General features: G+C 38.0%; 2 protein-coding genes and 1 pseudogene across 21 annotated transcripts; all 3 read right to left on the reverse strand.

Annotated features, from left to right (window-relative positions):
- Positions 1-7,849: 7,849 nt before the first annotated feature.
- LOC104586703 (glutamate receptor 2.8-like) lies at positions 7,850-20,942 on the reverse strand. Of its 2 annotated transcripts, XR_016079448.1 has the most exons (5): positions 20,659-20,942; positions 10,115-11,442; positions 9,533-9,845; positions 9,017-9,427; positions 7,850-8,600 (listed from the first exon to the last, which is right to left on the reverse strand). XR_016079448.1 is itself a non-coding variant. In XM_019195885.2 (4 exons), exons 1-4 carry the CDS (start codon positions 20,933-20,935, stop codon positions 9,198-9,200), a joined length of 2,148 nt encoding a protein of 715 aa, XP_019051430.2. In that variant the 5' UTR covers positions 20,936-20,942; the 3' UTR covers positions 8,633-9,197. The 2 variants fall into 2 exon arrangements, 1 of the variants encoding a protein (XP_019051430.2); XM_019195885.2 differs by lacking the exon at positions 7,850-8,600 and having other exon boundaries at positions 8,633-9,427.
- Positions 20,943-29,520: 8,578 nt separating this feature from the next.
- On the reverse strand, positions 29,521-44,879 carry LOC104586683 (uncharacterized). Of its 19 annotated transcripts, none has more exons than XR_016079768.1 (8): positions 43,197-44,742; positions 32,926-42,909; positions 32,105-32,156; positions 31,526-31,755; positions 31,325-31,416; positions 30,424-30,532; positions 30,243-30,297; positions 29,521-29,828 (listed from the first exon to the last, which is right to left on the reverse strand). XR_016079768.1 is itself a non-coding variant. In XM_088893899.1 (8 exons), exons 2-5 carry the CDS (start codon positions 44,202-44,204, stop codon positions 31,411-31,413), a joined length of 339 nt encoding a protein of 112 aa, XP_088750025.1. In that variant the 5' UTR covers positions 44,205-44,537; positions 44,751-44,826; the 3' UTR covers positions 29,521-29,828; positions 30,243-30,297; positions 30,424-30,532; positions 31,325-31,410. The 19 variants fall into 19 exon arrangements, 2 of the variants coding, with proteins under 2 accessions (XP_088750025.1, XP_088750026.1); XR_016079766.1 differs by having other exon boundaries at positions 31,526-31,750; positions 43,197-44,741; XR_016079760.1 differs by having other exon boundaries at positions 31,526-31,750; positions 32,105-32,226; positions 43,197-44,741.
- An 11,946-nt stretch (positions 44,880-56,825) lies between these two features.
- Positions 56,826-60,291, reverse strand: LOC104586701 (uncharacterized; annotated as a pseudogene).
- Positions 60,292-72,089: the final 11,798 nt, after the last annotated feature.

Raw genomic sequence — 72,089 nt, forward strand, 5'->3', positions numbered from 1 at the left:
CAGGTTACCAGGTCGGCAGTAGAGACAGGTCACCAGGTTGGACTCCATCACTGTGGCTAAGGCTAATCATCTCCTAGTTGGTGTCAAAGTGTCACCTAACTGTTTTGAGATGCCATGTGTCACAATGTCATTAGAGGACCAAATCTGCCCTCATCAATTGCCCCTACTCCCAAGCTGAGATCAGATCAACAAAGGGAGTAGCTTGTTTCTTTGGCCAGGAGTGACTAATTTGATGAGCTCATTGGCGTTGGTCCAGTTCTGCTCCCCAAGTTGGAAGAGTCTAAGTGTTGAATGCAGCCTTACACAGGATGTCACCATCTTGATTACTGGGGCGCAAGAGTGAATCAATCCGCCCGAGGAGAGGCGAAGCAAGTACTTCGAGGACATCAAGGAGTTTTGCAATTCAACCTAAAACCTCAAGAACGAAGTTCATCAGGCCATCCTCAAGAGGGGCTTCTAACTGCATGACTGCCTCGTCAGGTCGCTTCACCCGGGTAGGCTACAACACAATGTCCGTCGAGCTGGTTCTCGAAAGAGTAGCCAACGAGGTTGATGTGGATCCTAAAACTGAGGTTGAGGTTAGCTATGAAGAGATCGACCAAGTTTGCATATCTGTCATGGTGTTGAAATCGATCTAGTCTTTTCCCTTGTTCCTTTTTCTTGTGATGAAAGCGAACTATTTCTTTTTCTCTCTTTCCTTTTTCTCTTCTTTCTTTTTTCAGGTCTGTGGTGAGATGTCGATGTCCTTTGAGGTCAATTAAGTGTAGTAACTGCAATCATGGCACTGTCGAGCTAGATAGATGGGGGGTTGACCAACTGAGGTCGGTCTTCATGTTGAAGACGTGCTTCGAGGTCAGCTTGAGGGGGCCTTAGCTAAAAGGCAGTATATGACTTTCCCTTAGAACTCAATTTGATCGGGTTGCCAAAGTGGATAATCATTCTATAGTAGCTTTAAATACGACTACTTCTATGTCATCACTTGAGATTGGCTTCCCCGGGTAGGTGCTTGCAGGATCATGGCATACTGCTCCTGGAATCGCTGGCTACCTGTTCCCATTGGATTCATGAGAGGTTCACCTTGAGGGGTCGGCTCTATTGTCTGCGGGTCGCCTACTCTAACGGGAACCACAAAGGGCTTGACTTATGAGGCTGGTTCCACATTCAGCTCGCTTCCAACTCTAAGGGGAGCCATAAAAGGCTCGATCTGTAGTGAGGCTTCGCAGTTCGGGCTGGAGGCAGTCCGGGCCATATCGTTGAGGCTCATCTGGGCTGGTTGTTCATTTCTGTTCTGCTTGTAAGCTTTGTCATTACTTTCAACATCAGATGATAGGTTTGTGCCATGGCTGTACTGCATCAGCCCTCGGAGATGCTGGTCGTCAACTCCTATGAGAAGCCACAAGGAGCTCGACTTGTGGGGACAACTCTACTAACTATAGGTTACCAACTCGCACGGGAGCCTTGAAAGGCTCAACCAGCAAGGGCATCCGCATAGTCTGTAGGCCGCTAACTCCCGTAGGAGCCGTGAAGGGTTCAACCTATAGGGGAGACCTCGTGAAGAAGGATGATGAGGCTCATCCGGGCTGAAATGAGGTCGGCAGAGCTGCTTAGTCGGTTGGCCATCAACTCCCGTGGGAACCATGAATGGCTCGACCATTGGGAATGACCTTACTCCGAGGTGTTTGTCACCAAACTACTAGCTGTTGAGGTCACTTTGCTGCTAATTGTTCTACGGCAGCATGAATGCACCGAACTGATTGTTCCCCCATGCCTACATCTAATTGTTCTCCCATGCCTTCATCTGATTGTCACAGGGGGGTTCTCAAGGTTCATCACGGATGTTCTTGCCCCTAATCTAGTAATTGATTCTTCATTCTTAATGTTAGTATTGCTCAAAAATGTCATTGAGTGGATAAAAATAGAAATTAAAAGGTGAAAACTTAGCAATCTAGAAGGTGAGATCTTAGCTTTCTAGATGGTGAGAACTTAGGCTTTTGTTGCATTTCCCACAAACGACGCCAATTGATGGTGTGCAATCTGGAAGCTCCTAGCTAGATGACAACTCAGACACTGGTTGCTTAACTGGCTGGTCAAACTACAAGATAGATGGATCAGAGAACCCGGGGTGGCTAACCCAGTAAGGTCACTCCGATGCTTAAGTCAGTACTATATGTAAGTTGTGAGATGAAAGTTTGTATGCTAGTAAGCTAGTGAGCAAATAATCGCGCATACCTTGTGTCATTGGGGTTGGTGCCTTTATATAGTTGGGTTGTCGTGGGTCTCTTGAAACACTCTCGAGATCTTTGGCCTGAGCCATAGGGGCCTGTTCCACCCTAGAAGGCAGAAATTGCGCGCTAACTAAAAAGGTTTACCATTTCCCTTCGATTCGGGCAGGATGAGGATAAGGCCTACGGTTACGCTGCGTGATCCCGAAAGGTTCGGAGATAGTTGGTAGGCTTCTAGAGATCTGCTACTTGTCACTTTGGCAAGTTTGGTTATCCCGAGATACCTAGGCTTTGGTGCTATCTAAGGCGATTGAGGTACCCAAGGTGATCTGGCTTGTCGAGGTGACCAAGGATGTTGGTGCCTTTACATAGGCATTGTTTGGTGTGGGCTTCGCGCATTGCGTCCGAGGTCTCTTGAAAGATGTGCCTAACCAGTCTGAACTACTCGGAGGTAGCCATGCACATAGACCAATCTTTGTGCCTTGTTTTGCTTCCTTTGGAACATCGGGGCAAGGGCCAACTTCCGAGAAATCCGAGAGTGATGAGATATGCATGCAAAATTAGTTGGCGAGCATGTTTCGCAGGTCACCACCTGGACCTCAATCAGGTTGGCAATCCCTCGAGGGAGGTCACTCCTCATCAAGGTCACTTTGAGCATACTAACGAGGTACCACAAGTCAGCCCTAGACGAGGTGCTGCACGCCGCACTGAGTTGTGGACGAGGTCGCTAGGTAGGTTTTTGCAAGGTCGGCGGCATAGGCAAGTTACCAGGTCAGCAGTAGAGGCAGGTCGGTAGGCCGGACTCCATTGTTGTGGCTAAGGCTAATCATCGCCTAGTTGGTGCTAAAGTGTCATCTAACTGTTCTGAGATGCCATGTATCACAATGTCACTAGAGGGCCAAATCCGCTCATATCCGCCATCACATTTCACTTATATGTAGGGAAGTTGAAACAAAAATGAAAAGGAATGAGGGAAGTTGTTGAGTTGATTTCATTCTAATTTTGTGAATCAATTGAATAGTTAAGAAGAGACCAATCACTATGCCCACCATCCCTCTCCTCAAACTTCATTTCAAAGACTTCACGCCCAGAAGAAGAAACCGATGCTTCAATACTCCTAGGAAAATTCACATTCCTCATGAACAAAAGTCGATACTTCACATTCCATAGAGTATACGCCCAATATTTCTAGACAACAACTAATTCACTAAAAATCAAATTTTGTAATAAAACATGACAAAGGACACAAAAGGGATAAGATTAATGTGGTAGATTTAGTTTCTGTTACCCGGTAATGATGGACGAAACAAGGTGGTGATCCAGGAAATGATTTGAAATCCTAGTTGTGATGAAGAATTGATTGGAAGGAAGCATACCAAGCATTTATTGAGATGGTATGGTTAGCAGATCGAATCCATTCCCTTGGAGGTGATTAAGGGTGTCAATGGACCGGTTTTCGATGGACCTGTCCAGTCCAAAATCAATTTGAACGGATTAGACAGACCAATAAAACATATTGGATTGGACCAATATGGTTAAAATATTTATTAGATTGGATTGGACCTGGCCCATTCATAATAAATTTATATTGAATTGGGTTGGATTAAGCCAACATCTGGTCCATTGATATAACTTATAAGATAAGAATATAGGTGTCAATGGACCATTTTGTGTTGAAACCAATCTAAACCAAAACAAATTTGAACAGATTAGATGGTCCAGACATTGAATTGGACCAGCCCAAAATGGTCCAAAATATTCATTGGACTGGATTGAAACTGGTCCATTTATAATGGATTCACATTGGACTGGATCAGATTGGACTAAATCCAGTCCAATTGACACCCCTAGAGGTGATGCAGGTGAGAAGAAGATTTATGTGAACAATGGAGGTGTCAGTGAGAGAGATAGTGATGAAATGATGGCAAAAACCAAAACAAGCTTGTATTCCTTGACAGGAGGAAGCAGTTTGAGCTGGAGGAGTTGCTTCGAACATCACACGGGAGATAAGAATGGTCTATAAGGCAATATTGGAAGATGGGTGTACATTGGCAGTGAAGAGTTCGCAGAAGCGAACCCCCATGCGAGGAAGGAATGCTAAGGAAATATGGATTTGATCAGCAAGTATCAATATCAATCCTAGTTCGTCTCATGTTTAAGAAATAAAATTTTTCCATGGAAGACTTAGTGGTGGCAAAAATGCAAAACAGTGGCATGTTTTGAAAATTTATAGAATAGTTAAGTTTTTTATCCAATTTAACAGCAAGACTTAATGAAAATCGAATTTCTGAAATTTCAAGGGTACTTTACGTAGGTTTTGAAACATTAGAGGTAGTTTAAGTAATTGTCAAATAGTTTAGTAATACTTTTAAATAATTTACATTTAATTTTAATTATTTATAATATAGCAAATGGGTAGGTTCTACCCAAACCAAATGGATGGAGCTGACCTCAGACTAGCCTTGAACCAACCCTACCAAATCTACTATAGGGTAGGGTTTGGTTCCAAATTCTTGGAACTGACCCCCACCCAAGCTGGTTCCAGGGTCTAGGGGTTTACCCTACCTAAACTGACCCGAAGATCCGGCCTTGGCGGAACTGCTCTTGGAACCAAACTTACATTGAAATAAGTCCCAAAATACTTTGAGAATGTGATGATTTGAACCCAAGTACTCATAGTTCCAAAGGCCATGGTTTCACTTGATTATTGAGTCATTTAAGTGATTTGGTCATTCTTTTCTTCATTTTATTATTTGAATGTGTATACTAAGTAATGTAAATGGTAATGGTTACAAAATTTAAATTATAATGATAAGTTTTGAACCATATATTAATATATTATGATAATCTATATATTAAATTACACAATTCAATTAATAAATATAATATAAGTTTTCAACTATATATTATAACTATTGAAAATCAAGTTTTTCGGAAATTTGTTCCATTGTTATTTATTTATTTATTTTTTTTTTGGAAGGGGGAGGGATTAAAGAAATAACAGGTTCCATGGATAGACCTTGGAACCGGCCCCAAAACCGTAAAGGCCAAAATCGACCTTTAGAGGGAAGATCTTGTTTCCAAAAAATTGAAACCAACCCCTATAGAGTAGCTTCCAGGTTCTGCCTTGGAACCGAACTGATCCATCCTCACCCCTAATGATACTTTATATCATATGATGTAACATATGAGAAAAAAAATATTGTGTGAGCCTAGTCTTTTTTCGTATTTTGTATGGGCCTAGGTTGGGTTTAACATGTCTTGGCTTTGGGCCTATAGCATTGAATAATATGTCTACCCAACACTCCATGGTTGTCTATTCTTATTTAGATGAAGACAAGGTCTTCATTCTAATAAGCTATTCTATATATATAAAGCAACTTGGTCCACGTGGGCTTCTCTCTCCATAAAAACTCATGCACCCCAAAATCCCCTTTAGAATTTTCTAAATTTTTTGAATTTTTTAATTCAACATAATACCCACATTCAACCACTTTGGTTTCAGACTTTCTCACTCCCAACTAAAAGTTTTCTTAAAATCTCTCTCTCTCTCTCTCTCTCTCTCTCTCTCTCTCTCATGTTCCCAATCACTTAGCCAATTCCCTCCTAAAATTACTCCTAAACTATGTCTCCCACCTAAAATTCCTCTTAATACACCTCTTTATCTATATTACATTCCCAATAAACCCTCTAAAAACCAAAAATGTGGTTAAATTAATTTGGGTAGTTAAAATAATTTATGAAATATTTTTTATATTTTCAATAATTACTGATATTATTGAATATTATTCAGTAAATATCAACACTTAAACTATAACTTTTCATAATTTTTATAAATTGGAAAATTTAATTACTAAAAACTACTTGCTGAAAATTACTGATTTTGGTAAGTTAATTTCAAAACTTTGAAAATTAATATTGAAATCAATAATATGTCAAAAGATTAATAATTAATTAAAATATTATTAAATACAAATTTAATAATTAAAAAGTATTGGTAATTTTTCATTAGAAAGTTTACTTCAATAAATATAGATTTATTTTTTTAATTTTAAGTAATTTTAATATTATCAGTATTTTTTATCAATAAGTATTTATTAATATTTTCAGTAATTTTGGTCAATTTATTAATATTTAATGATATTATCTGATAATAATTAAAAAATTTCAGTAAAGTTTTACTAGAAAATTAGTTCCAATAAATATAAATTTATTTTTTTATATTTTTAGTAATTTTGATGCTTACTATAATTTTCAGCAATAATTACTGATTTTGGTCAATTTATTAATAGTAAATGATATTATCAGGTAACAATTAAAAAAAATCAGTAATTTTTAGTGGAAAATTAATTTCAATAAATAAAAATTTATTTTTATATTTTCAGTAATTTTGATACTTACTATAATTTTTAGCAATAATTAGTGATTTTGGTAATTGAATTACTAAAAGTTATTGATTTTGGTAATTGAATTTAGTGAAAGTTAAATTATAAAACTTCCAGTTATTCAAATAAATAATTGGAAAATTTTAACAGCTTCCATAAGTGTTGGGTACTACATTTAGAATTACCATAATTATTGGAACTATATTTATGGGAATGGGTGGGTTCAGGACGGGTAGCATACTCCCTATCCCGAACCCAAACCTGAGTTTTAGATTAATCCCCATCTCTGACCCCATTCCCCATCGGGAAAAATTTATTTTGCATCCCCAGTACCCGATGGAGACAGGTTCCCCATCGAAGACCTGAATCCCCGAATTTTTAATTAAAAGTTTGCTTTTAGAAAAGGTATTTAATTAAAATAAAGGATAAATTCAAATTCAAATAACATTTTAAATATATTTTGATATATATAATATTATAAATAACATAAATAATACTATATATTTAATATATATAACCGGGTCGGGGCGGGGTGTGGACTTCACTCCCCATCCCCACCTGGTTGGGGAGGCCGGATAATCGATGGGTATGAGAAAAATTGCCATCCCTACCCTATAGTTGTTTAGCCTCATAGATGAATAAGTTTTAAGCCCACTAAGCCCTAACATGTTTTTCTTGTGTATCACATTTGAACCCACTGATTAGTTGATATAAGACAACACTCACTATTTTTTATTGAATGTAAACGAGTAACAAGAATAACAGTAGAACTGAAGAAAATAAAGATCACTACATGATTCTCAGGATTGATCCTTATTCTATTTTTGATAATTTCTCTTGCAGCTGAAGTGGTTACAAAATGAGGTATATCCTATTGAGGATAGAGGTATAGTATGATACAAAATGGAGGTTGTGTTGTTCTCAGACTCACATCTATATAATAATAGTTTACTCTGGAAAATAACCTATGCACTCTTATGAGTTGACTAACATGTCAATTTTTGAGCCCAGAAATTTCCAGAGAAAGAAAAGAAGCAGCAGCCAAATTTGATTACTATGATTTATGATTTATAGAGGAAAGAGACTTTGTTATTAAACTTTCTTTTCCACATTTATAGATGAGAAAAAAAAAGATTTGGTTCTTCTTAGACATTCTTCCACCCTGTCATTACCTTGCCGTTACTAAGATTTAAGATTTTATTTTGAACACTTTCCACCAAAACATACATATGGAAAAAAATATGCACGAATTATGGCTAGGTTTGGTATTATAATAGTTGGTTTATTAGAAAATTAAGAAAAGAGAAAACATAAAAACCTACATTGTCTCGGATTAAAATGTTGTTTTTAAGGTCATCAGCTACCAAGAAGCCACAATTTGATAAACTCTTCATCATGGCAATTACTTCATCAAATAGATAACAAGGATAAGAAGCTCAATCATTTATTATATACTTGTACTTGGATTGCCAGATTGTGGAGAGGAGATTCTTTGTTCATGCACTGGTTCTTCGACTTCTTCTAGTGGAACTGTTTGGTTGTGAACTCTTGAAGTGATTTGTGAATCGTTTGTATTGCTTGACATTTCAGTACCCTCAGCTTCATTTATAGGGTGAATCCTGGACTCAGCTCTTCTAAAAGTATGAGAGCTAAGATCCTTTTGATCAAAGCGTTGTGCCATGGAGAGAATTTTTTCCCAAATTGGCTTTGGGGAAGCTGTGCTACTGTTTGCAGCTTGCCTTTGTTCATAAAGAAATTGAATTAGGAATATTAGAAGTGAAGAAACCGAAGCAAGTCCTGTGATGAGGAATAGTCCCCAGAAGCTCCTGAGGCTAAGACTTGTTGAACTCGATGAAACCTCTGTGCTTTGATCTTGGCATTGGGTTTTCTTCTGAAACCATGTTCCTTCAATTTTATCCATTTCATCTCCTTCCTTGAGGTTTAGGATTGCTTTCGAAAAATATGGCACCAAAGGAGAACCAGTTGGGAAGACCTGGACAGTGTCAGACCAAGTAAGGAAATTAAAGCTTACAAACAAGTTTACCTGGTTTATATTATCTAAGGAGTCACATAAGCTAATCTGGCATTTGGGGTTTGTAAGAAAAAGAAAAAGAATGTAAAATCTTCTAACCATTCCCTCAATCATTTAAAAGCATAAGCTGTTAGGTGAGTTCCTTCAATAGGTAGTTATTCTCTAATGCGTCCCTACACAAAAAAGCCCATCTGGATTGAAGTGTGAATAAGCACAGACCCACCCATACCTTGTGCTGAAACTTAATTAATTATAATGAGGATGACACAATCATTCAACCTAAAAACTTAAGCTGTACATGTTAGGTGAGGTCCTTGTTTGACAAGAAAATTCTGAGTGTTCAAAGTGCCCATAGCTAAGAGAAGGGAGAGACTTACAAAACCAAATCCATCCGTCTTGTAGGTCGGACCGACCATGGAGTACTTAGAGCAATATTTCGCGAGAAAGAGCTTGAGGTAGGGAATCTCATCAATAATAGCAGCAACTCCACCATTCTGACTTCCTTTAGATAAGGCCTCATGATATTGCTCTGGAGTACTGTAAGACCTCAGTTTGTTTTCATCCAAATTCAACCTTTTTATCAGCAGCCCCTTCACAAATGAATCCTTTCTGGTATCCCACATAGTATCCCTTGTCTTTCAGTTCAAGTATATCCGTCAGCATTGGTTGTAACTGCTGTACTGTCAGCATGGACGTAAGGCTTGCAGTATAGCTTTGGGCAAGGATGAGAACCACGAACACCCATATAATCAGCACAAACCTTGACAAGTTGTTAACTACTCTCTCCCCTGCAAAACCATCAACATAATGCAGCTTATTTAGTTACTGAAACCACAATCTGAACTGCATTGTGAAATGAAAGCATAACACAAAGCTTATTAGGGTTCAATTACTATGTGCAAATACAAGTGTTGAGAAGGAAAACCAAAAGGTCATCCCAATTTGTTGAGTGGGAGGTCCCCTGAAATCTGTATTAACACGATGTTCCAGAATCCAAACCACAATGCCCGTGAAGACAAAAGCTGCCCCAGTTGTCAACCAAAGCTCCCAGGTTAATGGCTTCAAGAAAATCCAAGCATTTCCACTCTTGTCATTTCTGATTGGCACCACCATCGACACCCCAGATTCAGAATATGGCAATGTGAAGTCAACAAACCGAGATCGGTTAGCCACAATTGTTATGTCTCCAACGACAGCATCAAATTTCTGTTCGATATACCAACAGAAAATAAATGGATAATCAATAAAAATCTGATTAAGAAATACCAGTTTCCGTTTGGATAAGCTTTTTCTTTTCAGCTTTGGGTTGTGAGAAGCAAAAGTGATCCAATAATTGTTTTGAAAGTTTGGTAGGAGTTGCTTTCAGAAACATATATAACAATCTGAAGACAAAACACTTTTAACCTACAAATCTTGAAGCTTATGCAAATGCAACCTTAGTTACTAATAATAAGGAGGAAGATCAAGCAACCCACCTTAAGATGAACCTGATAAATAAGTTCATCGTAGCTCCCAATACTTTGTCCATCGGGCTTCATATAAGGAATGAAGTGATAAGGGACTGCAAATGGCAATTTGCTTAATGCAGCAAGAAATACATCTATTGAGAAACCACTGAAGGATGTCTCATTGATTTGAGGATCAGTTGTAATCTTCAAAAATTCCTTAAATCCATCTTTCACAGGAACTCCAATCCTTAGTTTCTTCCCTTCAATGGGTATAACCCAACCCTTTGGTGTGACAAATGAGTCTCCTGGCCATATTGGGTTTCTGATGAGATTGTTCCCTGAATTTGACTTGCTTTTCCCTGGTAAATCTTGAGAAAGTCCATACTTTGGTGACCAATAGCCAATAACTCTTTCCACTTTACCAATCAAATTGAAGATTTGGAAAGCTGAAGTCTCTAGCTGCCCTTTGACCAAATGGAAATCACCACTCAATCCTTTAAATTTTGTACTTAAGATTGCTTTGAGAAGATTTGGACCCATCTGTGAGTATCCAATAGTTGCAATACTTGTTGGATTCTCACTAGCATCTCTCTTCAAGAAGCTAGTATTCATGGCTCCAACTCTTTCTACTGCCATAGCCAAAGCCCAGATTGTATCGTATGCCCATAACCCAAAGAGACTTAACTCCCCTATCTTCCTGTTTGGCTTGTCTAAGTAAAATCTCTTCTCCCACCTCGTCTTAAATTCTTCAAGTTTCGACTCTGGGATAAAAGGTTTTAAACCCAATACGCCATCCATCGAATCAATGGATGTGGAATTCATGGGATCAATTAGACTAGATAAACCATCTGTAATAATCCACACAAACCCTTCAGTCATCATTTTGTTCTCCTCTACTTGGAGAAAAAATCGAGAACCCAGAGAAGCTGTCATGTGAACCACAAAAACTCTAGTTTGCATGGTCTTCAATTGATTAAGCTCTTCCACTATTTGACCATCTTTGGCAGATGGAGGGATCACACTCCTGTAAGGCACACGAACGTCAATATCTTGGAAGGCATCAATGAGATAAGGTATGACCCCACTCCCATAGTCAGTATCTTCATAGATAGGGACAACTTCCTTCCATCCATAATTTTGGACAATGGCTTTAATGGCATTCACTTGAGATGAGTCATTTAGAGTCGTCCTAACAAAGAAAGGATTTTGAATGGGAGAAAGAGAAGGGCTTGTTGCAGAGAAAGAAATAATGGGCACCCGAGCTTTGTCGCCAAGATCAATCACAAACTTAGCTTCTGCTGATTTTTGTGGCCCTATGATAGCTTGTACTTCTTTGCTTTTCAACAAGTCGAAAGCTGCATGTTTCATGCATACAGTAAACAAATTGGTTGACATGATAGAACGATCAATCTCCACAGTATTTTATTGTCTTGTCTTAAAGCTAAAGCTATGTTTGGTTTGATAGAAAATAAGAGAGACAGAAATTTGAGGGAAAACTATTTTAATGAAATTCCTTAAAATCATTCCCTCAACTTTCTATTTCTTTCTTATTTTTCTATAATCCAAAAACAACTTATGTTTCATAAAGAGAAGTAAATATGTATGATAATATACATGAGTTAGTTTACTTCTTAATTAACTAGTTATTGATGTCAAATGATATTAATGCTTCAAAATGAGTGATATATTTTCTTAAAAACACTTGAGAAAAATATCAAGAATTAATAACTTGCTCAATGATTTCTAGAAAAGTAAGCTCTTCCATGATCTGCTCATGAGTTTCTTTACTGAAATTGCATGAACTCATCAACAGCTTAGAAATCCACAATATCTATTCTGAACTAATTGCACCGTTTCTTTTTTATTTTTTATTTTTGGTTAACCTATTTGTTATTTATATTCTATTAACTACTATTTTGTAATTAAACTTCAACAGAGTACATATATACACGAGATGACGAAAACCACGGCTGACATATATATTGATAACAAAATATATGCATATATGAACAAAAACCATTTGTTTAAAACATAGCAACCAAAGGAAAAAGAAATTAAGACATAATATAAAGAAAATAAAGAAGACAAGAAAATGCATATCAGATTCTTAACTACTTTTAACATGATATATCGAGTCAAGTCAACTGAGACTTATCCCAATCAACATATAAAGAACCCTATACATTGGGAAGCTGTTACACATATCTTTAATGACTTTGTTAAATTCTACATAAGCTTATTAATTAGTCTAGTTTGTTAACTCAAATAAGCTCCTATTGTGTCCAACAATTAAACTTCCATCCATTTTTGGGCTTGCTAATTTAAGACCCTTCTTTCCAAGTAATTCTAAAGCAAGTTCTACACATTGCAATTAGATTTCTTTGATCTCTGGGGAGACTAAATCAGCCCCCCACAAGATTTTCCCCTACAATGTCCCAGAGCACATTCCTGCCATGTATTGAGAACATTTTCTGATGATATTATCAAAAATGATGATGTAATCTTTAGGAGATTTTTTCAATACACGGTGGGGATGTGCTGTGGGACGTTGTGGGGGCAATCTCTGGGATCCCCGTGGAGCAAAATAATAAATAAATAATAAAGTAAAATTATTTCTTGTATCTTTATTGGTTATATTGATTAACATATATAATGTTTATATAATTATTAACAGTTACAGTTAGCTACTAGACTGCATTTTACACCATATATTTTGTTTTCAATGAGGGGCCAAATTCATGTTTTCTTCTCCACCAATTACTACACTATAATTAACACATGTCTTCATGACTCTCACTTGACAAAGGCAAACATCCTTTGGTGCAAATTATTAGACTGATTATCTAGATAATCGTCACTCTTATGAGGCTATTGTATCTTAATGCAACCAAACATCAGGTTGACTTTGGCTGTTGGGGCCCAACAGCATAGGCTGTTGAGATAGTTTCTGGGCTGGACACGTTCTGGGCAGTTCACTTATTTATGCCCATGCTTTGGTTTTTAATCAAAATAAATTGAGATGTAATTACTAATTTATCCATTCTCATGGTAACGTGGCATTTCCAGAAACTATCTCAACAGCCTATGCTGTTGGCCCCCAATTCCCCAAACATCTCTTAATTGCCAAAAAAGAAAAAACAAACTATTGGGTGACACGTATACACCACTAATAACCCCATGGTCCCCTCAAAGTTAGTGGTTGTTGGAATTAAATCCACATCTATGCTGAAGCGAATGAGCCCTCATTTGATGCTAAGGCTCAATTTGGAAGAAGTACAAATATAAATACGTACAGTGTAAAGACTAATAACCCCATGGTCCCCTCAAAGTTAGTGGTTGTGGGAATTAAATCCACAATTATGCTGAAGCGAACGAGCTAATATACTAACTGAGACAATCACCCCTCATTTGATGCTAAGACTCAATTTGGAAGAACTACAAATATAAATATGTACGGTGTAAAGACATGCAAATAGAAGGTTTTGCATTCTAGATATTTGTATTTATACTCCTCATAAACTGAGCCTAAGCTTTAATACCAATGCATTGCAATAAATGCTCCAATAATTGTGAGATAACAATATAAAGACAACTAGCAACTAATCTCATGTTTCATGTATAATGCTGGTTGAAATCCACTATCACTTTGTACAAGAACATGTCACTCAAATGCTGTTTAATCCTTATGATGGGGAGTTTTTCTGTTCCGGGTTTTCTTGAATATTAGGCCTTATTCTTTTAAGGGTCTTTTAAGGGAGATGTTACCGTGTTAGAGTTGGCCTAATATAAATAAAATGTGTAGAGAATTGAGTTACAAACTTACAACAGAATGTAGATGAGTATTAGTGTAAACATAAAACACTGCAAGTTTAAATATGAACAAACTAGATCTAGTTTAGATAATACCCAAATCAATTGGTATATATAATAAACATTTATATTCACTCAACACGTTGGAAGATTCAAAAGCTATTTCTATTTGGGGCATGGTTTTTAAAAACGAACCAGTGACTGAATTGGTCAGGGATTAAGTTATCGGTTCGAACAGTCCGACCGTTTAACCCGAATGGTTGGCCCATTTTGACAAAAAAATTTTAAAAAAATTAAAAAATTGGAAAATAGTCAAAACCGTTCGAAAGGTTCGAACGGTTAATTGGTCGGTTCAGCGGTTTGCTGACCAAAATCAACGGTTTTGAGGGAAAAACGGTTTTGGAGGAAAACAGAACCGGTCAGGTGACCGGTTCCCGGTTTTTCCAGTCCGGTCCGGTTTTGAAAACAGTGATTTGGGGTATACTTCAATATATTTTCTAAAACTTAAAACAAAATCTATTCTTGAGATTTTGGCTTAAAAACACGCTTTGATTGGGTTATTTATTAATAGGGAGAATGACGGTTCAGCCCAAGGTCAGAATTTGTAGGTTTAAAGTACTGTTGGGGTAGGTGCCAGCTCGGAATTGATGCCAATTTATGGGCAAGTATTCATGCATAGAGTGTGTGTATTTGAGATTTTGAATGTTTATAGATTTGCAGTGGGATTCAGAAATCTGCATTGGGCCTATCCGTACTTCTCCGTTTATTAATATCATGTTCAATAAATCTTATAGAATCTATGTATTACAATATTTGTTTTTTTTTTAACCATCATTTTGATGGTTTCCCAACATATGAATTGTTTTTTCATGCAAAACCAACTAGTTTTGTTTTGAAGTTTTTGTTTCTCAACAAAAAGTATAAAAAGGAAAAAGTCAAAAACAGTTAAATAACATGTTTTTTTTTTCTTGCTGATGTGAGCGTTTCAAAAATAAATGAGAACAAAAAATTTCATGGTGTTGAACACTACCTATTTTGCAACCCTTTGAACACTACTATTTGAAGGTGCTGGGTGGTAATTTGCTAGGCTTGGTGCTCAGACTGAACATATTATAATCCTTAAGACGTTTCCAAGACAACGAGTTGGAATCACCTGCCAAAAAAACACGTTCCAACATCCTCCCAACATAATCTAACATCATATATCTCATTAGGCATGGATAAGAAAATCAAGCTTTTCACAAGCTATTTGAGCTCGGCTCATGAAAGGCTCGATTTGACTTAGTCTAAAATAAGATTCCAATCAAGTTTATATTATTCATAAGCTAATAAACCTTATATTATATATAATTTTTTTATTTTTATATGTATAAACTTAAATTTTTTTATGAAGTTTGGCATACTATGGAGTTCAGTCCTGGGCTCAAGCCTCATATTTTTCTGCCAAGCCAAACTTAAATAACTAGATATTCAGCTTGGCTTGGTTCAACTTGAATCCACTCCTACATTTCACCATGAGACAGTAACCCACCATGTATAAGATGTGTGGTGTCAAATCATATTGGGAGAGCGTTGGAATGTATTTTATTGGCAAGTGATTTGGACTCCAGGCCAATATTTTGTTATTAGAATAAGAAAAATTTTCCGATTAGTACCCTATACTTTGGGCCTAGTGCCACTTTGGTCTCCGAACTTTAAAACATGACAATTCAGTATCTAAACTTTCAAAATGTGTCAATCTAGTACCTATCATTAACCAATCCATTAACCAATTGTTAAGTGACATTTAAAAAGACACAAATGCCCTTTGAGTGTCATCTAATTTTCTTTATCAACCATCCACATGTTGATAAAAATGAACAGTTTCAAATCCTTGCCTCTTTTATTCAAGAAAGTTTATGGTGACTCCAACTTTCTTGAATAGAAGATGCAAGGATATGAGACTGTTCATTTTTTGTCAATATTTGGATGGTTGATAAAGATGATTAAATGACACTCGAAGGGTATTTGTATCTTTTCAAATGGCACTTAACAGTTGATTAATGACAAGTACTAGGTTGACACATTTTAAATGTCTGAGGACCAAAATGGCACTAAACCCAAAGTACAGAGCAAACAACTAAGTCTACTGGGCCTAGCATGAGCTGCCAAATAAAGACATGACCTAAAAGTGGAGTGGCAAATGGATGGATTGGGTTGGGTTGGGTTGGGTTGGATGAAAATTGAACGCCAACCCATCCACCAACCACCCACATCTTTTCATAGCTTATATCTCTAATTTGTACATCAGTTGCAACCCCATGTAACCCATACCTAACCTAAAGCATCCATGTTGACCATTAGAAGATGCAAAGGGTCACTTATAGAAACACCGCCTATGGTTTCACATATTTTCTAAAACTTACCCTTGTAGTTTGAATATTACTAATAAGACACCTCATTTTAAGAGGTCATATGACCATTCTCAAACATAAAAAAAAATAAAAAATAAAAATATACAAATAGTTACAAGGTCAATTAAGTAAAACTTGCATGTTAGAAACTATAGAGCGTGTTTTCACTAATATGTAGACCATAGAGTAGGTTTTACTGAATATGTAAAACCATAAGGGGTGTCTAAGCAAATGACCTATGTAAACCAATCTTTGTTGAGGAAAACAATCTCTTGATTTCTACTATAGTGACATATGTCCTTATCTAATTGGTTCAACCCAAATATCAAAATTGGATTTCATTAAAAAATAGAGAGGGAAAGGAGATAAAGGAGAGAGAAACCACATAGAATAGTGAGAGGAGAGAGAAAATTGAAGGAACAGTGAAGTGGGAGGGAAGAAAAAAAGAGAAATATAAGAATAGAAAAGATTGAAGGGGAGAGAAATAAAAGATGAGAGAAGAGATGAAGTGAAATGCATGAGTGAAGAGAGAGAAACCCATGAGAGAGAGAGAGAGCTTCTTATTTTATGTAATTGATCCACATGAATGCACGTAACCCAACCCCTTTTATTTGATCCAAATAGGCCAGTTAACCCATATTCAATCCCATTAAAGAGTTTGATTGGATCATAGGTGAGTTGGGTCAAAAATTGAAACCCCTACGCCATGTATAAGATTGTAAATGTCTTTGCTTAGAACATAACAAATGTGATTAAGTGGCCTTGGGACTCCCGCATGTGATGTTATCTATAGACAATTCCATTGTAGCCAAACAAACTTGGTTCCTACACTAGGAATTGTGTACTGCTTTGCACTTTACAATTTTTTATGATGATGATGGTAAAGTAAATAATATGTTTTCAAAATTTATCTCATTTATTTTTGTTTAATATGATAAATATATGATATTAGAGATGTGTCCAAAACTTTAAATGTCTTTTATAATTTTTTTCTAGTTTTTATACTTTTGTTGTTTTCATCATTTTTAATTATTATTATTATTTAATTATGACATCAAGGGTTTTACACATTTAACATAAAAGGTTGAATTGTTGACTTACTACCAAATAGGAAAATAACTCCGTTTTGGGTTGATTTTAAATTTGTATTTTATTTCTACCATCAATAAAATAATTATTCTTTGGCACACTTATTTTTTTAATATGGTCAATTAATACAACTGTTAATGAAAAATGCGAGTTAGTACCCTAAATATAAGACTTAATGATAGGGAATTGAATGAGAAGTGTAGTAGTCCAAATTAAATTTTATGTCCTCATAATTGGAGAGACCAAATTTAAAAATAGGGGTATTTTAGTCAAGAATAGGATTCAATGAATGTTATTGAGAGTTATTAGGTACCTTAAATATAAGACTTAATGGGAAGGATTTGAATGAAAAAAAAAAAAATGGATGTTGAAATTACTCTCTCTCTCTCTCTCTCTCTCTCTCTCTCTCTCTCCCTCACGTTCCCAATCACTTAGCCAATCCCCTCCTATAAAATTTCTCCTAAGCTATATGTCCCACGTAAAACACCTCTTAATCTATATTACATCCCAATAAACTCCATAAAAAATAAAAACATGGTAAATTAATTTGAGTAGTTAAATTAATTTGTGAAATATTTTCATATTTTCATATTTTCATATTTTCAATATTTACTGATATTATCGAATATTGTTTACTAAATATCAACACCTAAACTATAAGTTTTCGTAATTTTAGTAAATTGGAAATTTTAATTACTAAAAATTACTGATTTTCGTAATTTAATTTCAAAAAAATTTGATTATTAATTATTGAAATCAATAATTACTGAAAAATTAATAATTAATTAAAATACCGATAAATAAAATTTATGCTTTTACATTCTTAGTAATTTTGATATTATCGGTATTTTCTAGAAATAAGTAGTTATTGATATTTTCAGTAATTGTTTTCAAATTATTAATATTTAATAATATTATCAGATAATAATTAAAATTTTCTAGTAATTTTTTAGTGGAAAATTAATATATAAAACATTTACATTTTCAGTAACTTTGATATTATAGTAATTTTTAGCAATAATCAGTTATTGATATTTTCAATAATTTGGTTAATATATTAATATTTAATGATATTATCATATAATAATTAAAATTTTTCAATTATTTTTTAGTGGAAATTTAAGTTTAATAAATATAAATTGATTTTTTATTTTTAGTAATTTTGATATTTACTATAATTTTTTATCAATAATTAGTTATTTTAGTAATTAAATTTAATGAAATTAAGTTAAAAAAATTCTAATTATTCAAATAATTAATTGGAAATCTTTAATAATTTTCATAAGTATTAGATACTATATTTATAATTACCTTAATTATTCAAACTATATTTATGGGTTTGGGGGTGTTATGGGTTTGGGGGATGACCCTAGGTAGGAATGGCAATGGATGGGTTTGGGGCAAGGATCATACTCCCTGTCCCAACCCTGAGTTTTAAATTAATCTATTTTTTCCAACATCAATCCTCATCAGGAAAAAATTTAGCATACATCCCTAGTCCCAGATGGAGATGGGTTCCCAATCGAGGACCTAAATCTCCAAATTTTTAATTAAAAGTTTATTTTCATTAAGGTATTTGTTTAAAATAAAGTAAAAAATTAAAATGAAAATAACATTGTAAATATATTTTGATTTATATATATAATATAAATAATATTTTATATTCAATATAATATATATACAAATATATTTAATATATATAATCAAGGTTAGGGTGGGGTGTGGACTTCACTCCCTGTCCCTGTCCCTGTCCCCATCCCCACCCCATTCCCACCCTATCCCCACTAAAGCAGTCTCCATCTCCATCCCTGCTTGGTCGGGGAGGCTAGGTACTTGGTAGGGTTGAGGAAAATTTCCATCCCTACCCCTGGATTGTGTAGCCCTGTAGAGCAATAAGTTTTAAGTTCAATATGTCCTAACATCTTTTTTCTATTAATCATGCGGGGCCATGCTATCTATCTATCTATCTATCTATCCATATATATATAGCTTTTTGGGTGGGATCCACCTCATAAAGCCAATATCTGCCCCTTGAAAGTCCTCCCAAACAAGCACATAGTCGCTTCTCTAAAGCAATTCAACCAAAGCTTCAACCCTTCCAAATGGTATTGGTCGAAGCTCTTCCAATACCATGTCTTTTATGCATTATAGATTTTCCCATTTAATAATGGTGCCAACAAGTCTAGATCAGCTCCTCACAGCGTGTTCCTCGCAATGATCTCACAGCATGTCAGCCTCACTTGGAAACATTTCTTGTATTTACATGTTTACATTTATGGAAAATTGTTCTCAATGCATAGTGGGAAGTGCAAGTCAGTGTGAAGAGTGCTATTTGAGGAACAAATCCCAATTAAGGCAGAGCCACCAGCAACCCCCAAATGCAAGAAGACCATTCAGAACAATAGTATAAGGTTTTTAGGCAGCATTTAGCAAGTCTTTCCATACAATCTTCGGGGCTTTGGAAAGCTTGAATGATTGAAATTTGGTCTTTTTCCGTATGGTAACAAAAGACACAAATTTTGTTAGAAAGATTATGAGACACATGCACGAAAAGATTGAAAACACCGAATTTTGAGAAGCTTTAAGTGAAGCTTTACCTTCAGGTCTTTCAGCATGATAGATATCCTCTAAACATAGTTTTAAAAGCTCGATAAATCGAACCACTTACTAAATGGTTTTTGTCTTTAAAGATAAGACCCCGAAAATTCAATGTCTTTTGGCCATCTGAACTGTTGGAAGATCTTTCTAAAAAGATTTTGCCAAAACAATACGAAAATGTTTGTCTCGTCTGAGACTAACCTAAATGATATTCAATTTAGACTATTTTGGTCTGAATTAGGATTTCATTAATTTATTTTGTATCAAGCATGTCAACCCCAGTTTGCAGCTGACCCAAAGAAAAAAATTGCAAAAAGAAAAAGAAAAAAAAAATAAATGAACCCAGAAGTACTGATTTTTATGTGTCTATTGGGCCTACTTTTACAATTACCGAGTTGTTTTTGTAGAGTGGCTCTTTGGTCTTGGTTTTGGGTGGGATTGAGAGATTTTTCAGAGAACATTAGGATTGAACTGCTTGAGGAGTTCTGATCAAAACCCATTTATCTGCATTCTACTGTAAGTGTTGTGAGAACCGTGTGAGAAAAAGAATCCAGTCTCATCTAACACCAAGCCCCAATTTTAAATAGATTTGTTGGTTTAGAATTCCTGCACAAATAACCTTGTTTTGGTGATTGCCCTTTGTTCTCTGAAGAAAAAAAATAATAAAAGGAAGAGAAATACCTGCAGAGGCTGCGTTAACAGCATCCCCCTTAGAATTCCTGGTGTGAAGAACAACCTTTGTTCTATAGTTAGTATGAACAGCATAGAACTCAGAAAGCGCCATGTCGATGCAGACCCGGGCCATCTCCCCGACTGTAGAATTCAAATCGAGAACTACACCGACAGGAATCGGAGATGTTGTTTTTGGACTTCCATTTTGACCAGTCCCCAGCACAGATAAGCAACAGACTCTCACCATGACAAAGCAGAAGAGGCACAACTGTGCTGGCTTCAACATTTCAAGAATCTTGAGTGCTCATGTATCTAGTCAGTCATCTCATCACATATAAATAGAGTGGAAATTTCAGTTATATTCAATTCCCTCTGATTTCAAAAAAAAAAAAAAAAAAACTTCATGGACCCAATTTTTATTTATTTTTTTTTGAACCCCCAAGTGTGGCATATATTTTCATGTCACTCTCATTCATTTCCTATGAATCGGTCAGGTCAACGAAACTGATTTTTTGGGGGGAATAAAAAGTAGGATGAGTTGGGCTTTTATGCTTTTGAAATGGGTAATTTTGGTAATCTAATCCTTTTATTCAGTTGGGCTTTTATGTTTTTGAGCATTTAGGTTCAGAGAATGAGGAGGGTTTTAAGAAGACAAGGGATCTCAAAAGCATTTTCCAATAATAGGGGAAGCTATGAAGTTTTTAGGGTGGTCACTGGTCAGTGAAATTTCTGCAAATTTTAAATATTACTGTCGAATAACATTTGAACACGTGGAAAAGGAAAACTGAAATGAATGTTCTTCATAAATTGTGAGAGAAGGTATATATAATTCTCTGGGCAAAGTATGAGCCAGATAATGAGATAAATACTGAAAAAATCAAAAAAGTTTATTCGACTTTTCTGTTAGAAAGACAAAAGAAGGGAAGCAGCTTTCATCGTACATATTAAATGCAAACGCGTAAATATGCTTTGTCATGACTCAAGACTTGAACAGGGAGACTAGGAAGGATACAGTGCAAAATGGCGTTACGTTTTTCATTGGGTATCAAGCCACACAACACCATTCACCTATTTTCTTATAAATAAGTAGACATAAACTTGCCACGTATGAGGATATAGTTTGAGGTGTTTTATGTTTAAACTCAGAATAAAAAGAAAATTCATGTGGCCATCGCCAATATGAACTATTTATATATTGACTTACGTTGTATTTCATACTATTGTTATTTCTACTTGTAATGGTTTAGGTTTAAATTTAAGTTTTATGTATTTTAACACTTGATGACTTGGCGAGGCAAGTGTCGGTATCCGTTAATTCAATAATTTGTATGTTAGGTAGGGGTGAGCAAAAGAACCGAAAAATCGAACTGATCGAAAATGAATCGAAAAATTGATTAATCGAATCAGTCGATTTGGTTTTAGTTCAGTGTTTTCTAAAAAAACCAAAGTATTGGTTCAATTTCGATTAACTAATATAGAAAATCGGTGATTAATCGAACCGACTGATATACATATATTTCTATATATTTTATATATTTTTTATATATCATAAACTAATTAATATGCATTATATATAAATATATATATATATATATAATATATAATATATTATTCATTATTTAAAATATAATATTTTATATACATTTATAATTTTTTATTATATATTTATATATTTTTATAATATATGTTATAAAAATTAAAAAACCGAAAAATTAACAAACCATAGTTTTAAAACCGATCTAAACTGATTTTTGGATTAAATGGCCTGATCATTCAGTTCGAACCCTAGTAGGCAATTTTGGGTCCAAAACCGGACCCGGAGCCATGACCGTCCAACCAGTTCAACTGTAATCCATCCAGTAGCTCGACCCCAAATGTCACATCCGTGCGAATTTTCTAAACATGCTTTGGACTAGCAAAATAAAAATAGATAACAAGTCAACAAGCGGGGCAAGAAAGCCAGACAAGGTATTAATGAAGAGCAAATTAGGCCAAGGAAATTGGACCTAGTTTTCTAAGAATTCGTAAATTAATAAAGATACGTCTGTCAACTGGCGGATTGGAAAGGATTCAAGCATGGTTTTCAAAATCAGAATGGACCGGACAATCGGACCGGAAAAATCAAGAATCGATTAGGTGACCGTTTCCACATTTTTTTAAAACCAGATTTTTGTCAAAAACCGTTGATTTTGGTCAATAAACCACTGATTTGGGCGATTAACTGTTTGAACTATTGAATGGTTTTGATTGTTTTTTTTAATTTTTTGTCAAAACTGATCAATCGTTCAGTTCGAACGGTCGGACCATTCAACCTAGGAATCGGACCCTTGACTGGTTCGTTCTCCGGGTTGATTTTAAAAACCTTGGATTCAAGATAATGTTTCCCGCAATGATGGTCGATCGTTGTTGGACAAAACCAAGACCCCCAATGATTTTTGAACACACCAGTGTTGGTGAAAAAGGCAAAATATCATAGTTTTCAAAATCGGATTGGACTGGATGGTTGGATTGGAAAACTGGGAACTGGTAAGGTGATCGGTTTCGTTTTACCCTAGAACCATTATTTCCCTAAAAATAGTTGATTTGGTCAGCAAACCACTGACTCGGACAGTTAAACTGTTCGAACCATTCAATGGTTTGGCCGATTTTTATTTTTTTTATTTTAAATTTTTTTTGTCAGAATGAGCCATCCATTCGGTTCGAATGATCGGATCATTCGACCCGAGAACTGGACCCTTGGCCGATTCGTTGTCTGATTCAGTTTTAAAAACCTTGCAAAATATCATATCAAATTGGTGTTTAATTAAAACACTGACATGTCTAAAATCACGAGGGGTTTTGGGGTAACTGCAATGACGGTCGCAAGAAATGTGGTCTCATCTCTTGGGATGAAATCCTGTTTGCAGTAGGGTTGGGGTTATGGATTTGAGGGATGGGCTATCCCCGTGACGTCAAAAGATTTTCCCAAAAAAGAAAGAAAACGAAAATAACAAGATAATACGTTTGCAGAGGATTCTCAAGTCTTCTAGTCGTGGTGCTGGTGCTGAGTTTACTTCATTTTATCAAGCAGTTTGGTATATGTCCGGTTGTCATATTTTTTTGTTTTCTCAGTTTCATGTTGGTATTCAGTTTTTAGCTTCTGGTTGTATTGCTGATTGTATGACCTCAATTGTATTCTGAGCGTTGATGAATGAATTCATCCTTAGTGATGCAAATGGGTCGGATTCTTACCTGGTTCAGTTCGAGATCTAATCCTATTTTGTTAGATTCAGATCCCCCCTTTCCCGTTTGGATCTTTGAATTGAATTGGACCAAAAAATATGATCCGATCAGAAATTGGATACGATTCAGATCACCCCTATCTGATTCGAGAAGATCTGGTCCGATATATATGTTATTTATTTATTTATATGAATATATAAAACATATATATTTTATTTATTTATACAAATATATTATTTATATTGCATTTTTGTAAATTTGTTATATTTTTTATAAAAAATATGTATATATATGATGAAAGTAGTTGAAAAGATACTTGTATTTTTTGTTTTTCTTTTTTTAAATTATTATATTTTATTTTTCTTTTAATAATTTATTAATTTTTTAAGAAATTTAAATTGGATTGGATCAGATCCAATCAGATTGGTCAAGTGATACATAGGAAAAATAAATTCTCCATGGACCCCACATAAATATGAGAAAAATACATGATATCTTTGTCAATGAAAACCAAAATTCCATTGACCAACTTTCCCCCTTCTCAAAATCCAAAAAATGTAGGGCCCTAAAAGATAATTAAATACAAATTGATTTGCATTTGAAACCAGTCTCTCTCTCTCTCTCTCTCTCTCTCTCTCTCTCTAATCCAAGAAAAGACAAATTCATTTATTAAGAAATTTAGGGTCCATTTGGTTCACAATCAAAATTAGAATTGGAATTGGAATCAGAATCAAAATGGTCTATTCTCATAGTCTATTTGGTTCAAACAGGAATGAGAATGGGAGTGGGAATTGGAATCAACAGGAATGAGATTTCATTCCCAAGGGAGGGGCAGGAAATGGTCATTCCCTCAAATGGGGGAATGCTATTCTAGCAGGAATGGGAATGTGATTTTGATTCTACCCAACCAAACTGTTGGAATTGGAATAGCCCATTCCGATTCCGATTCCAGACCCCTATTCCTCCAAACCAAACGGGGCCTTAGTACCACAATACAATTCACGGTCCTGAGAACAGCAGTCTGCAAAAAATTTGGGGAAGTTGACCAAGTTGAAACATTCCTAGAACAACTCCTGTAAGCAAGGAAATGGGATGCAACTTTCCTAGAACAAGAAGAGTGATTGACTTGTACAAGGGTGAGCCTGGCAAACAGCCTGTACCATTGGGCATAGAAAGTAAGTTTAAAAAAGAGGTCATTTACTAGATCACCCCCTATTGTTTCACCGATTTATTTAAATCAATCTTATAATTTTCATTTTACTAAAACACCCTTATAGTTTGCAACCTATTTACTTAATCAACCTTTCATCAAGAAGTGTTTGTTTTGCCTTCTAAAATAGTAATATTATCATTTAAATGTAGTGGAAAATATTCAAGGGCATCGGTCCATAATTGTTTATTTCATATAAGTACTCCTAAAACTTCTTCATATAAAGAATAAAATTGACCAAATATAAACAAATAGAGTAGTTTTCCATGTCTTACCAGGGGCAAAATTGGTATTTTCATTTTTATTTTCTTTTGCTTAAATCATTAAAATGGACATTAGGATCAAAATTATCATTTCCATTGTTATCTAATGAAAGGTCAATGAAGTAAACCAATTGCAAACTACAAAGGTGTATTTTAGTAAATCACAAACTATAGCGTAGGTTTTAGTAAATCTATGAAATTATATGGGATATTTTAGTATATGACCCAAAAAAAAGGAAAAAAATAAATATAATTAACACAAAAAAGGAAAAGGGAAACATTTTCATTTTTTGGTATATATAATTTTTTTTTTGTATTCGGTGTCATGCACCATTAATAACTTCCCCCTTACCCCTTTTTCCCAAAGTACTAATTGCGGGGATTTGATTCTATGTCAATGCTGAAACAAACCAGCTAACACACCAACGAGTAAGCCCTAGGTTGTTTATATATATAATATATGGTAACATACACATAAAAATTAAAAATAGCATATATATAATATGTGAGATCAGGCCACAATAACCCCGCAAAACCATCTTGATTTAGGTAGCCGCAGCAATGTCTTCACTTTATATGCCTCACTTTATATGCCAAATAGCTGGTAGAAATGGTCAAGTTCTCAACATACAGCCAATTATACTCTAAGGACCATTGCCATCTTGGAAAACAACATTCAGAAACAAGAAAAGCCTTTAATGGAGATCGTTTATATAGGAAAAAAAAGTACCTTCTAGAGAAGTTGAAGGGTGAGGGAACCCCTAAATCATCTCTTACAGTCGATCTCACTGCCTTTTGTGTGTGATTCTGTTCTAGAGAAGTTGGACATGTGTTTTTCTCTGTTCTTTTATCTTTGTTGGGACTTTAGAGAGAAAACTTTTGATCTTTTTAAATTTGAAGTATACTGGCTTTTAGGCTATGTTTGGTTTGAAGGAAAATGTAGGGAAAGGAAGGGAAAGATAAGGAAACCTTTACAAACCTTGTATTGATTTTCCTGTCTTTCCCTTCCTTTCCCTACCTTTTCCTTCAAACCAAACATAGCCTTGGGGGTGTTCTTTTTTCGGATTTTGAAAGGGGGGAAAGTTGGTCAATGGGATTTTGGTTCCCATTGACCAAGAATCTCATGTTCTTTATTCAGATTTATGTGGGGACCGGGGAAAGTTTATTTTCCTGGGTAACACTTATCTGGGTAAGTGATACACATTTCCTAGGTGGGTAAATAACTTTTCCACGTAGGGGGAAAGTTGCCAACAGTTGAATGGGACAAAAACACCCCTTTTAATAATGGATTTTTATAGCTAAAATGGTCATTACCTTATTTATATGAGAAATAAAAGAACATGGATAAATGGCTAAATGCACTTACCCAAGTAACTGCATTTACCTGGGTAAGTAACTTTCGGAAAAGTGAACGGGCCTTAATGGTAGATGATACGTGCACGCCTGTTTGTTTTTCTCAAACCATTTGAATGCTCAATGTGGTGACTTTGACATCAAGCATAGAAGTGTAATGTTGGCCAGGCTGGGCCGGGATGACCCACCAGCCTGTGGGCCTGGTGGGCCGTGCCTGCCTGGCACAAATTCCCCAAGAGAGAAGCCCAGTACGGCCCAAGGCCCGGGCCCAGTGAGCTGCGGGCTGAGCCATGGGCCAATATGATCTTTTAAGAAAAATAGAAAAAAAATGAAAAATTAAAGTAAATTAATAAGAAAGACTAAAAATTGAAAATATATATATGTTAAAATTTGATTCCATATGAATATATACAATTGTTTATATATGAAATTGAAAAAAAAAATTATAATATATATAATCGTTATTACAATTTGTCTCAACATAATGAGCTAAGGAATTACAATTTCTAGATACATGCCTCACCATTACATTTAGACAGGTGTTCAATAAGAATCTACAATCTCTAATAACGATAGAGACTCTCCAAGTTAGTTCCTTATCTTGGGATAACAGAAGATTGACTAGTGCCTTCTTATCAGATTCCACAATCACTTGGGTTTCTTCTTGGTTCTTGGCCATCTTAATGCCCTTGTAGATTGCCGGCGCTTCAATTTCTTCAGCAGTGCAGGCCTGGATATGTTGATTTTCTTTAGATGTGTCTGCCTTGTTTGTCACGTGCCAATACACCCGCTCCAACACTGGTTGCTCCATCTACATTGTAGAAGATGGTATAGATGTTTTATTTGAATATTATATCCTAGGATTAAAAAAGATGGTATAGATGTTTTACTTGAATCTTATTATGATAATATGGAAGTTGATCCTGGAACAAAAAAGATGAAGTGAAAAATTTATTAATTGGAATGTATAGTATTTATGAATCACAAGCATTAGGATATAGGAGAGTTTGTACAAACTCCACGATTGGAACCACTAGTTCTAATAGTGGATTAGATAAAATTTGGTCATTAATAAATAAAAGGCAACAATCAATTGCCATTTCATCAGCAATTCATTTACTGAGCTTGATTTTTATTTACAAGGTAGTTTAAGAGATTTCCTTCCCTCTGAGGAATTATATAGTTTTCATATTTTAACTTGTTGAAAAGAATATCGAAAAAATTATCCAATGCTTACCACCATGGCACATGATCTATTAACCCTTCTGGTGTCTACAGTTCCATCAAATCCTTGTTTTAGTGTTGGTACTGGGGTACATATTAGATGTGAAGAGAAGTTGCATGAATGATGAAAGCCTAGATATGTACATATAGCTTGATGTAGATGAGAAACTACAAGATTAGGGAGGACATGGCACTTCAACTGATGGTGGCTCACTAAATGTAGATGATGCAAATCAAGATCAAGGAGATGGGAGAGGTGGAACTTGAAGTCGAAGAAAATATTGAAGTTAATATTTTTTGTGTGTTCAATAATTGTACAATATTTTTAAATTATTGTAAATTTTGTTTATCAATTTAATTTAGAAGTTATTTCTGATTTTTTCAATGCCACTATAATTTTTTATTTTCAATTTTATTATATTATGTTATTCTAATTCCATTTTAATTTTTTTTCAAATTAATTTTATTATTTCATATAAGGTCAATTATATGCATTAAACTCAAATTAAATAAAATTTTTGGATTGTTTTCACTTTGCTGTCTATTTTCTATTTTGTTAAGTATTTTCTGTTAATTTTTTTTTCAAAATGTTTGCCATTTTTGCTTGGCAAAAGAAAAAAAAAAAGTGGAAATACCTAGAAAAAACTTTGAAAAAGGTCCAAGCCTATGGTTTGGCCCGGCCCAAGCCTGGGACGTGACATGGCACGGGCCATCTTGGCTTGTGTCTTGGGCCGTGAAGAGGGGTCCGGGCCAAGTAGGCATGGCCCACTTTCGCCCCGATTGCCACCACCACAAAACCCACTACAATGTGCGCTACTCGCAAAAGTAGGCCATGTCGGCACATATCACACCTCTATAGGATGGTAAGATCTCAAATACATAAGCATTTAGACATTTATTGGGCTGATCCACCAAAGTCCATAATAGATATGTGTGAATTGGCCATATGGGCTGTTCACTTTTAAGTGGCCCACCCCACCCAGTTAAGTGTAAGTGCATGGGTTTAAGTTGCTTTTCTCATTAATCTAGAATTAATTGGATGCTAGAAGTTAATTAGGAGTTTTTCTAAAATGGCCTAATCAAACTACGAATAAGAAAGTCAAATTGGTCCAATCCAATATGTCTTATTGGTCCATCCAATCCGTCTAAATTAATTTTGAACTAGATAGGGTCCAATCCAAAACCGATCCATTTACACCCTTACCATCAATGACCACATACAGAAAGGAAACATGTTTGAGATGTGCAGCTATAGATCATATTGGAAGCAATAATGTTGGTGGTGTCTCGTGGATAGTAGATCTGGACTCCCGAGTCTAGGGACACAGGACCCATAATGCCATCTGTCATAAAGTACCAGGACCCACCATTGAACGGTTCTCATCTAGGAGAAGTGATCAAGTAGGCCAAAAATCAGTTTAAGTTCTTATCCAAAATGGCAAAAGACTATGCGGCTTTCGTAGGATCGTGCTAAGCACGGGCGAATAATACTGAATAATTGAAAGAGTAAAAACTGAAAAAAATTAATAGCAAATGGCAATTACATCTTTAGGCAATCCCAGTTCTTGATTCTTACTTAGTAATAGAAACAATACAGAATAAAAAGAAATTAGTTTATATAAGAGGTATTCCTTTAATAACATCCATACAAATTTTTGAAGGATAAATTAGATTGTTTAGTGGAAAAAGAAGAAAGGTTTACAATTAGGAGATATGATGTCTACTAAATAGTGAATAACTCCAATAATTTCAAAAATTAATGTTTGCCCATCTGGTTGACCATTTCTTGCTTGGTTACTTGGTGTTTTACTTTCTCAATCCCACACTTGACCTAGACTATTGGATCCCTTCTTCCATGGCTCCACCAATCTGTTGCTAGCAACAATTCCCAGGTGCAAGTTGTTCTCCTGGATAAAATAAAGGACACATTATTTTGTGTTGAAAAATTAAAAAAGGATATAGAAATTTTGGGGCCCGACATTTTTTTGTAGATGATTAAAAGCCAAATAGAAAACACAAATTTTGTATCAAATATCGTATAAAATTAACTTCATCCATATTAGATTAATTCCCAACTAAAAAAGAACTCTCTTCTAAGCTCCGCTTATGCTTCCAAAAAATAACATAACACAACAGGCTAGGAAAAAGCATAGATACAATTCTAAGAAGAATAAGGATATTATCCAACATAAAATAACTTTTCCTTCGAACTTAACCTTCTATAATATAAAGAAACCCAATGAATGAGTCCAAAGGATAAAAGGCAATACAAATAAGAAGCCTTAAATAACAGAACAATGTAACTTTTCCTCTGAAATTACCTTTTCGGGGCATTCATAATCTCGTAGTAGAAGACAGAGAAGCTGAGGATGAGACCTACACAGATGGAATGAATTGAGGGAATATTTATAATTTTATATTTGTTGTTTGAAGCAGCCTGATAAATGACAAATAGAAAGCCAAAAAAATGAAATATTCAAAGATTACAAGACAAGAATTTACAAGGTAATAAATGAAATCCCTATGAAAATGTATTCAGCAAATGTGTGAGGGAGAAGAAAGAACCAGGTAACCATTCAATGACTGTTTTAGTAGATCTAATTTCATAGACCTGCAAGATAAACAATTAATCATGTTAGAGAGAGTGATAGGCAAGGAGAATAAGCTTATCCAGATTCAATAGGAGAAGAAATATGAGAAGTTGGTTATGCCATGAATTTATTTAGGAGTAGAAGCATTAATTGAATTGAATTAATTAATGCTTGAAATTTTGATAGATTTATTTTTCTATAATGTTTCTTATTTGTAAAAGCCATCCTCAGATAGGTATGTGATTTCTTCATCTTCTCTTCTAACACCAAAAGAAAGAAAAAGCTCAATCTCATCTTCTTCCTTATTGTCTATGACTATTTAATTACTCTCTCTCTCTCTCTCTCTCTCTCTCTCTGCAATCTATAGAGCATATAATGCGGAGATACAACCTATCATTCAATGTTTTAGATAATGAAATTATAGAACAAAGCCAATCAAAACAAATAATGAGCTGTTCATCAAAGATATCTTACATAGTTTTTAACTTTTCAAATCTTTATAATTATAAGAGGTTCTGTTTTATACATCTACAGTCTATTTGTAGGTGCACAGATCTTTCTGTAAACAGGCAACCATCTCAATATAGAAGGAGATTCCTAAGTTCATAAGAAGCCTAATTGCCAGTTCACTTCTTGAAAACCAAATCGATAAATGTGCATAAAATTTTATAAATGGAAATGCATTCGATATGATAAATAAGGTGATCATTAAACTATGGATATGTATCAAGTCTTGGCATCTCAAACGGAACAAGAAAACATAATATACACATATGCATATGTCACAGAGATAACATAAAAGCCATACACACCTGTGGCTAGCAGGCACTCAAGGGGGTGAAAATCTATGCAGGTAATTTGTCCTTTGTGGAATGTAAATGTAGAAGCTTTCCAGCTGTTAGACCTGTTTAGATAGTTTTAGAAGTTGTTATTTATAGTTTTATTTATTTATTTATTTTTGGGGGTTGGGGGGAGGGGGAGGGGGAGGGGTATATCAATGGCTTTATGGTTACCTTCACAACATCTAGTCCACCAGAAACAACCCAACATCCATCAGGAGTGAATCTAATGGTACTAATTCCTCGAGTGTGGCCCTTGGATGTGTGGATGCATCCCTTCTTTCTAATGTCCCAGATCTTTAGATTAGCATTCACAAGAACCAGATGCAAAGAACTAACCAAATGGATGGAATTCAATGGCAGTGCAATTAATTCTATGTCCAGTAAGGGTGCGAGCGACTACACTTCAACAAGAATCATAAAACAAATTAGAAAATGCCAAAAATTCTCTAAATACAAGCTTTAGTTTAAAAAGTAAAGGAATTGCTATGTGAAGGTCCTAATCAACAAAATTAATGAGTCAGACTTGGGATGCAAGCAATTAACCAAGCCCAACTGAGACCAAACAACAGGATTATTTTCAGGTGCTTCCTTGAGTCATTAACTTATGCATTCCATTACAGTGCATGTGTTGTGAGTTCCAATTTTCAGGTGCCATATCTTGGTACTTAAACTATTTAACAAGTTGTGCCACCAACTGTTTAGCAAGTGTTCTTCAACTTAAAACAATCAATGAAGTGAAAAGAATATTACTTGCTCTTTGCTTCCTCCAAATCCCACAGCTTTATTGCACCAGTAGAAGCTCCTGTAACCACCAAAACCTCTGTTGAATCAAAAGCTACACATTCAACTGGACTTGTGTGACCAGACATGCTCTGCATATTTACACAAAAAAAGAAGAGTGATATCCTGTCACAGCACATAATGGTGTACCTAAACGTTGGGTCTCCTTGCCAAATTAGATAAAGTTGCAGACAATGAGAAGTTATAGGACTAACATTAACATGCAATTAAAAAGAAAAAATAAGTGGAGCTGATAAGAAAAAAGCAAAAGAAAATAAGTGGCAAGTTTTAGTCCATGAAAGAATTATCCTTTGGCTAATTAAACCGTGTCTATTTCAAGTCGGTTCGATAGAACCAAAACTACAAAGCAAGATATATAAAAGAAATGAAAGCCACCTTGCTAAACCAAGTAATATTCTCTTCGTGTTAAAATCTTAACTAACACAAACCCGAAGTTTAGACAAAGGCATCTGGCGTGGTTACGAAAGCCAAAAACAAAGAGAAGTCATGGGGTGGATTTAAGAGCTCTGCCTCTAAAAGCAAGACTTGATTCAGAGAGTCTGTTTCTGTTGAGGATCGAACCAGATGGGGGGCCCACATTAGGATGACTTAACACATAGTGGTAATGTGGCAATTGATACAGCATGAGACCATTAGAAACAATCGAGACAACCATGTCTCACCATCGCATCTTTTTGTTATGAATTCTATTATGATTTTCTTCCTGCTGTTTTTACTTTTTCAGACATCGTTGTAACAGCCATCGGCCTATTTAAACACCTGTGGATTACCTTAAGAATCATCGATCATTATCTTAACATTCCCGGTTTCCTTCTATAGGATAGCCGTGCTCTGTCACCATAGCTCGGGGGAATGCTGCCCCCCTCTCAGCTCGCCAGTGAGAGGAGGTTTGCAGCATTCTGGTATCAGACCAGGTTGGACCTCTTCGGACGATAATGGCAGATGTTGATGAAAGGTTGAGCAGTGTTGAGAGGAGACAGGATGAGATGCAACACACCCTGACTGAAATACTGGAAAGGCTGAATCAATTACCACCTACAATCGGAGGGAGAGAAGAAAACAGCCGCCGACCATACCATGCTGGTACCAGCTCTCAGGGAGCAGAAGGAGGACCAGGTGTCCCATGGGAGCCTGGTGGGGTTACAGAGAACAGTGAAGCTGGATCTTCCGAAGTTTAATGGAAGAAACCTCAATGGCTGGCTGCTGTTGATCCGGCAATACCTGGAGTTGAACGAAATTCCTGAAGAATATTGGATCTCAGTCTCTAGTCTAGGATTCGAAGGAGCTGTGGTAGAATGGTATGGATGGTTCAAGGATTACTACCCATACCCAACCATGCAGGGAAGTTGGCCAAACTCACCCAGACAACTACAATTTGGGAATATCAGGAAGAATTCCAGAGGACCTGTAGCAGAGTGAAGGGGTTAACCGAGGAGTTTTTGGTGGGATGCTATACTGCCGGGTTGAAACCTGAGATCAGGATAGGGGTCGAAAAGCTTCAACCCACTTCCCTAGCCCGGGCCTTCCGGCTGGCCCAGCTTGAAGAAGAAGAGTTTAACATAAGGAAAAGGGCGATGTGACAGGAGTTTCAGAGACCCAGGCCTCAACCGACAGGCCAACCAGTTAACAAACTACTACCGGAGATTCGCCGTTTGACACCCACCCAGGCTAGAGAACGACGAGAGAAGGGGCTATGTTATTATTGCGATGATAAGTTTGTTTCTGGACATCGTTGCAAGTCACCGAAGCTGTACCTCATTGACACGACCTTGGAGGAAGAAGATGTAGGGATTGTTGAAGAAACTAAGGAAGACGATGAGGAAACTCCTGAAATCTCACTTCATGCTGTCGTTGGATTCAACTCACCCCAACCCATAAGGGTTTAGGGTTGGGTAAACTAGCAGCCAGTATCCATATTGATTGATACGGGATTAACCCATAACTTCCTAGATCCCCGGGTAGTAGAACAAGCTAGGGTACCAATATCTACAGAAACCCAATTCAATGTGTTGAGAAAGTTTAGACAAGGGTGTTTTTAGTCTTTACCTCTTCTCTTTGTACTCTTTTTGTATTTTGGTGCCCAAGTAAGGACCTCTTTGTAATTTCTTGTTTCAAAATATAAAACGCTTTTTGAGGGTGTGAACAGTAACAAAAACACACCATTCGACACATTCCTCTCTTCTTCTCCTTTCTCTCTTTCTTTCTTCCTTTCTCATACAAACCCTAGATTTACAATACTAGTTGACAACTTGGCATCAGAGCAAGGTTAAGGCACTTGGGAATACCTTTCTTGCTGACTCTCTTGCATGAGATGAACTGCTGACGTCAGACCACCGTCGGATGACGTTAGCAGTCCGTACAGGTGTCGGTAGCAATACATGAATCATATATGGTTTGATTCGTCCTGATTTTAGAAGATTTTTGGAATGGCTCTTGTCTTCATTCGAAACTTCTATATATAATTTTTAATAGATTTTTCAAGCAAAAAAAACGCAAAAAATCCAGATCTGATGTCAAGCCTTATATACTTTGTTTAATCAATTTTTCTGTTGCAAAACCTAGACCATTCAGGTCGTTTTTTACCTTGGGAGCAACGGGAAGTGGTCCCGTATTTTTCTAAGCCCTAGACAATTTTTGGGAGATTTTCTTCTCCCTCTATTTTGGTGCCAACTTAGTTTTTTGGCCCTTTTTTGCTTCTTAACCGTGTGGTGGCCTAGTTTCTTGGGTCCTTAGCTGTGGTTAAGTATTTGGGGCCCCTTTTGGTTGACGTTAAAGTGTTTTGATAGATTATGGAATCATCTAAGGATGTACAGATGGTTTCCAGTGTGTTTCTGGGAAGTGCAGACATTTCCAGTAGTATGATAACCACTGTTAAACTTAATGGAACCAACTTTTTAGAGTGGTCCCAATCTGCTAAACTTACCATCACTAGGAGAGGTCAATTGGGATTCATCACAAGAAAGGAGGTGAAGCCAAATTTGGAAGATCCAAAATATGCAAAGTGGGAACAGGATAACTCCCTTGTAATGTCATGGTTGATTTGCTCAATACCACCTCATATTGCCTGAAACTACATGTTTCTTCCAGCGGCCAAAGATATTTGGGATAGAGTTGTTGCCACTTATTCCCAAGTTAACAATACTGCTAGAGTATACTAGCTTCGGAGGGAAGCTTGTAGTATGCGTCAGGGGGAGAGATCTGTGGCTATGTATTTCTCTTCTCTACAGTCTATCTAGGAAGAAATGGATCACCTGAAGACTCTTGTATGGAAGGACCCTGAAGATGGTGAGCAATATCAAAAGTATATAGAGGAGAATAGAGTCTTTGATTTTTTGGCTGACTTGAATCCAGAGTTTGATTTTACCAGGCAACATATTCTTAGTGTCGGCATTGTCACTCTTGCTTCCGCGTACACCCTTGTACAAGGGAAAGAGAGTAGAAGGACAACCATGATGCAACCTCCTATGATTGAACACTCTGCCTTTATGTCATCTCGATCCAAGCAAAATACTAGTAAGCACCATGTTATTGAGAAGACTAAGGAAAAGTGTTGGAAGCTCAATCCTCACTTAAAACTAGAAAAGTACAAAATCGGGAGGAAGGGAAATGCTCACTTGGCTACAGTTGGTAATGATGTTCAACCTTCTAATGTTCATTACTCCTCTGATGTAATGGACAAACTCGGGAATTTACTGTTGCAGTTGGAAAAGGGTGGTACATCCTCCTCATCTGGTTCTGGACTCCATCTAATTCATATGCCAAGACAGGTACTGCACTTGCTTGTTCTACATCTTTTAGTCCTTAGATTGTAGACTCCGGGGCCAGTGCCCATATAAGTTAACCCCAGGGAAGGGCAAGATTACTATTGCTGATGGATCTCAGACCCCTATTTCAGGTTAGGGTTAAGTCAAACTCACTCATAATCTTTCTCTTGAATCGGTTCTTCATGTACCCCAATTACATAAATGTTTGTTATCTGTTAGTTCTCTTACAAAATCCCATAATTGCTCAGTGACCTTTTTTCCTACCCATTGTGTTTTTCAAGACCTGAGCACGGGGAAGATGATTGGAAGTGGGCATGAACCTAATGGAGTCTACCTCTTTGATGGACCTTCAGAGCATGGATTATCAAGCCAGACTAAGTCTTGTTCAAATGAGAAAATGAGTTTCTTGAAATTATGGCATTGTCGTCTTGGTCATATGTCTTTCAATTCTGTAAAACTTTTGTTTCCAAACTTATTTGACTCAATGTCAAAGTTGAACTTTGAATGTGAAGTTTGTCATCTATCAAAACAGTGTAGAACCACATATTTTGCAAGTAGTAAAATAAGTAATGTTGCTTTTCATTTGATTCATACTGATGTTTGGGGCCCATATGCTATCCCTTGCATGGGTGGGTATAAATACTTCATGCTCTTCATTGATGACTACAGTCAGTATACATTGCTCTACTTGATGAAAAGTCGAGATGAAGTTCCTATGGTGGTTCAAAACTTCATGAATATGGTAGAGACATAGTTTGAGAAAAGAGTTAAGATAATAAGATCTGACAATGCCAAGGAATACTTTGAACACCATTTGCATAGATTTCTTGAAGATCGGGGCATTATTCACCAGAGTTCATGTAGTCATACTCTACAACAAAATGGGGTAGTTGAAAGGAAGAATAGACATGTGGTTGAAGTTTCTCAAGGTTTACTATTTCAGACTCATGTTCCCACCCATTTCTAGGGTGATGCTGTTAAGACATCTGTGTATCTCATCAACAGACTTCCTTCAAGGACCCTTAATCTTCAGTCTCCTCATCAACTTCTCTTTCCTAATGAACCTCTTTTCAATTTCCCCCTTAAAATTTTGGATTGTGTTTGTTTTGTTCATGATATAAGTCCTTTCCAACATAAGTTTGATCCTAAATCAGTTAAATGTGTCTTCCTTGGTTACTCTCCTGTCCAGAAAAGCTATAGATGCTTTGGTGCTCTCTCCGGCAAAAGATATGTCTCTAAGGATGTTACCCTTCTAGAGTCCTCCTCCTTTTTCCAGTCATCCCGTTTCTCTTTAGGGGAAGAATGCAAGTGAAGATCAGACTCCCTTTTGCCTTCCTGTCCCTATCTCTTTTGTTCCTCCTTCTCCTCCCTCTCTTCCCTGTAACGATGGTATTCCTTCTCCTCCTCCTCCTCCTGTGTATCAACCTCGGTCCTGGCAGCAATTTTTCATCAGGCGTAGTAAGAGGGTGGCTCTTGAAGTAGAATGCCCATCACAATCTGATCTCCTAAACTAAGGTAATCTTGAACCTCCTAATAATTCTATTATTGTTACTGACCTTGATCTTCCTATTGCCATTTGAAAAGGGAAGAGGGCATGCAGCAAGTATCCTATTACTAACTATGTGTCTTATGATGCTCTCTCACCTTCCTATTGTGCCTATATTTCTACCATCTCTTTTGTTTCCATCCCTCACAATGTTACAAAGGCAATGCAGTTCCCTCAAATGGATGTGAAGAATGCCTTCCTCAACGGGGACTTACAAGAGGAAGTGTATATGGACCTACCACATAGGGTGAGCTTTCCTAATAGTGAAGGAAAAGTTTGTCGCTTAAAGAAGTCCTTGTATGGGCTCAACCAATCTCCTAGAGCTTGGTTTGACATGTTCAGAAATGCTATCTTAAAGATTGGGTTTTCTCAATCTCAGGTAGACCACACTTTATTCATTAGAACAGTTGATGGAAGAGTAACAATGTTGAAAGTATATGTTGATGACATTGTTGTGACAGGTGACGATATCACAGGTATCTCCCAGTTAAAGTCCTTCCTTGCTTCCGAATTTGAGATTAAAGACCTTGGTGATCTCCGATACTTTCTTGGCATTGAAGTTGCAAGATCTAAGAAGGGAATTTTTCTTTCACAAAGGAAATATGTACTTGACTTGCTTCATGAAGTTGGGAAATTAGGGTGTAAACCTGTAGAAACTCCAATTGATCTCAACCACAAGTTAAGGGCTACTGAAGGAAAAGTTCTTCCAGACAGAGGGGTATATCAAAGACTGGTGGGTTGCCTCCTGTATCTCTATTTGACTAGACCTGACATATCCTATGGTGTTGGAGTGGTTAGCCAATATATGCATGAACCCAGGACCTTTCATATGCAGGTAGTTAATAGAATTTTAGCCTATATGAAAGGATGCCCTGGTAAAGGGATGTTGTATTCCAACCACAACCATCTAAAGATTGAGGCTTACATAGATGCAGATTGGGCAGGGTCCATTGATGATAGAAGATTAATATCTGGTTATTGTACATTAGTTGGAGGCAATGTGGTTTCATGGAAAAGTAAGAAACAATCTGTAGTTGCTCGTTCTAGTGCTGAGGCAGAATACAGGGCAATGGCTCATGGAGTGTCTGCACTACTCTGGTTGAAGACCTTATTGGCTCAGATGGGCATCCAAGCAGATATCCCAATGAGACTATATTGTGACAATCAAGCAGCCATAAATATTGCCCACAATTCTATTCAACATGATCATACAAAGCATATTAAGGTGGACAGACACTTTATTAGAGAAAAAATTGCTAGTGGAGAGATTTGCCTTCCTTTTGTAAGATTAGAAGACCAATTAGCCGATTGCCTCACTAAAGGTGCTCACCACCCAAAGTTTGCTAAGAACCTTACCAAGCTAGGCATAATTGACATATATGTTAGCTTGAGGGGGAGTTCTGAGAAAGTTTAGGCAATGGTGTTTCTAGTTTTTACCTCTTCTCTTTGTACTCTTTTTGTATTTGGGTGCCGAAGTAGGGACCTCTTTGTAATTACTTGTTTCAAAATATAAAATGCTTTTTAAGGGTGTGAACAATAACAAGAACACACCATTCGACACATTCCTCTCTTCTTCTCCTTTCTCTCTTTCTTTCTTCCTTTCTCATACAAACCCTAGATTTACAATACTAGTTGACAACTCAATGTGATGGTGGCAAACGGAGAATATTTTCAGGGAGCTGGCAAGTGCAAACAGGTACCTATCCGAACTTGTGGATCTACCTTATCCGAACTTGTGGATCTACCTTGATGGCTGATTTTTATTTATTGGCATTACAGGGGTATGATGCCGTCCTTGGAACCCATTGGCTGTGAACACTTGGACCCATTACATGGGATTTCACAGCTATGACTCTCTGCTATACAGATAAGGATGGTAATCACACTCTCACCGGTCAACAACCCAAGCCTCTGAGCATCACAGAAGGGGAAGGTGCAGCCAAGACACTACAAAAGGCGGGCTAGGTGTTTGTTCTGAGATTCAGATCCCTATCCCCAGAAATTGAAGTCCCAACAGAAAACTCGAAAGTGCAGAAGGTGCTCAGTGAGTTCCAGGATGTGTTCTGGGAACCTATGGGGCTTCCTCCAATTCGAACCTTCGACCACAACATTCCCCTTCTTCAGGAACCAAACCGGTGAACATGAGACCCTACAGGTATCCCTACGTGCAAAAAATGAGATTGAGAAGATAGTAGCAGAGATGCTAAGGTCTGGAATCATCGGGCACAGCACTAGTCCCTTCTCATCATCGGTGCTCCTTGTTAAAAAAAAAAAAAAAAAAAAAGATGGAAGCTGGAGGATGTGCGTGGATTACAGGTCTCTAAATGAAGCCACAGTAAAAGACGGGTTCCCGATTCCAGTCATTGATGAACTACTTGACAAGCTTCATGGAGCTCAGGTTTTTTCTTAATTAGACCTGTGCTCGGGATATCACCAGATCCACATTAGAACGGAGGATATACCCAAGACAGCTTTCAGGACACATGAGGGTCATTACGAGTTCCTCGTGATGCCCTTCGGCCTTTCAAATGCACCATCGACATTCCAGGCTCTCATTAATTCAATATTCAAACCAATTCTACACAGGTATGTTTTGGTTTTTTTTGACGACATACTGGTATACAGTAAGTCGATGGAGGAACACTTACATCATCTCAGAGCAACCTTAAACATCCTAAGAGCACACTCCTTGTTTGCTAAGGCCAGCAAATGCAAATTTGTTGTTTCCCGGATTGAATATCTGGGTCATATAATATCATCTGAAGGGGTAGAGGTTGATCCAGAGAAGGTCTCCAGTATCACTCATTAGCCAACACCCAAGAATGTGAAGGGGCTACGAGGGTTCCTGAGGTTAACCGGTTATTACCGGAAATTTGTTCAGAATTATGGCACCATTGCTAAGCCACTAACTAATTTATTGAAAAAGGGAGCATGGGAATGGAATGAGGAGGCTGACAAGGCATTCCGTCAGTTAAAGGAGACATTAACCAAAACACCCATCTTGGCATTGCCTGATTTTAGAAGGGTTTTCACTACCAGATGTGATGCAAGTGCAGTAGGAATTGGAGCTGTGTTATCTTAGGAGGGAAGACCATTAGCCTATTTCAATAAGGCTCTCAATAGAAAACATCTTGCATGGTCCACCTATGAACGGGAACTCTTGGCCCTAGTGTTGGCAGTTAACAAATGGCGACCCTATCTCCTTAACCAAAAGGTTTCAAGTCATCACGGGCCACCAGAGCTTGGGGTACATTCTCAAGCAGAGGATAGCAACCCCTTCACAGCAGAAATTACTGAGCAAATTGATTTGGGTTGGATTATGGTCTGTTACAGGAGGGGCAAGGAAAATGGCGAAGCAGATGCCTTATCCAGGATTGGGGAGTTTCAAGCTGTATCCGCCCCAGTACCTTCATGGATTGATGAAATTAGAGAAGAGACAGCTGCTAATCCTCAACTGCAGAACCTCATCAGGAAGCTTCCCCCACATTACCAATAAAGGGGGGGGTTACTATGGAGGAAGGGGAGAGGAGATTAGTTCTGGGTCCACAATCTATATACAGAAGAAGGCTGTTCGAAGAAATTCACGACTCCCCTTCAGGTGGGCATTCTGGGTTTCACAAGACAATGAAAAGGATACAACGGGCCTACTATTGGCAGGGGTACTAAAAGGAGACTAAGGCCTGGATCTGCGAATGAATGGTATGCCAGCAAAATAAATATGAGAGTGTGGCACTACCTGGACTCTTACAGCCCTCGCCGATTCCAGAGAAACCATGGACTGAGGTTTCGATGGACTTCATTGAAGGATTGCCACCCTCCTCAAAAAGAATTGTTATCTTAGTGGTGGTGGATAGACTGACAAAATACGGGCATTTTATTGCTCTCTCTCACCCCTACTCAGCCCGGGATGTAGCTCAGGCGTATCTAGACAACATCTTCAAACTGCACAGTATGCCGACCTCTATTGTCAATGACAGAGACCCGTGTTCACTAGCATGTTCTGACAAGAATTGTTCAAACTGCAGGGGACCACTCTGAGTCTGAGTTCTTCCTACCATCCTCAGTCTGATAGCCAAACGGAGGCACTGAACAAAACTCTGGAAAGTTAACTCCATTGCTTTACTAGCACTCACCCAAGCTCCTGGTTCAAGTGGCTGTCACTCGCTGAATGGTGGTACAACACCACCCACCACTCAGCTACCAATATCACTCCCTTTGAGGCAGTTTATGGTACCCCGCCTCCATCTTTGCTTACCTGGCATAACCCAAGTAGCTTCCGTGGAACAGGATCTCAAGGAACGAGATCAGATCCTAGCCAGGTTAAAAGAACACTTGCAATCAGCCCAGCACCGGATGAAGCAATACGCAGACAGCAAAAGAACTGAGCAAACTTTTGAAGTTGGGGACTGGGTTTTCCTCCGTCTACAACCTTACCGCCAGAGCTCCATCGCCACCAGGAAATCACAGAAATTATTGGTCAGATACTATGGGCCATTTCAAATCTCTACCAAGGTGGGTCAAGTTGCCTACAAACTGGCTCTTCTGGAAGGGTGTCGCTTGCATCCAGTATTCCATGTATCTCGGCTAAAAAGAAACTGGGTACCGGAGCTATCCACAGTCCTAGCATACCACCCCTCCAGACTGACAGATCTCTCCACCCAACTCCTAAGGCTGTTCTCGATAGACGAATGATCAAACGCAACAACCAGGCACAGACTGAGCTACTAATTTAGTGGGAAGGAGTTCCAGTTTCAGACACCACCCGGGAGACCTGGGCGGATCTCAAAACTAAATTCCCTGGCTCTTGAGGACATGGCTAATCCTAAGGGGACGGGAATGTTGAGGATCGAACCAGATTGGGGGCCCACATCAGGATGACTTAACACGTAGTGGTAACGTGGCAATTGATACAGCATGAGACCGTTAGAAACGATCGAGACAACAATGTCTCACCATCGCATCTTTTTGTTATGAATTCTGTTATGATCTTCTTCTGCTGTTTTTACTTTTTCAGACATCGTTGTAACGGCCATCGGCCTATTTAAACACCTGCGGATTACCTTAATAATCATCGATCATTATCTTAATTTTCCCGGTTTCCTTCTATAGGATAGCCAGCCCCCTGTGAGCCGTGCTCTGTCACCATAGCTCGGGGGAACACTGCCCTCTCAGCTCGCCAGCGAGAGGAGGTTCGCAGCAGTTTATGCTCTTCCTTTTTGAAGCCTTTGGAACTCCAAAAGGAGGGAAGGTGTATAATCGTTTTATTGTTCTCGTTTTTATCAGCTGGACGAATTCCTGTCAATGGGAGACGACTCTGCGATTTGGTCGAGAATCAGAATCCGATCTACTAGCTTTGGATGAACCTATTTCAGATTCTAAGCTCTGGAGGCAGTTTTCCAGAACTTCCCGAGGAGAAAACTCGTCCAATCGCTCCTTCTCCATGGCTAAAGATGGCCTAGGAAGACGAAAGCATTGCATGATAAAAGTAATAAAATGAAATCAAGAAAATGTGATTCAAGACATGATAAAAGTAATAAAATGAAATCAAGAAAATGTGATTCAAGACATGATAAAAGTAATAAAATGAAATCAAGAAAATGTGATTCAAGACATGATAAAAGTAATAAAATGAAATCATGAAAATGCGATTCAAGACATGACAACAGTAATAAAATGAAATGAAGAAAATGTGATTCAAGACATCGGAGATATAAGGAATTCAGTCCTTCACCTTGAGCAGAAATAGAGACGGGAAGCAGAGCCACCGAAATTTTATCTTCACCCAGAAATAGAGATGGTAACGGCACCAGTGCTATTACCGTTTTCACTATGGAGATAAACCCCATTCAAATAATAAGTCACCAAATATGCCATTAAAAAGAGGGAAAGTAGAGGCTAAAGGCTCTAGAGCAGCTTCCATGAATTCTCAGACGAGGGAGAGGAAGGAGGGATAAAGGAAAAGAGGGAGAGAAATGAAGAGAAGCAGCGGCGGCAAAATAGATAGACAAGATGGGGAGAGCGGGAAGAAAGGAGAGAATGGGTATACGTGTGTATCATGCAAGGAGATGGAGGAAAAAATCATGGCAAAGAGGAGGATAAGAAACAGCTAGGATCGATCTCTTGATCTCACCATGGCGAAAGCGAGCCCTTGTCCTCGAGCAGTTCAGGTTGGGGCTAGGATTTCAATATATAGAATGGTCCTATGGCAGCGTTGATGGTGGCGAGTAGTCGAAGAACAGAAGTAGCGGCGAATTGACTTCAGTTCTGAAATCAGGAGAGAGAAAGAACACGAGGTGAGGACTGAAGAGAGAAGTGGAGAAATAGGGTGACACGCGTTATACATGCAAAATGGAGGGAGCGAGACTTGTAGTAGGAACTATGGAGCTTTCGTAGGATAATATGAAAGGAGCGGATTAGCTGGAGACAAAAATATACACACCTAGCTAAACTATCTATCACGGTTGAACACGCCAATGTTTAGCATATTCAACTGTAGGTAGTTCAATAGGGTGTGTATGATTTTGTCTCCAGTTCACCCAACTGATATGTAAATCGGTAGCATTGAATCGACTTCTGAACACTGAAATTTTTACTTTTCGGCGCTTCAGGGTCATTCGGCAATGCCTCCGAACTCATCCTCTGGAATCTGAAAATTTCTTCAAATCATTCAGCAAGTTTGTTACCTCCGAACGTGTTCATCAGAGGTAGTGGATGATATTTTGTTCCCCAAAATACCCATCCATCTTTTCTTTCTTTTCTTCTTCTTCCCTCATCCTGTTCCTCCCTCCACCGGTTGGATTCTACTTTAACAACGATCACCTTGTAATATCCTAATAAGGACCACCGGTTGGCTTCTTTTGTAATAGCGATCACCTTGTAATATCCTAATAAGGATTGTCGGTTCTTCTTCTTCTTCTTCACTGCAGTGATTCCGATGAACAGAGGACCGACATACCAGGATTGGCCATTGTCCTCTGTAACAGCCTAACAATGATCTTCTTCTGTTCCCCCATCTCTCCTTCTTCTTCTTTTTCTTCTTCTTCTTCACTGTTGAGCGCCGACGGTCTATGTTCTTTGTAACAGGGATGGAGAAAGTTAAAAAACAATTATCAAATAAAAGAAAGAGGATGAGGGAGAATGAGAATGAGAACGAGAATCGGGTAGGATGGAGAAAGTTAAAAAAACAATTATCAAATAAAAGAAAGAGGATGAGGGAGAATGAGAATGAGAACGAGAATCAAATAAAACAAATGGAGAGATGGGAATTTTGGGTTACTATTCTTACCGTTGCTGCTCGCGAGTAGATGTGCCCCTTCGAAAACAAAAGTAATAGATTTTTTGAGAGAAAAAGTTCTCTCCAAGTTATGTATGCTTTATGAAAATTCCCACTCAAGTGACAATTTGTTCTCCAATCTGTTGTTAAGTGATTTGAAAAGTCAAAAATGCCTTTCCAATGCTATCTAATTCTCTTTATCAACCATTCAAACATTGACAATAAAATGAATAGTCCCAAATTCTAGATTTTTTTTAACAATCACCAACTTTTTTGAATAGAAGAGACTAGGATTTGGGACTATTCAGTTTTTTGTCGACGTTCGGATGGTTGATAATGAGAATTAGATGGCAGTCGAAGGGCATTTTTGACTTTTCAAATGTCACTTAATGGTTGATTAATGGACTGGTTAACGACAACCACTAGATTGTCACATTTTCAAAATTCGGGTACTAGATTGTCGCATTTCAAAGTTCAGGGACCAAATTATCACTCGAGCCAAAGTACAAGGTACTGATCGAGAATTTTCCCATGCAATATTGATAAAAAATGATTGATCCACAACCCTCTTTTCCTTCTTCACGCCATTAAAACTCCTTTTTAAATTTGTTTTTATTTATATTTTTCTCCTCATCTCTTTCTTTATAATTCTAATATTTTCTAAAAAAATTAAGATGATCTTTTTATTAACAATTTATTGCTTTTTAAATTATTATCATCATTTTCATTTATTTGTTAACCATTTAATAACATTTTGTATCTATTTTATAGTGTTTAATTATTTTATTAAAATGGTTGAATATTTTAATTATCCTTAATAGTACATTTAATATTTTTTATTTATTGGTTAAGAAATTTTTGATATTTTACACTTTTTAAATAAAGGAAAATTTTATATCTTACATTAAATTGGGAAAATTTCTTAAACTAGCCCTACTGTTTAGCTAATTTACAAATTGTACCCTTACTATTTAAATATTGTCTTATAGTACCCCTAAGTTTTCTGACAATTGTCTAAAACTTCCAAAACACTAACACTTTTAATGGGCGACGAAAAAGACTATTTTATTTATTATTTTCTTTTAAATTTTCACAATAAAACATAAAAGAGTGGGAGAAAGAGAGTCTCCAAACAAGGAAAATGAAGGATTCATGGAAAATCCCGAAAACAAGAAATATGTCATTGCCAACTTCTTGCACTTCACCATGAAAGAAGACATGAACGTGTTTGCCCAAATAGATGAGTTCCAAGTTCTTGTGGGGGAACTAGCAAAGGAAGGGATGATACTACCAGATGGATTCATTGCCAGTTCTCTCATAGAGAAACTACCACATACATGGAATGATTTCAAGACCAATATGAAACATAAGAGAAAGGACATTACTTTGGACCAAGTAATGGTCCGAATTAAGATAGAAGAAAAGAACAAAACGAAAGATGATGACTAGTTTTCCAAAACCAATCTGGTGGAGGAAAAGACTGCAAAATCCAAAAAGAATCTGAATGTGAAAAATGAACAAAAATTTAAGGAGCAACAAAATAAAGGAAATTGTTATGTATGTGGCAAACCCGAACATTACAAGAATGACTGCCGGTACCGAAAGTCAATTTGACTAAGGATGTTATCGTAGCTATGGTAACTGAGGTAAAATTAGTTGATAAGCTGAAGGAGTGGGTACTGGGCACTGGTGATACCAAGCACATCTGTGGGGACCGTAGTTCCTTCTATAAGTATACAACTCAGACCGAAGGAGAGAAAGTCTTCATGGGAAACTCATAAACTTGAAAGGTCATCAGTAAAGGAAAGGTGCTCCTAAAACTAATTTCAGGAAAAATTCTAATGCTGAATAATGTGCTGCATGTGCCGGAGATCCGACGGAACTTGGTATCGGTAGCACTCCTCAACAAAGTAGGACTGAAACTCACATTTGAAGTAGACAAGACCGTGTTAACTAAGAATAATGTTTTTATTGGAAAATGATACAATGCTCGAGGATTGTTTGTACTGAATACTTCTGATATTGTTATGAATAAAACTACTTCTTCTGCTTATATTGTTGAATCTTTTGATATTTGGCATGCTAGACTAGGACATCGTAGTGCTCCTTATTTAAAATGTTTATGTAAATTAGGAGTTTTGAATGTTCTTATTAATTTTACAAATGAAAAATGCCAAGTATGTGTAGAAGCAAAATTTACTAAGAAACCTCATAAAAGTGTATAAAGAGAAACTGAATTGTTACAATTTATACACAGTGATCTAGGAGACCTTAAATGTCATGAAGTTAGAAGAGGAAAACGATACTATATAACATTTACGGATGACTTCTCTAGATATGCAAAAGTAGTTATACTTAGATCAAAAGATGAGGCTGATCAAGCTTTCATTAACTACAAAACTGAAGTAGAAAACTAGTTAGGAAAGAAAATAAAAAGACTTAGAATAGATAGAGGGACTGAGTATGATGGACAAACCATTGAAAAATTCTTTGAAGAAAATGGAATCATACATGAAACCATAGCTCCCTATCAACCTGTATCTAATGGAGTTATAGAAAGACTGAACAAAACATTAAAAGAAATGATGAATGCAATGCTAATTAGTTCAGGTGCACCTCTGAATTTGTGGGGGAAAGCAACCCTAGCTGCTTGTCACCTTTATAATAGAATGCCACCTAAGAAGAAAGGACAAATACCCTTTGAACTTTGGTATAACAGAAAAACTAGTTTGAACTATCTAAAAGTTTGGGGCTACCTAGCAAAAGTTGGAATACCTGAACCTAAAAGAAAGAAATTAGGACTGAAAACCTGTGATTATGTGTTCATTAGCTATGCACAAAACAGTGCGGCTTATCAGTTCCTTGTAATTAAAACAATTGATAATGTTGTCGAAAACAACATAATAATAGAGTCTCAAGATACAGAGTTCTTTGAGTACATCTTTCCTTGGAAAAAAGAAACAATAAATAGGGACCCTTCCCAAAACCAAACTAAAGACCAAGAACAATTGAGTGTTCAAGGAGTCAGTACTTCATTTAGGCAAGAACTTGACTTAAGGAGAAGTAAAAGACAAAGAAGAGAAACAAATTTGGGTGACAGAATGTTCACATTTCTGGTGGACAAGGACCCAATAACCTATCAGGAAGTCGTAACTTCACCTGATGCAATATTTTGGAAAGAAACCATGAAAAGTGAAATAGACTCTTTAGTCACTAACCACACCTGGGAACTTGTAGATCTTCTACCTGGAACTAAGGCTTTGGATTGTAAATGGATTTTTAGAAAAAAAATAAAACCAGATGATACAATAAAGAAATTCAAGGCCTGATTAGTTGTTGAAGGATTTAGACAAAAGAAAGATGTAGACTTCTTTGACACCTATTCCCTGGTTGCAAGGTTAACAACAATTAGAGTTTTGTTCGCTATAGCATCCATCTACAAATTGGTAGTTCATCAAATGGATGTGAAAACAACTTTCTTAAATGAGAAATTAGAAGAAGAAATATATGGCTTAAAACAAAGTATGTAAATTAATTAAGTCTCTGTATGGCTTAAAACAAGCTCCCAATCAATGGCATGGAAAATTTGATAATGTGTTGATAACTAATGGATATAGCAGAAATGATTCCGATAAATGTGTCTATAGCAAATTTGAAAATGATAAGAGTCATGATCTGTCTATATATTGATGATATACTAATAATGAGAACTAGTCTAGAGGTAGTAAAATAAACAAAACAATTTCTAATGTCCAAATTTGATACCAAGGACTTAGGTGAGGCTGATGTAATCTTGGGGATTAAAATCCATAAACAACAAGGAAACTTTATTCTCTCCCAATCACATTATAAAGAAAGCATTCTTAGGAAATTTGGACACTATGATTGTAAACCGGTTAAAACACCTCTTGACTATAGCATTCACTTAAAGAAACATGTAGGAGAACTTGTTTCACAAGAGGAGTATGCAAGTATAATTGGATTTATATCTTACTTAATGAATTGTACAACACCAGACATAGCTATAGTTATGGGAAATTTAAGTCAACATACTCATAATCCTAGAAATGAACATTGGGAAGCTCTCGTAAGATTATTAAAATATTTAAAAGGAACCATAAATTTTGGTTTACACTACTGAGGCTTTCCTCTTGTTTTAGAGGGCTTTACTGATGCGAGGATTTCAGATTCAAAGGCTTCCACTAGTGGATATGTGTTTACTCTAGGTGAAGGATAGTATCGTGGAAATCGGTAAAGCAATCATGCAATACAAGTTCAACAATGGAGATCGAGTTTACTGCACTAGAATTGGCGGGGTCCGAGGCAGAGTGGATAAGGAACTTGCTGGCAGGTATACCACTTTGGCCGCGGCCGGTTCCGTCCATATCTCTCCATTGTGAAGGCCAAGCAACAATAGCTAGAGCCAAGAACCAGACATACAATGGTAAAAGAAGGCACATCCGCTTAAGGCATAACCTGGTAAGACAATACCTCAGAGAAGGTACAATCGCTCTAGATTTTGTAAGGTCTGAAAAGAACCTTGCAGATTCGTTAAGCAAACCATAGACTTCTAAGGTGGTTTATGAGGCATCAGTAAGAATGGACCTAAAGCCCGTTACAAAGTCATTAGTGATGGACACCCAACCTATGTGAAAGGAGATCCCTGGAATTATGTTGAATGGGTAAAAATGAATCGCTAGATGACTTGGGAAAGCACTATTAATTTGTGTCTCATTTCAGATGCCGAGGTAAGATAGTGCTCACTACAGTTTGAAAAGGTTGAGCATGAGGCTCTTAATCAGTTAGGAATAGTGTGTGTAGTACAAACTAATAATTGACCTAAGTGAGTGTGAAGTGTGGTTACTTCTAAGAGAAATCTAGGGTTGACTCTCTAAAAGCACTCATGATTCCAAGAGGGGAACAAGGCCGAAATATTCCAAAACAAAAGAACCACTAAAAAACTAGTGAGTTGAGTTGGTTGGTCGGTCGGTTAGCTAATTACGACAAAGAGGAAAGGTTGAAGGAGTCTGACTCCACCCATACTCTATAACATAGTCTGTCATACCTAAGTGTTGATTGAAATCCAAAAGACATCACCATGAATACCTTTCTCACTGTGATGCTCAGATTATTCGATCTTCTTGTAATTTTGAATCTTGTAGGGGATTATTGGAGGGAGATTCAAATTTTCAAGAATCTCTCTCCTCCCTCTCTTATCTTTTGTCTTTTCTCTTCCCACCCTTAAGTTCATGGGAAGACTTCTTGTCCCACATTGCTCGGGAAAAGAGGAGAAGTTGAGTATATTTGTAGTTTTTCTCTCTTTATGGGTAGGAACCCATAGGAGGATAGCACTATAAATATTCCATGCATGTGAAGGAGGGTTGGGGGTGCTTTTCACACACGCGCGCCAAGCCGTGTCGAGGCGTAGGCATGGGCGCGTGCGTGTAGTGTAAGAAATTTGCCCTATTTTATTAGTATTATTAATGTTATTTTATATACTTACTTTATATTAATTTTAATAATATTATTTATTAAATTTTTTGTTATTTTAATAATATTAATCTTTCTTATTATTCTTTTAATGTGTATTTTGATCACTTTAGTTTATTTTTTATTTAAGGGAAAATTCCTTAACAATACCCTAAACTTTGGGAGTTGTGTCAAGTCAGTCCCCAAACTTCAAAACGTATCTTTGTAGTACTTTGAACTTTCAAATTGTGTCTAATAGGTCTCTATCATTAGTTGATTGTTAGTCATCACCGTCGCGTGACATCAGGTCTGCACATTAAATAATTTTGTAATGGAAAAATTACACTATGATTTTTTTGACCATTTTACCCATTTCGTCTAAAGTTAGAAGAAGGAAAGGGGAAGAAGGGTTAAGAAACCGAACAACGATCAACTATTGAAGCTCTTGCTCCCCTGTTCATGCTCCCCCATTCAATGATCAACTTTAATCGATAATCAGTTGTCTAGTTTTAGAACCCTTCTTCCCCTTCCCTTTTTTTAACACTCAAACAAAATGGGTAAAATGGTTAGAAAAATATTATAAAGGGTAATTTTGCTAATTTTAAATTATTTAATGCGTATCTGTTGTTGTTAGATAGTTATGCCCTAATCTCCAATCATATTGATGTACTTATTGACATTTATTGTAAATGAATAAAGTGCATAATTGATTCATGTTATTTTAGTGTGTTTTTGTGAAATACCCTTAAATTGGACACTTATGAGACTCGTGTTAGTTTAGAATCTTCACAGCCGTTATATAAATCTACAGAGATTTATCCTTTCAAGGCTGACACTGATGTGCCGCTAAGTGGATTGGGTTGGCTTGTCTCAGCTGACAAGGTGATACCTGAGGTACATGCAATGTGGGTTTTCTTGAAACCCTGAATCAGACCAAATTCCAATATTACCCTGGACCTTTGAAACAGATGGGCAAAACTAGAATGTTACACTTGACCCCTAGACTCGATTATGGTACTGCATTAGGTGTCGGATTGGACTGTCTTTGATATGCCAATCAGTGAGATTCTTAGCGGGGGTCAAAACCTGGGTATGTTGGAACAGTCTAAGAATTCACCTGAGTGGATGATCACAGTGATAGGATCAACCCCTTTGTCAGACAATGTGAATGATCGGGGAATGACTCTCTCTGATGGAAACCTAAACTACCGGCAGTTGATTTCAAATTGTTGAGATTTGTTTTACAAAATATATTTATATAGAGATATACATATATATTGTGGTTTCACAAAATGTTTGCAAAAGGTATTAATTCCTAGGATCCATGTGAGTAGAGAGTGCAACACTGTACCTTGTAGCAATTGTATGGGTCAAGGTTGATAGTTTCGGGGTTGATTTCGTACCAGTTTTCGGTGGTGGGTTGCAGTGGTTACAAGGAGTGGGTTCAGGGGTAAGGTGGCCTGCAAAGAAAAAAGCACTCCAATGTATGCATTCATTCATCAATGTCTGAGAGTACCTCCCTCTCATCATCCATTCATTCCAAGACCACCATTCAACAAATTCATTACAAGATCCAATTAACAATTTAAACTCTAAAGTTCCAAAATCACAAGTTCCATGCTCCAAATCAAACCTCGGATGTCACAAGTTCAAAAAATGCCCCAAGCAAAGCATAGCAAACATTTAGTCATAGAATTTTTTACTTAATTATATTTCAAAATATTATTATTAATTGTAAGTAAACACAATGATTGAACATATTATCAACATAGCATATCTCCTAAATGAACACAAAGCAATTGGTTGATATCCCTCAAATACACTAATACAATCTAGAAAAGCCACCCTAGTTAAATCAACAAGACAACTGAAAAGGAAGGATGGCTGAATACAAAAACGATTCAAGAGTGCACGACTAGAATAGGAAATGATTGTTCAATACAAGCAAACAATTTCTTTTCCAAAATTTTTATGATGGATGAAATTATTGACATAGAAAGGAGAAAATTTGACATATTATGCCAATAAATTCATCTATTGAAACATTTATTTATTATCTGACTTGTTATCACTATTGCTCAGCCTATGCAAATAGAACTAAGCCATGCTTTACTAATCTTTACTTGGGCTATGGAACTAACAGTTGGTCCCTAGATAAGGTTAGCTTAGGTTGAGTAGCACAAATTTTTTATATTAGGTCTCATTCAACCTAGAAAAGTAGAATCAACAACCTGAGGCCTTAAAGGAAGCTAGCTAAAAGAAAGAACAATTAACAAACTATAAGAAATTTATAGCCAATAATATTAATCCTATGAAATATATATTATAATATAAGAAAGCAAAAGTTTAAACTGAACCAAGGACAGCCAAGCATGGCCCTTGAGGTTTGCATAGGTAAATGGACTTGGATTGACACTTGCACATGATTTGCAAGTGTAGAGAAGATGGGCCGAATGGCCCATAGGCTGTTTATCCTTTTTTCTTTTTTATATTCTTTGTTGTAATGGGCCTTAATCTGGGATTTATTATTTCTTACACCCCTAATTCCATTTCATTAAGTTAAACTTTAATAATTTACAAAGAGGCCCCTAGTTGGGTAGAAAATTAAAAAACATAACACAAGAAAGAATTTTTGATAGTAGTCGATTACAGATTTCTCAACTAATATTTCTCAGTTCTTCTTCTTCTTCCTTTCGTTTTTCTGGTGCGAGAAATCTGGCCCTTGAGGTTTGCATAGGTAAATGGACTTGGATTGACACTTGCACATGATTTGCAAGTGTAGAGAAGATGGGCCGAATGGCCCATAGGCTGTTTATCCTTTTTTCTTTTTTATGTTCTTTGCTGTAATGGGCTTTAATCTGGGATTTATTCTTTCTTACACCCCTAATTCCATTTCATTAAGTTAAACTTTACTAATTTACAGAGAGGCCCCTAGTTGGGTAGAAAATTAAAAAACATAACACAAGAAAGAATTTTTGATAGTAGTCGATTACAGATTTCTCAACTAATATTTCTCAGTTCTTCTTCTTCTTCCTTTCGTTTTTCTGGTGCGAGAAATCTGGGGTAGAAGACTGCGCACAACCCAGATTCTTGCGGCAACCTCTAGGTTTTTTTTTTTTTTTTTTTCGTGTAGACTGTTGTCACCATGGGTGTGACAGTTTTGGTGGTCGAGTAGGTGCAGTTGTGGTGGTTTGAACCCTCTAATAAGCAGTTTCAAGAGGGATTCTTTGTGGTTTAAATCTGCATGTTAGCAGTATAGTGGTGGTTGAAGTGGCCGAATGTATGCTAAGGCTAGTACTTGGTGATTACAAGTGTGCTTGTGTGGTAGCTAACGAACTGTAGTGCAGTGGTTGGAACTGTTTTTTTTTGTGTGACGGGCAGAACCAACTTTGTAGACTGAAATGACTACGATGGGATATGCGAATGGTGACTAGAAATCGAGTGTCATGATTTCCTCTGATTTTTTAAATGGGAGATGTCCTTCCATTGTCCTTGGACCTTCATAGGATGGCTGGACTCAAGGAGCATTTAGTGTAAATGTTGGGCCCATTAAGAGCCCATATTGATGGATTCAGGGGTTCACTGTGATTATTAGTGAATTCGGCTAGGCTTTTTCACAGAAGCTGGGCCAAACCCATATGGGCTTATGTGAGGTCATTTGCTTAATGGGCCTAAAGCCCATGATTAATTGGATTAATCAAGATGTCACATGACAGCTTAAACCGTCATGTGGCATGGGTGAATATGGGTATGGATATGGGTGTGGATCAGCAATTAGGATAAGAGGATAACTCTTATCCACTTAAAGAGTCCAGATCCAAATAAAGATTTGGATTAAAGACTCCTCCTAATTAGATTATGAGTGCTGATCTTTAAGGCTTATAAAACGAGGAGGAGGCGAACTGCTCAAATCACTCAACTGCTCTTAGTTCTCTCTCCTTCTGCTCTTGCCGCCCAACCCAAGTTTGTTCTCCACTTATTGACTGATCTTGATCAGTCTTTGCTTCTGATTTTGCAAGAAAAATCAGATTCAACTTGTGCTCACTTCCCTTGCTCGACCCAAGCTGTTGGATTACAGTTCTTGCTAAAGGACTGTGTTGTTGAACCGGCTTCAATTCAAGCTGCGCCATCTTCAGTGGAAGCTGATTTTGGTACCCTCTTTGGGCGTGAACTACCACTTCGGGAACTACACGTGTGGATTCTGTATCAGGTATTCTTCTCCCTTTCTTTTGGTTTTAGATCTAGTTCGGTTTCAGTGCAAGAATGATCCTTGAAAAATACGATTTTTCTAAAACTGGGAATACGATTCCCATAAGGGAAAAGAGAAATTTTTGAAAATTTTCCCTACCATTTAGCATGGTTCGGCCATCCATATGATGGATTTCCCCTTCCTTCACTAGTGAGGGCTTTAGCACAAAGCATAAAGATGTACAAAGATAGGGGGTCCCGTTTCCTGATTCCCCTCTCACCTCATTGGAAGGAGAAACATTAATAAGAATATGAAAGAAAGCAGATTTTATGCATTCCAGAACAATGCACTATGCTGGAATTTATTAGTTACAGGCATAACCGTCAACATGTAAAAAAGGACAAAGAAACTTATCAGCTTACTATACACGTTAACATAGTTTGGAAAGAGTTGGACTACTACCAAAACACTAAATATTTGGTCTCCCTACAAAGGGTGTTTGCTTTCATACTAGGCCTTAACCCATGTATGAGCCCATTTGGGTATAAATTTGAGGCAGCAAGGATCTCCCTTTTGTCCAAGAGGTGCATGCATTGATTTAATTTGTGGAGAGCAGGAGATCTGCTATGAATCCTTCTGAGGGCAACACCATGGCTCCAGTTCAACAAAAAAGGAGAAATCAAAAATCTAGACACACCTGTGAGACATGTTGGAAATTGCAGGGGAAACTAAAGTGGGCACAAGAATTAAGCAAGAAATAATCACAAGAATCAAGCACGAAGCCAAACCAAAAGTTCACCTCAGCCAACTTTGCAACTCATTACCCTCAAAGTGGTTTATCTACACTCCTTCTGCAATATTGTAGAGCTATTTGACAGGCAAATTCTGAATCCACCTCTTCTATATCGTTTGCCTCTTCCTTAGATAACTTAGCCTCTAATTTACACGTACCTACTAATACCCTAGAATCCCCGTGCATTATTGATTCTGGTGCCTCCAACCATTTGACTAGTAAGTTAACATTTTTTTCAATCTAATACCTTTTTTTTTGATAAACGAATGATATTTTATTCAAAGGAAACAGAAAGATGTTACAATACAGACTGCCATTATAATTATTCACTTTCAACCTGTACTAGGAACTAGGGGTGTCAATCGACCGGTTTTGGTTTGGATCCAATCCGATCCAAACCATATCAATTCGGATTTGGATGGTCCATTATAATTATTGGATTGGGCCAATCCAAAATAAATTGGTCCATATTCTTATTGGTTTAAATTAGACCAAAACCAAATTTCCAATAATCCAATCATGAGGCCAAACCCTTGTCCAATTTGATATCAATCAAAACTAAAAACATAAAATCACTTTATAAAAGTACTTTTACAAAAGCACTTTTACGAAAACATTTTTCTAAACACACTTTTATAAAAGTACTTTCATGAAAAGTTTTTATGAAAGCACTTATATAAAAATACTAAGAGCACTTTTACAAAAGTACTTTTACGAAAGCACTTTTGTACAAAATCACTTTTACAAAAAAACTTTTACAGAAATACTTTTATGAAAGCACTTTTGTAGAAGTACTTTTATAAAAGCACTTTTATGGAAGCACTTTTAGAAAATCACTTTTATGAAAGAACTTTTAAGAAGCCACTTTTACAAAAGTACTTTTTTGAAAGTACTTTCATAAAAACACTTCTACAAAAGTACTTTTACAAAGTACTATAACATTATGAAAACACTTTTATGAAAGTACTTCTATAAAAGTACTTTTACAAAAGTGTTTTTATAAAAGTAATTTTACAAAAGTGCTTTTATAAAAGTACTACTAAAGTACTTTTACAAAAGCACTTTTCTGAAGTACTTTCAATAAAGTGCTTTTGTAAAAAAACTTATGAAAATATTTTTATCAAAGTACTTTTACGAAAGTGCTTTTTCAATGCCAAAATATTTTTATCAAAGTACTTTTACAAAAGTGCTTTTTCAATGCCAAAAGTGCTTTTATATAATTTTTGATATTTCATTTGGTTGGAACAGTGCGGCTTTCGTTGGATAATATGTAAATTGGTTAAACATAAAAACTTTATGAGTGCAAATGAAAAAACATGTTGGTAGTGTCTTGTGTGTAGCAGAGCAATTTTATTTGCACTAGTACAGGAGTAAATATGAAAAAAATGCAAATTCTCGTTTAATTTTGTTTTGGGTTTTACTTTATTCTGCTTCATGTCTTAATTTACTTCATTTGTAATGCAATCAAACAAAATAAGCTAAAATTTGAAACAAGAACTGGTCAGAATTTACACTTAAATCATTTGAACTGTCACAGTTCCACACCAGTGCAAATTTATTTGCATTGCAACCAAACACAGCCTATGTTAACCTAATTGATAAGAAGAAAAAATAAAGAGCAAGTTACCAACATTCTTTAAAGACTATTCTTTTTTCTTCCAGCATGGGACTTAGCATCTACTAGCTGCTTCACCACATCCCTCATTGTGGGCCTCTCACTTGGTTGCTGTGCTGTACATTTCAGTGCCACCAACAGCACCTTTGTTACTTCTGCTAGGACAGAGGAATCCAAGACTTCTTCAATGAGGCTTGGATCCACAGTGCTATTGATGGACTAAGTTATACTCCAAATTGAACTTACCCAATGGACTATGCCAGTGTCCTGGGGAAATGAGGTATCCAAAGCCTTCTTTCTGGTTATTAGTTCAAGCAAAACCACACCATAGCTGTAGACATCTGATTCCTTGTTCTTTGCCACTCCATATGCTAATATCCAAAGGGACAGACCTGGTGCTATATATCCAATAGTGCCCGCTACCGTGATGGTCTGAGGCAGAAGAATGACCCAGGAGTTTGGCAATGCCAAAATCAGAGATATGAATCTCCATCTCCATGTCCAATAGTACGTTATTTGGTTTGATATCTCGGTGCACAATAGCAGGATTGCAGTCATCATGAAGATAAGTTAACCTTGTGAAATTCCCAGTGCCATCCTGTAACGCACTTCCCACTTGAGAACTGGAGGAGGTATTATCACATGTAGAACGTCATGGAGGCTTCCATTCTCCATGTATTTGTGCAAGATCAACCCATAGTCTTTCCTCAACCAGAAATCTTCCAATCTCACCAGATTTCGGTGTCTGATCTCTCCAGAAGTCTGGATTTCCCTAATCATGCTCTCACTTGCACCTTTATGGTGTGAAAATGCAAGTTTCTTTACAGCATACAGTTTCTCTGGACCCAATATTACTTTGTAAACAGTCCTATGGGCTCCTCTGCCAATGATAAATCTATCATTCAGATTATCAGTGGCCTCAATCACTGCATTCAGTGAGAGAGTTGAACCTTCACCAACAGAACTTTCAACTTCTGGTTTTGATCTTCTGAACTCAAAAAATACATAACTAAACAAGAGAATCACTAGAACACAAAATAGCAATGACCCAATATCTATCAATGCAATCTTTACTCTAAAGCTTTTCTGATCACTGGATCGATGATTACAAGGAGTAAAGATTGCTGTTCATGGTGCAATTGGATCCATCCCCAAGAAGACAAGGAACACAGATTCCTGGGTTCCCCAAGAATGATGAAGGAGAGTACTTTAGCAATTTAATTAATGTATTTGGTACAGGACCAGTGAAGAGATTATATGAAACATTCACATCCATCAATGATCGGAGTGCATCAAGAACTTCCAAACTTCCTGAAAGATTGTTGTGAGATATATCCAAGCTTACAATCTTATTCAACTTCCCAATCTCTGATGGAATTTCCCCAGTCAGTCCATGATCACTGAGGTTCAAAGAAATGACTAGGTTCTGCAACAATCAAATTGATGAAGGGATTTCACCCCCAAGAAGATTTCCTCCAAGTTGCAGCTCTAGAAAGTTATTAAATGCTGCCAAGAAATCTGGAATACCCCCATTGAACTTATTCTCTTTCAGTTTCAACTTCGATGATTGGGTTAAGCTTCTTAGGCTTGATGGAATTCAACCCCAGGTCCATATCCAATAAATTCTTACAGTTTGAGATCTGTGGAGGCAATGTACCTAAGAGATTGTTATGGGACAAATTTAACCGCCCTAGGTTCACAAGGTTTCCTAGTTCTTGAGGTATAGAACCCTGTAAGTTCATTGATGGACAAATTAATTGTGTCAAGATTGGTACAGTTCCCCATGCTTGAAGGAATTGTTCCTGTTATTTTATTACCACTAACGTCCATGAAAAAGAGATCCGGATTTTGCACAAAATCAGGAAGGGGGCCGGTAAGATTGTTTCTTTCTAGAATCAATCTTTTCAAGGATGAGCAACGCCCAACATCTGAAGGTATGTTACCTTGAAGTTGATTTAGACCCATATTCAAAATTCTCAATTGTTTTCCAAAGCAGAGGTTTGGTGGGATTTCACCAGAGAATGAATTGTTAATTAACTCCAATTGAACCAAGCTACTATTGATTCCTAACCCTTGGGGTATGACTCCAGAAAAATGGTTTTCAAACATCGAAATATTTTCCAGATGGTGGAGCTCAGTAATCTCCAAAGGTAATTCCCCAAACAAATTGTTCTGATAAACTAGGAGATGTTTAAGGTTTGGAATCTTCCAAATGCTTATTGGAATCTCTCCAGTCAATTGATTGGAAAACAACCGAAGATCCTCTAAATTACTCAATGATTCCAACTCACTCTGGGTTTCCCCCTGTAGTTGGTTTACATTCAAGTGTAATGTCTTCAAGGATCTATAGCTCCCGATCTCAGGCGGTATTTTGCCAGAGAATTTGTTTTCATTAAGGTAAAGCAGCTCAAGTACAGTTAGTAATCCAAAGGAAGCAGGGACCTGACCTGTTAATTTATTACCCAGGGCAGCCAAGGTTGTTAAGCCACTGCAGTTGCCCAAGCCTGATGGTAGTCTCCATCAAAGCGATTGTATGACAAAACCAACCTCTGCAAATTCTTGCAACTACCTGAACCCCCCAACGTAATCCTGCCCTCAAGTCTGTTCAAGCTGACATCCATGAATGCAAGGTACTGAAGATTACTTAGGCTCCCAGGCAAATCTCCAACTAAGTGATTTTTACTGAGATAGAGTTCTTGCAGTTTAGTACAATTCCCAATAGATTCTGGTATCATGCCTGATAATTGATTACTATAAAGGCACAGAGAAATAAGATCAGTCATGTTTCCTACATTGGACGGGATGGAACCAGTGAACCCATTAACTGTAGAGATAAATTGTGTTCAGATTCCTCAAGTATACTAATTTTCCGAGCACATCACCGGTGAAACCATTCACCGATAGATCCAAGTATTCAAGCAGAGTACAGTTCGACAACTCTACCGGGATCAAGCCCGATAAATTGTTCATGCCAAGGTCAATAGTCTTGAGTGATCTCAGATGGCCAATCTCCGGTCTTAGTGAACCAGAAATCCCCATACCCGACAAGTTCGGGGTGACTACATTCTGTTCAGGATCATCACACTGAATTCCTTGCCAGTTACAAGGCGTGGAATCATTCGAATTCCAGCTCGATATGATCGAAGGTGGTACTGTCAAATCTTTCAGAAGTGAAAGCAGAGCTTCTACATCAGAGCTCAACACAGAACAATTACGGTTCCAAACAAAAAGTAGGAATAAGTACAATCACAAGAAGTCTCTGAGAACATTACCCATTACACCAGAATGAATCAAACTACCCGACTTGGTTATGAGTAAGGCTCTAATGAACTAGTCTTGTAAAAAAGCAAAAAACCTGTTTATGTTGCCTTGATTTGTACACTTTGAATCTGTTATGAACTGATGATAAGAGTGACAGAAAGAATACGGTTAAATACCTGACAGAGCTGAGCACCTTGACATTTCTAAGAGGTTTCTCAGTGTTCATATGTAGTGCAGTAGTGCTCTTGATCTCCTTGCGTTGCTAAGGCCAGTACTTGGTGATTGCATGTGTGCTTGTGTGGTAGCTAACAAACTGTAGTGCAGTGGTTGGAACTGTTTTTTTGGGTGTGACGGGCAGAACCGACTTTGTAGACTGAAATGGATTCGATGGGAGATGCGAGTGGTGACCAGAAATCGAGTGTCATGATTTCCTCTGATTTTTTAAATGTCCAGATGACCTCCATCAAACTTAATGGTGAAATCCATGTTCCGTGGGCCAAGTTGTTGGAGGTGTTTCGGAAGGCTAAGAAGAAAGTGAAACATATACGGGAGAGGAGAAGTCTCGTGCTGAATCCCCGGGTTTTAGTGATTTGGAGCAAGGTTCAAAATATTGGTACGCCCAATAAGCCGGTATGGGCGTATAGGGCGAATCGATACTCCTTTTGGTGTTTTTTTTTTATTTTTTATTTTTTTTGCCAACTGGTTCAGGGGAGCCGATTTAGGTCTTCACTACACCCTGAACTGTAGGGGCGTATCGGTGGGGTTCCGGAACGATATGGTTGTGGAACAGTATGGAGCCTAGAGTCAGTGTTACAGCAAGGGATATATGTTAACTTATCGGTGGGGTTCCGGAACCACATCATAAACCCTTTGAATCTTGATTGGGAGTAAGAGGATGCTCAAATTATGATGTGGTTGTGGAACAGTATGGAGCCTAGAGTCAGTGTTACAGCAAGGGATATATGAGAACATGCCAAGAAACTCTACTCTGGACAAGACAACACCACAAGGGTTTATCAGCTTTATTAGGAATACTTTAGTTTGCAACAGGGAAACTAGACTCTTGAAGAATATTACGACTGTATGAAGAATCTTCAGAATGAACTTAATGTTTATCATCCCTTAACACCAGACGTTAAGATTCAACAACAACAAAGGGAACAACTAGATGTTACTCGGTTCTTGGTGGGATTGAAAGTAGAATATGAACCTGCTAGAGCACAGATATTGGGAGGATCTACACTCCTTACTCTAGAAGAGGTGTTTGCCCATCTCCGTAGGATATCTCTTACCTCCACAGAGTGTAACATACCTTCTGATAGATCAACACTTGTTGTCACTCGAGGTGGTTCTTATGGACACAGAGGAGGTGGTCATATAGTTAAGGGAGGCCGTGGTAACCCTATGGGTGGTCATAGTGGTGGAGGAGGCCGTGACAGAGGAAGGGGGAGCACCACTAGAAAATGCACACATTGTGGGAGAGAAGGACACAATTAACTTCTGCTATGATTTGCATGGTCCACCATCAACATGGGCTAATCATGTAGCTGTTGGTGGTAGTGAAGTTAGTGATATTCAACTAATTGATCCGGCATCCTCTACAGTCACAACTACTTTTGGGAAGGAGATGATCAGTATTCCAAGAGAGGAGTATGAGAGATTTCTTCAGGCCACCTCACATCAGAATACTACCACTCTTGTTCATCTAGGTATAGCTTGCCTAGAATCCAAACCTTGACCCTAGATAATTGACTCTGGAGCCTCTGATCACATGACTGAGACTCCAGGTGTGTTTTCCTCCCTTTCTCCAACTTCTACATCGAATAATGTGACCCTTGACAATGGATATACTTCCCCCATCTATGGTGTTGGTAATGTTAACATAGCATCTCTTTCTTTGACTTTTGTTTTATACGGTCCCAAGTTTCCTTTCAATCTTATGTTTGTTAGTAAACTAATCAAGTCCCTCAATTGTTCTATCACATTTTACCCTTCCTCGTGTTTTTTAGGATCTAACGACAGGGAAGAAGATTGGTGGAGGGCATGAAGCTGGCAGATTGTATTATCTTGACGATGGTGGATCTATCGTTGCACTTCAAACCTCTTTGGCTCCTCTTCAGTGGCATTGAAGAGGACGTGGCTCGGGTCCACGGAAGTGTACTCATTATGGTTTGGATGGACATACCATTAACTACTGCTATGACTTACATGGTCCTCCCTCGACGTGGGCCAACCATGCCATGACTAGTGACACTAGTTTCAGCTCTAGACAGGAGAATCGGTCAGCTGACCCGATGCCTTCTACTCCCTCAGATGGTCTAGGCAAGGAGATGGTGAGTGTTCCTCGGGATGAGTATGAGAGGTTTGTTCCATCCAAGTCGCAGCAGAACACAACTTCCTTTGCACACTTAGGTATGGCTTGTTTGGCATCCACACCCAACCCCTGGATTATTGACTCTGGAGCCTCCGATCACATGACGGGAACTCCAAGTGTGTTTTCATCTCTCACTCATTACTCAACATCACAATCTGTTACCCTTGCTAATGGCTCCACATCATCTATCTGTGGTGTTGGTAATGTTGACCTAGACCTTGTATCCCTATCCTCTGTTTTATATGTACCTAAGCTTCCATTTAATCTTATGTCTGTTAGTAAGCTGACCAAGTCCCTTAAGAGCTCCATCACATTTTACCCTTCTATGTGTGTTTTTCAGGATCTCAAGACAGGGATGAAGATTGGTGGAGGGCATGAAGCCGGTGGACTGTATTATCTTGATGGTGGTGGACAAACGTCAACGGCCCTTGAGTCATCCATTTCTCCTCTCCAGTGGCATTGAGTCAACTTTCTGTTTTAGATTGTGAGTCATGTCAATTTGGGAAACACCATCGTGTTCCCTTTCGTTCTAGGGTCGATAATCGTGTGTCGAGTCTTTTTTCTTTAATTCATTCAGATGTTTGGGGTCCTTATAAAGTGATGTCATATAATGGATACCGATATTTTGTTATTTTTGTTGATGACTGTTCAAGAATGACATGGCTCTATTTAATGAAAGAAAGAAGTGAATTATTTGCCATCTTCCAGAAATTTTATGCTGAGATCTGCAATCAATTTGGCGTTCACATCAAAATTTTCCGTTCTGATAATAGTCGTGAATACTTGTCTTCATCTTTTCAATAATACTTGGACCAACATGGCATTATACACCAAACTTCATGTACCTACACTCCGCAACAAAATGGGGTTGCTGAGAGAAAGAACCGCCATCTTGTAGAAACGGCACGCTCCCTCATGCACCACATGAATGTTCCCAAAACCTTTTGGAGCGATGCAATGCTCACCTCTTGTTTCTTAATTAATCGGATGCCCACGTCTATCCTTGATGGTCGTTCTCCTTTTAGTGTCTTATTCCCCAACATGTCTCCGTTACCGCTGTCTCCTCGGGTATTTGGGTGTGTCTGTTTCGTTCATAATCTGGGTATCGGGACTAACAAGTTAGATGCACGTTCCCTGAAGTGTATCTTCCTTGGCTATTTCCGAACTTAGAAAGGGTACAAATGTTATCATCCTAGTTCTCGTCGTTCCTTGGTATGTGCTGATGTTACATTCTTCGAGTCTACTCCGTTCTTCGTGGGGTCCGGTGCTGCTGCTTCCTCCACATCACCACCTCCTCTTCCCCTTCCTGTGGCTGATCCACCTCCTCTGGTTCCAGTCATGCCTACGTCCTTGCCTCCGGTGCCACCGTCAGTTGACCGTCCACCCATCCATCACGTGTATACACATCGCCCGCGTGTACTGGCTGCAGCTCCTCCAGCTTCATCACCGTCGACAGATCCAGCTCCAGCACCGACACCAGCCTCCGACCTAGATCTTCCTATTGCCTTCCGGAAAGGTAAACGTACTTGCATCCTTCACCCTATTTCCAATTTTGTTTCACTTATCCACCTCTCCGCCTCCCATCGCCAGTTCATATCTTTGTTATCCTCCTTGGTTGTTCCTAAGGATGTCCAGGAAGCCCTTACCTCTCCAGAGTGGTGCCGTGCTATAGAAGAAGAGCTCTCTGCTCTGCATCATAATCACACTTGGGATCTCACCGCTCTTCCTCCTGGGAAGCAGGCTGTCGGTTGTAAGTGGGTGTATAGTGTTAAGTACTTGCCAGATGGTCGTGTTGAGCGCCTGAAGGCGCAGCTAGTTGCCAAAGGGTACTCCCAAACCTATGGCATTGACTACACAAAGACATTCTCCCCGGTTGCTAAGATAGGGTCAGTTTGTGTCGTCATCTCTCTTGCAGCTATGTATGATTGGCCTCTCCATCAGCTAGATATCAAAAATGCCTTTTTGCATGGTGATTTGCTCGAGGAGGTCTACATGGAGCAACCACCCGGGTTTGTTGCTCAGGGGGAGGATGGTAAGGTATGCAGAATTAAGAAGGCTATTTATGGACTTAAACAGTCCCCTCGAGCATGGTTTGGTAGGTTCAGTGAGGTGGTCAAGAAGTTTGGTATGAAACAGTGCCAAGTTGATCACTCTGTCTTCAGTTTTGACTCTTCGACAGGCAAAATAATATTGGTGGTGTATGTGGATGATATCGTTTTGACTGGGAATGATAAAATGGGCATTGACAGATTGAAGGCATTCCTACAGGAACACTTTCAGACAAAGGACCTTGGCAAGTTGAAATATTTTTTGGGCATAGAGGTAGCAAGATCTAAGCATGGCATTAATTTGTGTCAGAGGAAATATGTGCTTGATTTACTGGAAAAAACAGGGTTGTTGGGTACTAAACCGGCTGAGACACCTATGGAAACAAATACGAGGCTGAGTAGTGATATAGGTGAAGTATTTGAAGACCCTGGCAGATACCGACGACTTGTAGGCAAACTAAACTATCTAACCATTACTCGGCCAGACATTTCATTTGCGGTTAGTGTGGTGAGTCAGTTCATGCAGAAACCTTTGGTCCCACATTGGAATGCAGTGCTAAGGATTGTGAGGTATCTGAAAGGAGCTCCTGGTCATGGTTTGCTGTACAAAAGTGGTGGAAAACTGGTAGTAGAAGGATACACCGATGCTGATTGGGGTGATAGAAACTGCATATGTTAGTACGGGAAACCAGTGGGCAGACTTGTTTACAAAAGGTTTGAGTCGGGGGAGAGTGGAACCTTCTACAGGAGATAGGATATGACATCAGTACTCCAATGAAGCTCTATTGTGACAATCAGGCAGCGGTTCATATCTCTTCCAATCCAGTGTTTCATGAAAGAACCAAGCACATCGAAGTTGACTATCATTTTGTGAGAGAGAAGGTGCTGAATGGGGTGATAGAAACTGCATATGTTAGTACGGGAAACCAGTGGGCAGACTTGTTTACAAAAGGTTTGAGTCGGGGGAGAGTGAATTACATATGTAACAAGCTGGGATTAAATGATATATACTCACCAGCTTGAGGGGGAGTGTTAGTGGTGTTAGTGAAGGAGTATTTCAATCTTTGTACTTGTTGAGAATGTTGATGTGTACTGTTATGTTAGTTCGAGTGCCTCTTACTTAAAGAAGGGCACTCAAGTCTTTTCCAATAGGTTAATAATATAATAACAGGTCTGGCCGAATCTAGGGATTAACTTTTTCTCTAATTCGAACCAGCCTTTCTCTCTTTCCTCTCTTTTCTCTCTTCTTCTTTCCTCTCTTACTTCTTGCTGTTTACTTTACTTTACAGTCAACGAACAAGACAAAATTCTAGGGCAGGTCAAAATGGGTTGGCTGAGAGGAAGAACCGACATCTACTTAAACAGCTTGGTCTTTCCGTCATCATATGAATGTTCCTAAATGATTTTGGAGTGATGCAGTCCTGACTACTTGCTTTCTCATTAATCGCATGCCCTCATTTATTCTGAATGGTTGTTCTCTGTTATCTATCTTATTTCCCACTATGTCTCCATATCCCCTGACTCCCAAGATCTTTGGGTGTGTGTGTTTTGTTCAGAATCTTGGTCCTAAACTAGACAAGTTGGAAGCTTGTTCCATTAAATGTATCTTCCTTGGCTACTCTAGGACTCAAAAAGGGTATAAATGCTACAACCCTCTTACTTGAAGATCCTTTGTGTGTCCTGATGTTACATTTTTCGAATCGGTGCCATACTTCTCTCCTTCTGATCCCTTCTTCTCCTACAAGGGTTCCTCTTCCTCTTTCGGTTGATAATTCCATCCACGTGGTTCCCATTATTCCTGAGTGTACACCTTCCCCAATGTAGGAGCTTCCTAAAAGACCACCAACTCTTCAAGTGTATACTCTTCGACAGAGGACAGCACCTCCACCACCTTCTACTCTAGCAGCTGATGCAACTCTTTCCCCAACTAAATTGCCTTTTGACCTTGACCTTCCTATTGTAGTGCAAAAAGGTAAATGTAGTTGTACACTACATCCTATATACAATTATGTTTCTGTATCTCACTTTTCTGCTTCCCATCGTGAATTTATTACCTTGTTATCCTCTACATCCATACCTAAGGATGTTCAAGAGGCTCTTACCTCACCAGGCTAGCGAAAAGCTATGGAAGAAGAACTCTCTTCTCTTCATCACAATCATACATGAGACCTCACCAATCTTCCCCCAGGTAAACATGTTGTTGGTTGTAAGTGGGTGTATACTGTTAAGTATCTATCAGATGGGAGAGTGGAATGGCTGAAAGCCCGTTTAGTTGCAAAAGGGTACTCTCAACTTTATAGTGTAGACAGTGTCAAAACCTTTCCTCCAGTTGCAAAGATTGGCTCAATACGTATGTTAATTTCCTTAGTTGCACTACATGATTGGCCTCTCTTTCAGCTTGATATTAAAAATGCCTTTCTCCACGATGATCTTCTAGAGGAAGTGTACATGGAACAACCACCAAGGTTTGTTGCTCAGGGGGAGGATGGTAAGGTGTGTAAGCTCAAGAAGGCGATCTATGGGCTCAAACAGTCTCCCCGTGCTTGGTTTGGCAAATTCAGTGAAGTGGTGAAGGAGTTTGGAATGAGACAGTGTCAAGTTGACCATTCAGTATTTAGCTATGACTCTGTGGCCGGGAAGATCTTGCTGGTAGTGTATGTGCATGACATAGTCATAACTGGCAGTGATAGAGTTGGGATTGATAGATTGAAGACATTCCTACAAAATCACTTTCAGACAAAAGATATTGGGAAGTTGAAGTATTTTCTGGGTATAATAGTTGCTAGATCAAAGGAAGGCATCAACCTCTGTCAGCGGAAATATGTTCTTGACCTGTTGGAAGAAACGGGGTTGTTGGGTGCTAAACTAGCTGAAACTCCCATGGAACTGAATGTGAAGTTGGGAAGTGACATAGGTGAATTGTTTGGTAATCCTATCGGGCAGTGTTTGACCATTATGGGCTGATAGGTTAAGTGTAAGACCATTTAGGGCTTTTACCTGATGGGCTAATCTCACATAAGTCCATAGTCCTTGGGCCTTCATAAGGTGGCTGGACCCAGGGACCATTTAATGTAAATGTTGGGCCTGCTAAGAGCTCATATTGATGGACTCATAAGAGGTTCACTGTCTTCAGCAGTGAATTCGGCCAGGCCTTGTAATAGAGGTTGGGCTAAACCCACATGGCTTTTGTGGAGATCATTGATAGGGTCCCACGCCATACAAAGAGAGCCAAGCTATCCAACATTTAAAAGGAAGTGACCCTGAAAGCTTAACGGGCCTAAAGCCCAATTCGAACTAGGGTTTAATGGGATTAATTAAAAGGGGTGAATTTGAGATTAAATCTGCTTCTAGATCAGCAAGAGGGAAAGATATGTCTTATCTACTTGGGAGTTCAGATCCAATAGCCCTCATATCCAAATTCACACCCACCACACAACTCTTATCTATGTTTATTTTCAGATTTGATACTCTCTCAAAGTGTTTTATCAAAGACTTAAGGTTCCTTACTGTTCTCCTATCACCCCCTTCACAAAAGATTATTAGGTCATTAGCAAACTGTAAGCGGGTCACCTTGATTCCATTCCTTCCTATCTTCCAACCTCTCACTACTCCTTCCATGTTTGCCTTATAGATCTAACCACTGAACACATCTGCGACTAGGGTGAAAAGGAAAGGGGAAAGGGAGTCACCTTGCCTTAATCCTCTAAAAGTTGGGAAAAGATCCTTGACTACCCCATTAACCAAGATCGAAAAATAGCAAGAACTTATGCAGCCCTTTATCCATTTACACCATCTAACTCTAAACCCACAACACCTAGGATCTCTAATAAAAAACTCCAATCCACCAAATCATAGGCCTTTTCTAAATCCATCTTGCAAAGAAAACCTTGATTTTCAGACTTTCTCATGTCCTCCACACACTCATTAGCTATTAGGATCTGATCTGTTATTTGTCTCCCTTACACGAATGTTGTTAGACAGTTTTGTATGTCCTTAGCTTCAATCTGATTTGATGTACTTTTGATATTTAGTGTAAATAAATAAAGTGCATGTTTGATTCATGTTGTATGGTATGATTCTGTGCAAGACCCTAAGACTGGACACTTACTGAGACTCGTGTTAGTTTTAAATGTTCACAGCCATTGGATAAGTCTAGGGAGATTTATCCTACCAAGGCTGATACTGATGTGCCACCAAGTGTTGGGATGGCCCGTCTCGGCCACCAGGGTAAGACCCAAGGCACATGCAGTATGGGATTACTCGAATCCTTGAACCGGACCGGATTTTCAGTATTGCCCTGGACCTTAGAGATAGATGGGCAAAACTGGAAAGTTACACTTGACCCCTACACTCGATTATGATACTTCACTAGATGTCGGATTGGGCTGTCTTTGATATGCCAATCAGTGAGATCCTTAGCGGGGGTCAAAACCTGGGCATGTTGGGGCAGTCTGAGAATTCATCTGAGTGGGTGATAATAGTGACAGGATCAGCCCCTTTGTCAGACAAAGGTAATGATCGGGAATGCACTCTCTCTGATGGAAACCAAACTGCCGACAGTTGATTTCAATCGTTGGAATTTTGTTTTGCAAAATTTATATATATGATATATATTTAAGTATGTTTTCAAAATGTTTGCAAATGGTTTTAATTCCCGGGATCCATGTGAGTAGATAGTGCAACACTGTTCCTTGTAGTCGAGGGAGAGGTCCTCTCTTGTTGGGCAGTGCTTGATCATTATGGGCTGAGAGGTTAAGTGTAAGGCCATTTAGGATAATACCTGATGGGCTAATCTTGCACCTGCCCACAGTCCCTGGGTTTTTATAAGATGGCTTGGCCCAGGGACCACTTAGTGTAAGTGTTGGGCCCATAGGGTCCATGTGATGGGCTCAGGGGTTCACTGGGCTTCTCAGTGAATTCGGCTAGGCCCTATAATGAAGGCTGGGCCGAACCCATGTGGCTGGTGTGTAGATCAATGCTTGGGTCCCACGCCATACAAAGAAGCCCAACTGGGCAGCAGATTGGAAACTAATTAAGCACTGGGCCAAAAGCCCATTTCAAACTGGGCTGATATGATCACCCACTTAAGGGGCGGATTTGAGATTAAGGTTAGCAAAAGGATTGGGCCTTCAACCTAATCCACTCTAAGAGACCAAATTCAAATCAAATTTGAATCTGGTAATCTCCTGATAAGATCAGGAGTTATCTAACCTAATCTGCAGATAGGATTAAGATCATCCCCTATCCAGATGCTGATTTGGATTGGGATAACTCCTAATTAGGAGATTTCTTAATCAAGAAGAAAGAGAAGAAACCCTAAGAGAGAGAACTGAAAAGAAATCAAGAAATCAGTGTGTAGGACTGAAATCAAGAAATCATCCCCTATCCAGATGCTGATTTCGATCTTTGAAGAAAAGAAATCAAGAAATCAGTTCTTGATATCAATCTTGCAGAAAGAACTGAAAAGATTCGGTGCTCAGAGTTTCCAGAGGATTCTTGTGAAGGATTCAGTGTGTAGGACGCACTCTGCTGGTTCCGTTCCACACATTGCTGTGTCATCTTCAGTAGGAGCGGATCTTGGTGTCCTCTTTGGGCGTGAACACCAACTTTGGGAGATACTGCTTCTCTGGATCAGGTATAATTCCTCCCTTGTCTTTTGGTTCAGATCTGGTTCGATTATGGTTCAAGTAGGATCCTTAAATATTGTATTCTAAATTTAGGGAATATGATTCCCAATTGGAAAAAGGTAGGAAAATTTTTGAATTTCGCCCACCCATTCCGCAACCTTTATGGCGTCCATTCGATGGATCCTACCATTCTTTCAAATGCTCCTTGGGCTTGACTAATGATGGAGGGTAACACTACTTCAATCCGCAAAGATAACACTTTAGCCAGGATTTTGTAAATGCTAGTCACCAAGCTGATCGGCCTAAAATCTTTAGGATTCTTTGCTTCTTTCTTCTTAGGGATTAGAGCTATGAAAGTAGCATTAAATCCAAACCACATTCCCAAACCCCAAACCACCATAGTTTTTACTCTTGGTCACTACCTCCCAACTTACTCTATGATCACTCTTCTCCTCTCCCGGCTCCCAAAGGAAATCTCTCATCATCTTCTACAACCTGCTAGAAACCTTTATTGGGATTTTGAACACTGACAGGAAATAAATGGGTAAATTTGCTAGAGAAAGTTAATTCTTTTTTCCAGGAGACAAGTCTCTTTTCAAATCTTTCCACCACCGAGTTCTAGAAGCTCTCTCTCTTGGGGTTATCACCTAATGGCAACCCCAGATAATTCAATGGCTAGCCTGAGACTTCACACCCTAGCACTTCTACACTCTTCCTAATCTCTCCCTCCTCCAAAGTTCACCTTCAAGTTTGAAATTTGTTCAAAGAGTCACCAATTTCATGTTCTTGATGAACCTCACATTACCTCCTTCACAGAATGGAATCATGTCATCAGCAAACTGTAAATGGGTGAGAGGAGTTTCTCCCCTTCCAACTCTCAAACCTCTAATGAGGCCCCTAGAGTCTGCTCTGTGAATCAATTTCCCCAAAACATTAGCAATTAGTGTGCACAAGAAAGGAGATAGGGGGTCCCCTTGTCTTATACCCCCAATGGCTGGAAAGAAGTCTACCATTGTCCCATTCATAAGAATAGAATAATGACAATTCCGAACACACCCCATAATCCATTTGCACCATCTAGTCCCAAACCCAAATTTAGTCATTGTTAGACAATATATGCCCTTAGCACCAATTAGATTGATGTACATTATTGACATTTATTGTAAATGAATAAAGTACATAATAGATTCATGTTATTATGGTTTGTTTCTGTGTAAGACCCTTAAACTGGACACTTAAGAGACTCGTGTTAGTTTAGAATCTTCACAGCCGTTGGATGGACCTGGGGAGGTTTATCCTGCCAAAGCTGACACTAATGTGTTGCCAACTCAGTTGGGGTGGCTTGTCTTAGCTGCTAGGGTAAGACCTGAAGTACATGTAGTGTGGGTTTGCATGAAACCCTAAACCGAACCATTTTCCAGTTATGCCCTAGACCTTGGAGACAGATGGGAAAAACTGGAAAGTTAAACCTGACCCCTAGACACGATTATGGTATTGCACTAGGTGTTGGATTGGACTATCTTTGATATGCCAATCAATGAGATCCTTAGCGGGGGTCAAAACCTGGGTATGTTGGGACAGTCTGAGAATTCACCTGAGTGGATGATCATAGTGACAAAATCAGCCCCTTTGTCGGACAAAGTGAATGATCAGGGAATGCATTATCTCTGATATAAACCTAAATTGCCAGCAATTGATTTCAAACTTGTTCTTCTTGGGCTAAAGGGCTTATCTCCCTTGCTAGTAAAGACAAAACCCGAGTCCTAGTCGTAGTAGCCTTCTGTCGTTCCACCATAAACTTCAGGTCTCCCTCAAAACATTGAGAACCAGCTCCCTCCTCTTGAAATAATACTTCTGTTCCGAAGTTGTCCTCCTCAGTGAGGTCCATCGATATGCTTAGGTTGATGCTACCCAGACACATAGAATCGTCCAATTCTAAATCGCTAAAATCTTCAATCTCAGGGGTTGAACTTCC

This window comes from Nelumbo nucifera, chromosome 8, assembly GCF_055504915.1.
Source record: "Nelumbo nucifera cultivar China Antique chromosome 8, China Antique-T2T, whole genome shotgun sequence".
NCBI classification, from domain to species: Eukaryota; Viridiplantae; Streptophyta; class Magnoliopsida; order Proteales; family Nelumbonaceae; genus Nelumbo; species Nelumbo nucifera.

Coding starts and splice junctions, on each gene's coding strand:
- LOC104586683 (XM_088893899.1), bottom strand. CDS start 44,204: ATGGGTATTTTGGGGAACAAAATATCATCCACTACCTCTGATGAACAC. Junction 32,157..44,148: donor TCTGATGAACACGTTCGGAG/GTAACAAACTTG, acceptor TGGTGGTTACAG/GAGCTTCTACTGGTGCAATA. Junction 31,751..32,104: donor TTGGAGGAAGCAAAGAGCAA/GTAATATTCTTT, acceptor GTTGAAGTGTAG/TCGCTCGCACCCTTACTGGA.
- LOC104586703 (XM_019195885.2), bottom strand. CDS start 20,935: ATGTTGAAGCCAGCACAGTTGTGCCTCTTCTGCTTTGTCATGGTGAGA. Junction 11,443..20,658: donor TGTTAACGCAGCCTCTGCAG/GTATTTCTCTTC, acceptor TGAAACATGCAG/CTTTCGACTTGTTGAAAAGC. Junction 9,428..9,532: donor AACACTTGTATTTGCACATA/GTAATTGAACCC, acceptor ATGGTTTTGCAG/GGGAGAGAGTAGTTAACAAC.